Source organism: Hibiscus syriacus, unplaced genomic scaffold, assembly GCF_006381635.1.
Source record: "Hibiscus syriacus cultivar Baekdansim isolate YM2019G1 unplaced genomic scaffold, ASM638163v2 tig00110472_pilon, whole genome shotgun sequence".
Taxonomy (NCBI): Eukaryota; Viridiplantae; Streptophyta; class Magnoliopsida; order Malvales; family Malvaceae; genus Hibiscus; species Hibiscus syriacus.
In genome coordinates this window covers 2,052,298-2,124,386 of record NW_024062752.1, presented here as the reverse complement: position 1 = coordinate 2,124,386, position 72,089 = coordinate 2,052,298, and the positions used below count along the sequence as shown (strand labels likewise).

Genomic DNA, 72,089 nt, shown 5'->3' with positions numbered 1-72,089 from the left:
AAATCCTCTTCAAGCAATGGATCGTCTTCTTCTTCGTCCACATGTTTCCCAAGAAACTCAGATCTCATTCCGGCTCTTGCAAACTTCGGCTCCCCTTTTTCCGGCGTAGGAGGGTCTATCAACCTGGACTTTGTCTTTGTGGCTGCTAATAAGTTTGATTTCCTTTGAAAAGAACCACATTCTCTTCTTTCGATTGAAGAATTTGAACTGCACTTTACAACCTCATCATTCACTTCTTTCCCCATCGATGGTGACCCTTTACCTTGTCTTTTTCTTACAGGATTGCTTGGAATAGCAGCTGCTGAAGGCGAAGGTGATTCCGCAACCGTAGGCAATGAACCGCGATAATGACCATGTGGCTGTTGCTGAAGTTCATCCATGTCCAAATCTATATCCAAGGAAATCTCACCAGAAGCTTTTTGATTATGCAAAAACTGACCAATCAACTTCGATGGTGGATCTTCCATGGCACCTTGTTTGCTTTGCATGAAATCGAAACCTTCACTTTCTCTAGTACTATTACTACCACTGTTGCTACTACCACTGTTCATGTCCGCATCCTCTTTCTTCCAGTTGATGTCGATTTTCGCACCGTCTTTCAGAAAATCATAGCTTGATTCCCTCCTAATCTTACCTCCACAGGTAGCGGTGGCTAAAACAGGAATACTGCCGTTATTGCTATTGTCATCAATCTTCAAGATGGTTTCTTTCCGGTTATCAGCCGTGTCAACTGTCATGGCTTTTCTACTAACCTTATGCTAATAATATAGCCAGAGAAAAGGAATCATACAATAAAAGAAAATTGGGTTTGCAAGGATACTAGTGATGAATTATGGTGACAGCCTAAGCTAAAGAAAACGCAAACTTTTTTCTTAGGGTGGCGCAGGTGGTGTTTGGCTCGTGGGAAAGAGAATGCAAATGTAGCCTTTCCCTTTGTTTGCCTGTGAGAAAGTGGGAAAAGGCCAATGAATTTATTTAAGGATCTTTGATGAGAAAGAGTTATATGAAAGAAGAGGAAACAGAAATATAAAACTGAAGTTTTTAGTCTACTTCTTCACCTCTAAACTATAAATTCAATTAAATATTCAACTTATTAATAATATATAAAATTATACATTAATTTTTCGATTCGCTATGTGGAGATTGATTATTTATTACTGTATTTTAAAATTGTAATTAAAATTTCATAAAAGAAGTTTGAAAGTTACTAAGGTAGAACCATCTAAAGTTGGTAGGTGCTTAGTAATACTCATAATTCTTAACAACTTTTTTTTAATTATTTTTGGAAATTATGGATTCTTCCACCATTTTTTTGGTTAAATAATTATAATATCATATAACGTTACGAATTATTGAGTATAACATACTAAAATTATTATTTAACATACTATATATATATTAGCAATGATTTTTTTATAAAAAAAATTATAATTATATCAAATATTATTTATGTATATTTGAAATTTTAATAAAATAAATAAATTATCCAACCATACATGTAAAAGGAGAAAAGCATTGATAGTATAATAATATATATTTAATTTATTTACTTTTTAAATAATAAAATAATTATAATATAATATATATTTAATATTTTTCTTAATTATTTATAACATATAAACATTATATATATATATAAACTGTTTGATATCATGATTTTTTTTAAAAATAATATCTTATTTTATTATTACAATCACTCAATAAATTTAATTAATTAATCTATTTTATATACAAAACAAAATTAGAGGACATAACTTTCTACTTCGTTTTGTGGCGGGTTTTTTTAACTAACTTCCTCGTACGTGTTCTATATCAGAACTTATATCAGTATTCTGTATTCATAACGCAAAATGTCCATTAAAGGAATTTAAAAGTGAAACGACACAAAGTTACAGGAATCCGCGGGTGACGCAATTCAACTGCTTCACTCACAGCCAAAGTCACTCCTACTCCGCGCGTAAATTCAAAATATTACTATATCGTTATCAACAGTGATCACGGCACCAATAGGTGGACGAAAATAGCGGGCCCAACTATTTAACGTGGCGAAATGGCATTGGCCGTGATATTCCAAACCTGGTGCTGCGGGTCGGTAGAAAAGTGCAAAAATGAAACGATGGAAGAAGATGATGAAGACGAATGACACACAAAGAGTTATGGGTCGAGCGAATAAACTTCTCTTTCTTTCTTTTTTATGAAATAAATATTTGCTCGGAAAATTATACAACTTATTCCAATGACTTGTCCTCCTTGGAAACATTACATGATATTCCTCAGTTGAATTCTTAATCGCTATCGTTATCCGACATGTCCGTAGAAAATACAAAAGATTTGGGAGGTATTTCAAGGACTTCAACTTCACTTTCAAGCATCTTCAACACTCTACTCATCGAAGGACGATGTATTGGCCTTGTCTGAATACACCAAATGGCAACAATTATCATTTTCCTTGCAATTCTGTTTTCATTCTCCGTCATGTCTCCAAGCTCTATATTCTCCCCTAGATCAAGTCGATCATAAATCCACGACGGAAAATAAATTTGACTTCGATGGTCAGCATAAGCATTTAGATTTTTCCTTCTGCCCACAATTTCAATCAGCATCATCCCGAAGCTATAAACATCAGCTTTATAGGAAATCCCTCCAATACTTTTATAAAACAATTCAGGAGCCATATATCCTATTGTCCCTCGTGCTGCCGTGAGAGAGACAATACTATCATCGACTGAATACGATTTCGCGAGCCCGAAATCTGAAACTTTTGGAGTAAAGTTGTCGTCCAAAAGAATATTGTGCGGCTTGATGTCGAAGTGTAAAATCTGCATCTCGCAACCATTATGTAAATATTCGATACCTCGACCGATTCCGACCGCAACCTCGAACATCTTTTCCCAGCTTAAACTACTAGATTCGGTCGAAAATATAAGTTTGTCTAGAGATCCGTTCATCATGAAATCATAGACGAGAGCTTGTTTTTTACCTTCCACGCAAAAACCAATAAGTTGCACCACGTTCACATGATGAATCCTTCCGACAGTGGCAACTTCGTTTATAAAATCTTGGCCATTACCCTTGGATTCATTCAGCAATTTTATTGCGACAGGTTTACCACTTCGAAGTTTCCCTTTAAACAAAGTGCCGAAGCCTCCCTGGCCTAATTTATTCTTGAAACCTTGTGTTATTCTCTTTATTTCAGCATAAGAGTACCTTATCGGCATAAAGTTATTGTGACTTCGAAGAAAGTTCTCGATCCCCTCATCCATTGCCAAATGCCTTGCTTTTATTTTGCGAATAACAAGGGTAATTAAGCAGCATATCCCCAAACATGTCCTTATTAATATGATCCCTGTTTTTCCCAAGAAAAAGGAAATTACTCATTTACAACATAATTGTAAAATGTGTATTTGTGATTTATTAAGGTTTCATTTGATAAATATTTTTGCTTTTCAATTCTTTGCTATTTGTTCCATTATATATTTTGTTCACTTTCAAACTTTTACTACTTCCTATAAGAAAGAAACAAAAACTTCTATTTTGAGGAAGAAAACCTTTGATATTCCATAGATCATAAGGATTGAACTAATGCGTACCTGTTATTGCAACAAAAAAAGACTGTATTCCTGTTAAAAGACAGAAAAAAGAACCAAGTATTACTTGAATGCATGGCAGGAATATTATACGAATTATAAGATTACATAGAGAATATAAGACAACTTCAACAAAACAACTATTCTTGACATTAATATTAGCGAAATCTGTAAAACAATCCACACCTTTACTTGGTGGAGAACCTAAAACACTCTCCATGGAAGTGTCTTGGAGAATAAAGGCTGCGATACTTTGAATATATAACAGGAACACGCCCACTAACACCCACAACGACGATTTCAATCTGGAATATCAAACAAACAACATTATAAAATGATAAACTGGTCCTTAACAAAGAGAGTTTATAAGTTTATCAAAGTAAAATCCTTACCCGTTCAAAACTGAGTTCCAATACAGCCGGCCATCATTTAGAAAACCAGGGATCCATTTGAGTTGGACGCCCTTCATCAGCGTTTTGTAAATATCAAAACTGGAGAGGCCATTGATGGTACGAAGACTAATCGGAACCCGGGCTTCGACCGTGCAAGAGTGATGGAAACCAGAGGTTGTAGTTCTTCCATCCAGAAAGTAATAAAAGTAATCAGCTGCAGGTGGTGAGGAAGAGCAGCGAGAAGCATCGATGTAATTCACCCCAGACCAAGACTTGTTCATCCTCGTGCTGCACTTCACCACATAAATCTCTTGATAAATATGTGTGTCGAAAACAATCCCAGTACCAGAATATGTATAAGTATTAGAAGTTCCTGGTAATCGACTGAATTCCCCGCTCGAAGTGGTATTAAAAGGGAGGGAACCGAGAGGAAGTGAGCAGTTATCATTTTCCAGATTCAGATCTACGAGTTGAAAAGTTTGGTTAGCATAAGAGATGCGTTGCACATAGAAATTCCCGTGCTCCGCTGGGAAAATTGCGCGGTTATTCTCGCACACAAGCTCACAGCTCTTGACACCGCAGTTTTGAGGCTGGGTTTTTAACCGAAAAGGGTAACTGATGCTGAGGTTTCCACACAAAGTGGAGACGCAATGGTTGTCGGTGCCTCTAGCCATGGAAGCATGGGGGAAGAGAGATAAAGCAAGGGCTAGCAGGTGAAGGAGAAGCCAAACTAATGGCGGTTTTGGTGTTGTCATCCAAAAATTTCAGTGGGAGAGAGGAGGAGGTTGATTTGTGAATACAGGCTAAGCAAGTGAATTCTAGTTCTTCATCTAACAATTTTCTGCAATTTCACACTCTTTGAAACCAAAAGTCTTTATTTCTCATTACACAATTGGACAGTTCAACCCGTGGAATAAACGCAAAGGAAAATCTGTACCACCTATATTAGAACCTATATCTTACACAATGGATAAACTAAAGTGTTGGTCCTTTTTATTTTCAGTCTGTCTTATTTTAGTTACATGTTTCAAAACGTTATGTTCTGATCACTTTCATTTTAGATTTGTCATATTTTAATCACTGAATCGTTAACTAACATTGTGTGAGATGTAAATTTTATTGCAGAAAAAAGGGATAATCAAATATGGAAGGAAAGAAGATTGACTCGTAAAAATTAATTTTTTTCAATCACAAATTGTTAAGCTAGCAATACAAGATTAAAACAACTCAAAATCTAAACCAACGTCCCTAGCTCCATGGGAATTTGAAAGCAATGCATGGAGAATTTCGTTCCAAGTATCAGGGACTCCAGCAATACACCAATGGCTACAGTCGCTTCCTTGCTGTCCATAGTAAGCAGAAGGGTGACCATCTTTCCTCAACAGAGAAAGCATAGTTATATCAAGCAAAGTGACCGGCTTCGACATGCTTCGCAGAACATCCTTCACTATCGACAACCCCGGTGGCAGTGGTCCGGGATAGGTTGCTCCGGTTATTGGTGTTGTTTGTCCTTGGCAGGATTTTGAAACCAAACTGCCCCATTCCCTGCCACTGTCAAAATTCAAACTCTATGAATATGTTACATTAATAATGATCCTAATTAAAATTTAGAAACGAAAATCATAATTTGACATTACTCGTAATGAACAGGAGAGATGCCCTGAAAAAATACTTGAGTGATGCGAGGATCAACATTGGAATTAACCCATTTGGACCAAGTAGATAGTCCCTCTTTGAAGGCCATTAATCTATACATATCCTTGTATATCTTTCCTCTATATTCAATGAATTCCCATCTAATTCCCACATCAACGACAATATAAATCATTAAGATGTCAAAAAATATATAAAAATATCATTATAAATATAGTTAAACTAAAAAAAAGTAAAAAAACAATACTCACGGTTGATTTTTTCCTTTAATTGTATGAACCCACCAATGCCAAGAATTAAAGACAAGAACATCATATCCTTTCCACGAATAATCTCCATTTATAATTGAGTCAAGCTTTAAGACTACGCCTCTAGGTTCTTGTACAAGATCAACGAGATATACGTTATGAGAATACTCCAACGATATTTCAAACTCCTGCAATGAATATTCATTTTAATTTTAAATTAAAATTTGTTAAAATAATGTTTATATGTTATTTAATAATAATAATAATAAAACTCACCGGTAGAGAAAAGGTGGAGTGGTTGCCCGCACTGGTTAAACTGTATTTGGAGTGCGGCACTGCTGCATGAACCATGCATAATAATGACTCCCACATATTCAAGCTTATTGAATCCCCAATAAACAGTATTTTCTTCCCCTTCATCTCGTTCAAGAAATCCAAACCATTAAATCTTGGCAATGAACAAGCAGTAGGCTTCCATTTGTATTTGAGGTAGAGTTTATCAGGTCGTCCATTTCCTTGACAATCGAACCCTTTGCTTATAAACGGACAAGTCGCACTATTGTAAAGAGGCCAAGAGGGTATGTACTATCTGGTAGTCAACTCCCTTTGAAATAATCGCAGCCAGCTCTGAGTTCAGACGATTCGACTCGGTCCGGCCATGAAATCAGAAAAACAATGGAAAAGGCAATGCTGCAAAAGCTCATATGATAACCATGGCGATATCTCATTTTTTTTTTTATTTAGAGAGACAAAAGAAGGGTATAAAACAACTTGAAAGACAATGCTGTATTGGAAAGTGTTGTGAATTACAACAAGGAGTTGTGAGATATTTATACTCTCCTTTGGTGTTATCAAGTAAATTATATTTAATTTTTCTTGATTTATTTCCTTGTTGGATTTAATTTTATAGCTATTGTTTAGGCTGAATTAGTAATGGATAAGGATAGTTGATGCATGGCTGATTCTCAAATATGGAAAATTAATTCATATATAGAATATTCATATATAAACTTTTAATCGGATTCTCTTAATGGAAATATATTTACTCCATCCAATCTTTCGTGATTTTTTCTTAATACTATGAACTTTTGTATACATGATTAGATGCAGAGGTGTCAATTGATTGAGTTTAATATGTTCTATCAAATTATATTTAAATTTAATTATTTTAAATAATCCAAATCTACAAAGTAAAAAGTAGTAATTTTAATGATAATTACCAAGTTTGATTGAATTATATTCAAATCTAATTATTTTGAGCAATCTAAATGTTTTTTTAAAGATGTTACTTTTGTATTATTAATAATATCAAAGTACACCACCTCAAGATCCTCATTAAAAAACTTCTCAAACCCTAAATAGAAGAAAAAGAGTGTACCTTGAGGTGAAAATGATATTTTGACTGTTTGTATTTTGGTAAATTGTGTCCTTTTACGAAGTTGTTCATGTTTATGTGTTCTTGACTTTGGTAAATTGAATATAATAATTTCCTTATTAAAATTAAGTACAAAGTTGAATTTTGTTGGAATTCACAACTATTTTTGTTTGTCACATTAGTATATATGGTAAAGTATAGTAATGGTCACTGAACTTTTCTAAAGCTTTCATTTAGGTCCCCTAACTTTTAAACCTTAAAATATAACCCCCCCAACATTTAGTCCATTTTCAATATGGTCCCTCAACATTTAGTCCGTTTGCAATATGGTCTCTGACGTAACTGTTGGAGGACCATATTACAAACGGACTAAATATTGGGGACTGTATTAAAAGTTTTAAAAGTTGGAGGACCTAAATGAAAACTTTAGAAAAATTTAGTGACCGTTACTATACTTTACCCTTTTATTTTACACGTGTAAACAAAGAATAATTCACCCGATACTTATACATATATATAAAGGGTAAACTAAAACTAAGTTCACTTAATTCTGGATTTAGTAATAAACATGTTACTTTTCTTCTAAAAGTTATAAATAAATCATTTAATTAAAATATTATTACACGAAAATAGTGATGTGACCTTATATAATAACGATCTTATTCTTTAAAATTTATATAATTTATTAATTTTATCTTTTATTCGAAACAATTTAATAAATTTAATATTTAAAAATTTTAAAAGCTTATCATTTTATTCTTTATTCTTCTCCGATCAATGTTATATTATTTTTTATAGTTTTTAAAGTATGATAATAGTCTAATACTAATGTGGTGCTATTTTATGACACAATGTAATTATTCAACTATTAATTTAATTTGATGGAGTCGTTTGATTTGATAGTATCGTAAAAAAATTATATTAATATTTTTTTATTAATATAGGATGATTACCATTGGTATTAAAAAATATTAAATATAAATGATTAAATTTATTGAATTATTTTAAATAAGAACAAGTTTAATAAAATATATAAATTTAATGAATTAAAAATATTATTATATCATATTATATCAAACGTCCATTTCATTCTTAACGATAAGATGAAATGCTTGTAATATTAATGTAACTGAATGATATGTTTATAACTTTTAAAGCAAAAGTAATTTGTTTGTTGTTAAACCTATAATTAGGGATGTTAATAGGTTGGGTTTTTTGTCGATCCGATCTGAATTAAAAAATTTATATCTTACATCCGATTTGACTAGACCTAAAAAGCATATATCCTTCACCCGACTCTGACCCTACCCGTTTTTAGTGTATAAATTCAACCTGACCCGACCCGGTATAAATTAATGATTTAATTAAAAAATAATATTTTTTAAGGAAATTACATCATTATCCTCGGATTGGGTCGGATTGGAGTTTTTTCACCCTCCATCCGAATCCAATCTGACCCAACCTCGCCCTATAAAAAATCGATCTGACCCGGTTTGAACCCAACTTCTTTTATAAAAAAATCCGACCTAATCAGATTGAATCGAATTGAAACCTATCGAGTGAAAATGCCATCCCTACCTATAATTAAGTGAACCAAGAGAAGTATCTGTCCAAACTAGTTAATTCAACATTAAATTAGAAGAAAAAACAATCGTCTTTTTCTTTTAATTTAATATTCCACTGTCTCTACAAAAATACTACTATTACAACAGTTAATGCTCCGACAATACTGTTTAAATTCATTACATATTGCCATAAGTTATTAATTATTGTATTTAATGTTATGTATTGTTACTATATGAAAATCATTTTTTTAATAATATAATAAATAAATAAATAACAGTATATTTGAACCGGTGGCCGGCTGGACTTTGGAGTTTCTGTCTGGCGTAAACTTCGTCTGTTCCCTTTGGTCAATTCCCATTTTGAGTCCCCCATGATGCACTAAATTAAAATTATGTCCCTATATTTTAATTGGACAAAATTTGTCCCTAAACCCGGATCAAGTCGGATTATAAAGTCACATCACTATTTTCGTGTAATAATATTTTAATTAAATGATTTATTTATAACTTTTAGAAGAAAAGTAACATGTTTATTACTAAATCCAGAATTAAGTGACCTTAGTTATAGTTTACCCATTATATATATATATAAAAGTATCAGCTGCTTTATTCGTTTGTTTACACGTGTAAAATAAAAGGGTAAAGTATAGTAATGGTCACTGAATTTCTCTAAAGCTTTAATTTGTCCCCCAACTTTTAAAACTTGCAATATAGTCCCCCAACATTTAGTCCTTTTGTAATATAGTCCCCCAAAAGTTACATCAGGGACCATATTGTAAACAGACTAAATGTTGAGGGACCATATTGCAAATAGACTAAATGTTAGAGAACTATATTACAAGTTTTAAAAGTTGGGAGACCTAAATAAAAGCTTTAGAAAAGTTTAGTGACCATTACTATACTTTACCCTAGTATATATGACCACAACCATAATTTTAGAGGCATGTTAGTAGTTAGTGACGTCTAAAGGTATAGTACCAAATAATATGTGCTTACTAATAATATGAAAGAGAATATTCTGTTTCCATATAAAATAATTTATTTATGATAGAAATTAATAATTTTCAAAATTCATATATTTTTATAAGAAATTTTATATAAAAAATTAAAGATTACAAAAAAATATGTATTGGAGAAAATTTTATATTTTCATATTATGTTTAGTGTCTAAATTCATAAAATAATGCATAATTTATGATTAGGTTTTAATTTTAAAAAATTAATAAAAGAAGGATAAACCTCATAATTAATTGGTTAATTCTAATAAGATATATAAAGTATTAATGACATGAAAGGACTGGTTCATAAAAGTAGATGTTATAATTAATTGCTTCCCATATTATGTTCACATGAAATCTTAGACTTCAAATACTTCATACTGTCTATTAGTATCTGATTGGAGTTGACTTTATCTTTCGTTTTTATCGTCAATCCAATAAAAAATTGAACAAAACATGAAGGTGATAATTACATGAGAAGTCTTTAAACTATTACCCTTATTTAAAACTGATCCTTAAACTTTAAAATATTTTATATTAATATTTAAACTATTAGTATAGTTCTATTTAGACCATTTCGTTAATATATAGTTTTTTTTTGAAACATTCGTTAATATATAGTTAACTCTACTTGTTAGAAGAATTAATTTGTTTTTAAAGATCCTGAAAATGGAAAAAAAGAGAGAAGCAAATATAGAATGAAAGAAGAATTACTTAATTTATGAACACAATTTATGAAGCTAGCAATGCAAGATTAAAACAACTCAAAATCTAAAGCAATGTCCCTAGCTGCATGGGAATTTGAGAGCAATGCAGAGAGAATTTCGTTCCAAGAATCAGGGACTCCAGCGAGACACCAATGGCTACAATCTATCAATATCCTTGTATATCTTTCCTCTATGTTCAATGAATTGCCATCTAATTCCCATATCAACAATATAAATCATCAATATGTCAATATATATATATATATATATAAATATCATTATAAATTTAATTAAAGGTCAAAAAATACTCACGGTTGATTCTTTCCTTTAGTTGTATGAACCCACCAATGCCAGGAATTAAAGATGAGGACATCATATCCTTTCCACGAATAATCTCCATTTACGATTGAATCAAGTTTTAAGACTGTCTACACCTCTAGGTTCTTGCACAAGATCAACGAGATAGACGTTACGAGAATACTCCAATGATATTCCAAACTCCTGCAAATGAATATTCACTTTTTTAATCAATATTTGTTAAAATAATATTTATATGTTATTTAAAAAATAATAAAACTCACCGGTAGAGAAAAGGTAGAGTGGTTGCCTGCACTGTTTAATATTTATATGTTATTTAAAAAAATAATAAAACTCACCGGTAGAGAAAAGGTAGAGTGGTTGCCTGCACTGTTTAAACTGTATTTGGATCGCGGCACTGCTGCATGAACCATGCATAATAATGACTCCCACATATTCAAGCTTATTGAGTCCCCAATAAACAGTATTTTCTTCCCCTTCATCTCGTTCAAGAAATCCAAACCATTAAATCTCGGCAATGAGCAAGCAGTAGGGTTCCATTTGTATTTGAGGTAGAGTTGATCAGGTCGTCCATTCCTTTGACAATCGAACCCTTTGTATATAAACGGACAACTTGCACTGTTGTAGAGAGGGTACGTTTCATCTTTTATCCAACTCCCTTTGAAATAATCGCAGCCACCTCTGAGGTCAGACGACTCGACTCGGTCGAGCCATGGAATCAGAAAAATAACGGAAAAGGCAATGCTGCAAAAGCTCATGCGATATCCATGGCGGTATCCCATTTTTTATTTATAGAGATAAAAGAAGGGTATAAAACAACTTGAAAACTATGAAAGCAATGCTGTAGTGGAAAGTGTTATCAGATAAATTTATTTAATTTTTCTTGATTTATTTCCTTAGATGAATTTAATTTTTAGCTAATGTTTAGGTTGAATTAATAAGGGATAAGGATATCTGATGCATGGCTGATTCTCAGAGGTTGAATTTAATTTTTATACTCATCTTTCTTCCCATTAGACTGAATCTTCACAAAATCCACTCAAAATCATTGAAAATCCCATCTGAATGTTCCACGTGCTAATACTTTAACATCATATGACAATCCTTTGCTGTATGAACTTTTAATTGCAGTGTTAATGGAAATATATTTATTATAATCCTTCTTGATTTATTTATAATATATATAGAAGGTAATTAGATGCAGAGTTGTCGAATGAGTCGGTTTAGCATCAAGCTCGATCTAATTATATTTAAATCTAAGTATCTTAGACAATCTGAATCCACCGCATAAAAAATCCCCAAACTATATATTTTTCCTGAATTATTTTTTCACTTATTTAACGTAATAAACATAACCATTTTAAATGTATAGACTATAAGACTGTTAATTTTTTTTAACTAACATGTATCACATTTATATAATTTATAAAAAATTTATTTAAAATAAAAAACTTTAAATTATATATATTTAAAAAAAACCAAAAATTTCTTAAATCGTAAAAAAATCTAAAACTTTGGAAACTATAATTCTAATCTCTATGCCCACGTTAGCTGCCATCGTCGTCGTCCGTCAAACCTTCACATGACGACAAGTCAAACTCCACGACCCATGACCTAAAAATTTGATGTCCCAAATGGTAAACATGAACCCCAAACTTTGAAAATCTCGACATCCAAACAACTTGATGGTGCACACGACAACAAGGGTGACGACGATCGACAAGGGAGATGTCAAAGGTAGCGTAGGCGGCGACAACCGTGGCTGACAATGGAGATAGTAAGGATAGGATTATGAGTTCTAGGGTTAATTTTAGGGATTTGTATTTTTTCAAAAATATAATAATATTTTTAATTTTTTTTAAAAAACTGTTTTTTTAAATTACATGAGTTCGAAACGTGTCACTTAACGGACTTTTGTAACAATTATTATGACTGATGCACTTAAAATGATAACGTTTGTAACATTAGACACCTAGATTGACCGACAAAAATTTTAAGCATCTAAATGAGAAAAAAAATATAATTTAGATTTTTTTTGTATTAGTAAATTTTAAATATAAAAAAAATTGTTATAAAAAATTCAATACTTTTAATCAATCATTGTTGCAACTGTCTTTCGGTTGGGCCGGAAATTGGGCTTCGACTTGAATTAAACGATTTGGAGTCGCCACCGACCATTTTAAAACGAATTTAGGTGGGTCAGACACCATCTTACCTGATCTTCGTTTTACCAGAAACGTGTCGAGTTCGGAAGTCGGTTACAGTCAAGGAAGGATTAGCACCCTTGAACCGCTCTTTCGGTACCATTAATTTATCTGTTGTCTTTAATTGCGAAAATAAAAAAATTTAAATTTAAATTTAAAAACCGATTTAAATTAATTACCTTTGATCGATTAAAAATATCCCTAAAAAGTTAAACAATGTTAGATAGAAATAAATAAATAAATAAATAAATTAATATTAAATAAATGAAAGGAAAAAGAAAAAATAATAAGAAAAAAAAGAAAAAGAAAATAAAAAATTACAATAGTAAAGAAAATGAAAAGAAAACATATTGAAATCACAAGTAAATAAAAAATGTTAAAAGGATCGGATTGAAAAAATAAAAATTTATGAATCAAATGGATGCTAAAAAAACTGCAAAAACAAAAAATAAAAGGTTAGGGGAATAATTAAACCATATATAAAGAAATGACTAAGATAAAATATTTACAAATTTAGTAATAAAAATCAAATATTAATAATAATATATTATAAATGAAATCAGTGACTGGAATGAAAAAGAATAAAAATCGATGGCCGACTTCAAAATAAACAAAATAGCACGCATGGTGACCAAATTAAAACAAAATGAAACAGAATATCCATATCAGAATAGACAAAGAACATGAGCCCCTGGTGACTATAATGAACTGAAAATATATTAAGTAGTTTGAAATAAAAGGAATTAAATTTGCAAACATAGCTGGAATGTAAGGCTTATAAAGAAAGATGACTAAACACGCAATTGTCCCTAGCTGAAAAATCACATATTCCCTGTACATGCCACTTACATGAAATAGAGAGAGAGAGGGACACTCAATGCCAAACGGTTATGCTTTGGTGGCAAAAAAAAAACATTATTATGCTTTTTGAAAAAAAGAAATTAATAATTTTACATAACCCCTCCTTCTACAGCCACTCATCTCTAAGCTCCTCCCTCTCTTTTCTTTTCAATGGCAACTCTTTGTCTTCTCACTGCCGAGACTTGAACCGTCCAACGCCAAGACCCCATTTTCCCATAAATCGACGCTACTATAAACCCCGACAACCACCAACGGTGGTCGGTTGAACCTAGTCATAGACCAAAAAAAAGGCGTCTCATTTCATGTTCTAAACCCCCTAAAACTGAGACCAAAGCCTCTGTATTTCTCCCCGTATTTCTCAGTCGTGTGTGCTCCTTCTCCTCTTGTGATTTACATGCAACATTTATAGTGAAAAAACACTATTTTTAGTTTGGGTTTCTAGAGTCTCATGCGAACTGAAATTCTTATTTTGTGGTTGTTGGTGAGTGTTCTCCTTGCACCGGACGTTTCGGGACTAGATGTTGTTGACCGGTTCAGGTCCTGGAATCTGCAAAATAAAGAAAAAAAATATATATATATATATATATATATAATATTATATATGGACGAAAATTGGTGTCCACAACTGCCCCTCTTTGTCTTTTTTTGTGGAACAAAAATAGGGCAAAAATAAAATGACACAAATTTTCGTTAGGTGGAGTTGAAAATTGACTCTGATATTTCAATCAAGAATAACTCCTGTTAAATTGAGTCGCAGATGACTCATCCGTCGTGAAGTCGAGTCCATCTTGAAATGATATTGAAGCCGAGGTTCAGAATTTGAATTGTAATGTGGCTTCTCGTTGCCAAATTGTAGTCAACTTCAGTCTTCTTCTCGATTTAAAGACCTTGGTTAAAAATTCGACTGGAAAGTAGTTCATTGACTCCACCATGTGGTTGATAGGCCTTCGAGCTGAATGAAATCGAACTCAAAAGGTCTTCATCGACAGATAGCTTTTCTCGACTTAAGTTATGCTGCCGGAAAATGGTTTTTTGTCACTAAGGCACGGTTAACCCAGGTCTTCTTCTCAACTTGAAAACCTCGATTGCAACCGGACAATAATATGATTGATGTGTCATCGAGCTGAATGAAATCAAACTTGACAATTTTATTGGCAGATAGCCCTTCTTGCCTTGAGCTATGTTGTAAATTTGATTTGCCTCTGAGCTGAGTGTAATCGAACTCGAAGCTCTTTGATGACAGATGTCCCTTCTCGACTTAAGCTATGCTGTAATTTGATATGCCTTTGAGCTGAATGTAATCGAACTCGAAGGTCTTTGTTGACAGATAACCCTTCTAGCCTTAAGTTATGTTGTAAATGATATGCCTTGGAGCTGAGCGTAGTCGAACTCGAAGGTCTTTTGGTAGTAGATAGCCCTTCTAGCCTTGAGCTATGTTGTAAATGATGTGTCTTGGAGCTGAGCGAAGTCGAACTCAAAGGTCTTTTGTTTGGCAGATATCCCTTATCGACTTAAGCTATGCTGCAAATGATGTGTCTTTAAGCTGAGTGTAATCGAACTCGAAGGTCTTTGATTGGCATATAACCCTTCTAGCCTTGAGTTATGTTGCAAATGATATGCCTTGGGGCAGAGCGTAGTCAAACTCGAAGGTCTTTTGTTGGCAGATAGCCCTTCTCGCCTTGAGCTATACTGCAAATGTTGTGCCTTTGAGCTGAATGTAATCAAACTCGAAGGTCTTTTGTTGGTAGATAACCCTTCTAGCCTTGAGTTATGCTGCAAATGATATGCCTTGGAGCTGAGCGTAGTCGAACTCGAATGTCTTTTAGTGGCAGATAACCCTTCTAGCCTTGAGCTATGCTGCAAATGATGTGCCTTAAAGTTTAGCGAACTCGAACTCGAAGGTCTTTTGTTTGGCAGATAACCCTTCTCGACATAAGCTATGTTGCAAATGATATGGCTTCGAGCTGAGTGTAATCGAACCCGAAGGTCTTTGATTGGCAGATAACCTTTCTAGCCTTGAGTTATGCTGCAAATGATATATGTTGGGGCAGAGCGTAGTCAAACTCGAAGGTCTTTTGTTGGCAGATAACCCTTCTCGCCTTGAGCTATGCTGCAAATGTTATGCCTTTGAGCTGAATGTAATCAAACTCGAAGGTCTTTTGTTGGTAGATAACCCTTCTAGCCTTGAGTTATGCTGCAAATGATATGCCTTGGAGATGGGCGTAGTCAAACTCAAAGGTCTTTTGGTGGCATATAGCCTTTCTAGCCTTGAGCTATGCTGCAAATGTTGTGCCTTTGAGCTGAATGTAATAGAACTTGAAGGTCTTTTGTTGGCAGATAACCCTTCTATCCTTGAGTTATGCTGCAAACGATATGCCTTGGACGGAGTCTCATGCTTTGTCTGCCGATCTTGACCCTTGGAATTGATCATGTCTCATTTTTTTCTCGGGTTGCAGCCTTTCACATTTGAGACTGTCCTGTTTGAAAATGTTTTTTTCCTTTCTCTTATTTAGGAGGGAAAAAAGAATATGAAAATAGAAGGTTTTGTAAAACATTGCCCTTAATTCAGGCTCACAATCAAATCAAATTATAAACATGAGTTCAAATAATATCAAAGGAATCAATAGCTCTTTTAATGCTTTCAGAGTTATAACTCTTTGACAAATATTCAAGTGGATGAGTTGGCTTTAGGTTGACCTAAGATTTCAACCATAAAAAATGTCATTCTTCGGTCATTGCAACATGCTTTTTCTTTGGCTTGGCATTTTAATTGGATGCAGACAAAATGACACAACTAGTATTATCAATTGCTAGCTTTCTATTTCGGTTCTCTGAAATATTCCATTTGTTCAAGCTTCGTAGGCTCCTCTAACAAAGGCAGTGCATAAATATCGGTCTAAAAATGAAATTCTTGAGTGCTCGTGTGAAATTGACTATAACATGTGTTCCTTAACTCCCTTAGCCCATTTTTACCGAACCTCCTCATTTAAATTTATCATTGTCTGGCTAGTTGAATCCATAAGTCGGGGCGTTTAACCAATTGCTCTAGAGGGACAACTTAATATCATTGTATAGATATTATAATTACCTTTATCAGGCTAGCTGAATATTATCCATAAAGCCGGGGCATTTAACCAATTGCTCTAGAGGGATAACTCAAGCTTTATTGTATATTATAATCGCCTTTATCAGGCTAGTTGAATCTTATCCATAAAGTCAGGGCGTTTAACCAATTGATCTAGAGGGTCAGCTCAAGCTTTATTATATATATATATAATTATAATTTGGGTATACAGATTCAAATTATTAAGTTTGTCAAGAAGAACCTGTTATAGTCTAGGTGTTGGTGAAAGTCAATGAATCTCATCTTTAAAGTTCAATTTCCAAGCAATTGTCCTAAACTAGATTCACCTACTCGACTATTCCATATGTTAAGATCATTATCATTACTGGACGTCCTCAATGAAAGTACAATAATGACATACACAAGAGATGCGCCATATTGTCCGCTCTTATGTATACCTAATACCAAGCCTTTTGTTCATTCCCTTATGAGATGAGAAGACTGTATCGATTCTTTGCAAGAAAAGGGTAAGGTGTTTGAGTGTATATTTCTGAAGTAAGGTCAAAAGTCCTTGTTTTATCCATTTTTGATCGTGTTACTTTGTCAAAGATCTGTAGCTCTGAATCATTTAAAAAGTTTCTCGATTCAGTTAATATTCAAAGAATTTTAAGTTGTAGATTTGATGCAATGCTCAACATAAATTCATTGAAATATCCTTAAAAAAATGAAATATGAGAAAGTTCAAAAGACAAGTTCAAATAGGATGCTGCACAATGGAATAAATCCTCATTAGGATGCCCCATTATTTCTAGAATGTTAAGAGTCCTTGTTGGATTGGGGCCTTCATTTGCTTCTCATTTCTCGATCATTTCACTTGCCATGGCTCCTTTTGATGTACCCTCAGACACATAAATTTCTACTTCGGGTGTGTCCTTACTTTCATCCTTCTTTATAAGACATCTCTTGTTAGTTAATGCGAATGCAAAGAGATGAAAAATAATAAAATGCAAAATATGTCCAAATGCATAATGCATGAAATGTTCAAGGCATTGATCAAAAAAAATATGTCTGTTATTATAAATAATCCTTATTGGGGACAAAAATGATGTCTTAAGAGACAAAAAAACATTTTAAAGGTATAGACCCCGAACAACTTCTAACAAGTTGGGTTGAATACCCTGTCGAACCGCTTCGGCTTCTCTGGCTAAACCGTGCAGGTGACGAGCTGCTTTTTGTACTTGTCCCAAGAAGTCTCGAATGACTGCATCTCCGGTTTTTACTCTCTGTTGAGTCTGTTCCCTAACGGAAGCGCCATTGAAGCCCTATGAATTTCACTTGTTTCTTGAATTCGTCAGTAATGGCATCCAACTCAGCTAGGGTTTTGCCATCTTGTTCTCGTAGTCTTCGAAAAGACTCTCCGGGTCAGTAACCCTTTTTCTTATCTTGCCCCTGCAACTTTTGCCATCCCTTTTTGGAAAAGTTAATTTTTAACGTGCTTGGTGTAAACCCAGTCCATTCCGAGTCTTTTATGACCATAGATGGACTTCTGGGTTTTTCATCTCTTGTATTATAACCCTTTTGTCCATTAATGCAAATTATTTACGTTTAACAAACACGTTTTTTGTGGATCAACACCTCTTTTGAATGATACAAATGATGACAATAAAAAAGTAAAAAAAAAATAGAATAAGACAAAATGAAAGGAAAAAAGTTAGTGAGATAAATATGATAATCAAAATGATAATAAAAGTCCTACCCCACGTGATATCTACCCCCCACATGCTTATTATTCCTACCCGGACATGATTTTTATTCCGTAAGTTGATTTCGAACAAGTTCTAACCGCATAAATTTCTAGTTCACATGCTTTGAACTGAAAATAAAGCAGGAAATAAAAATAGCCTAAGGTTTGAAATGAGGCTTTGGGGTGGGCTTTAATTCTCTATAGTCTCCCAGTTTATATTCTAAAAAGAGGTACCCGAGTTCTCCTTGCTGGTGCCCCATTGGGCTTGCCAGACCCTTAGTCCTAAGTCCATTACAAGCTCATGTGGGCTAAGTTAAACTCGAGATGATACATTCTCTTATGCCTATTCGGTGAATAAATTCACACGAAGACATAAGGTATATGAATCCCGAAGGTTACTTGCTAGGCATGTGCGGAGAATAAATTCTCACGAAGGCGTCGCTTTTACCCCCACTTAAAAAGGGTTCGGAGCTCGGGTATAGATCTAGAGATAGAAACTTTTCAAAAATCTGAAATCATTGGAAAAAAATGTCAGTACAACTATTTATTTGAAAAAATAATCAAAGATAAATAATTTGAATCGAATAAATAAATTAAAATTAAAATTTACTATTTTCGCATAAAAAAACAACCGATAATTAATTCTGGCATGACTCACTTATCTGTCCCCAGCAGAACGGCCAAGCTGGCGTGGCCGTCTTTCGGTTGGACCCGGAATTGGGCTTCGACTTGAATTAAACGATTTAGAGTCGCCACCGACCATTTTAAAACGAATTTAGGTGGGTCGGGCACCATCTTACCTGATCTGCGTTTTACCAGAAACGTTTCAGGTTCGGGAGTCGGTTACGATCAATGAATGATTAGCACCCTTAAACCGCCCTTTTGGTACCAATTAATTTGTCGGTTGTCTTTAATTGCGAAAATAAAAAAAATGTAAATTTAAAAACCCGATTCAAATTAATTACCTTTGATCGATTGAAAATATCCCTAAAAAGTTAAACAATGTTAGATAGAAATAAATTAATAAATTAATATTAAATAAATGAAAGGAAAAAGAAAAAATAATAAGAAAAATAAAGAAAAAGAAAATAAAAAATACAATAGTAAAGAAAATGAAAAGAAAACATATTGAAATTACAAGTAAATAAAAAATGTTTAAAGGATCATATTGAAAAAATAAAAATTTATGAATCAAATGGATGCTAAAAAAATTGCAAAAACAAAAAATAAAAGGTTAGGGGGAATAATTAAACCATATATAAAGAAATGATTAAGATAAAATATTTACAAATTTAGTAATAAAAATCAAATATTAGTAATAATATATTATATATGAAATCAGTGACTGGAATGAAAAGGAATAAAAATCAGTGGCCGACTTCAAAATAAACAAAACAAAACTCATGGTGACCAAATTAAAACAAAATGAAACAGAATATCCTTATCGGAATAGACAAAGAACATGAGCCCCTGGTGACTATAATGAACTGAAAATATATTAAATAGTTTGAAATAAAAGGAATTAAATTTGCAAACACAACTGGAATGTAAGGCTTTCAGAAAGAGGACTAAACACGGAATTGTCCCTAGCTGAAAAATCACATATTCCCTGTACATGCCACTTACATGAAATAGAGAGAGAGGGGGACACTAAATGTCAAACGATGATGCTTTGGTGGCAAAAAAAAAAAAGCATTATTATGCTTTTGAAAAAAAGAAATTAATAATTTTACATAACCTCTCCTTCTACAGCCACTCATCTCTAAGCTCCTCCCTCTCTTTTCTTTTCAATGGAAACTCTTTATCTTCTCACTGTCGAGACTCCAACCGTCCAACGCCAAGCCCCCTTTTCCCATAAATCAACACTACTACAAACCCCGACCACCACCAACGGTGGTCGGTTGAACCTAGTCATAGACCTAAAAAAGGCCTCTCCTTTCCTGTTTTGAACCCCCTAAAACCGAGACCAAAGCCTCTGTATTTCTTCCGTATTTTTCAGTCGTCTGTGCTCCTTCTCCTCTTGTGATTTACATGCAACATTTATAGTGAAAAAAAAATTATTTTTAGTTTGGGTTTCTAGAGTCCCATTCGAACTGAAATTTCTGTTTTTGTGGTTGTTGGTGAGTGTTCTCCTTGCGCCGTACGTTTTGGGACTGGAGGTTGTTGACCGGTTCAGGTCCTGGAATCTGCAAAATAAAGAAAAAATATATTATTTAAGTAATATATATATGTGATATATATATAATATTAATATATGGACGAAAATTGGTGGCATAATTTAATTTTATCATTATACCTTTTAAATTTTCTTTCAATATACCATTGAATTTAAAAACATGTTATCATTATTTATGTTTTTCATTTAAAAAGCAAAAAGAGAGTTTTTTTTAATACAAAGTAATCATTTTCATTAGGTAAATGTTTAATTTAATCATAATTAAAAATTAAATAAAAAGTTTAGAGAGTAAAAGAACTGCTAAATTTAAATGTTAATTTAACAAAAAATAGCAAATATAGTGATCTTTTATTTATATTTTTTATATACCCCATTAGATTGATTTAAATTTTACCTATCAACAAAGTGATTTGAATTTATTTTTATAATATTTGCTCAAAACATGCAAACCAAGGTTATCACTCTGAAAAATATACAACATTTTGTGGGTACAAAAAATGAAAAATACAATTGCATAAAACCAGTTTACTATATCTAATAATTAATATTTTGCTTGTTAATTTGTTGAGTCTCTGTTATGCCAATACTCAGAAGTTACAGTGATCGGATAAAGATCAGCAGCTGATGAAGAAGAAGTCCATGGCCCAACTGTTGACATGCTGTGTGTCTGGCTTTCAGGGACACTGTTTTCTTCAAGCTGCTGGTAAAGCTTCTTCATCATTGCCTTCGAGTTCGATTTGTCCACGAAACGGCTTGAATCCGGCTCAAATTCCTCAACCGTAGCCTTTCCATCAAGCATGCTGACTACAGAGGACATTGCAGGCCTGGCCGCCGCGTTAGCATCGGTGCATAGAAGAGCAACATTGATCATTGTCATTACTTCCTCTTTTTTGTAATTAGATCTAATTCTTGGATCAACCAAGTCCAATAAGTTCCCTTCCTCCTTCAAAACATGAACCTGTAAAAACAGTAAGAATAAATTTTGATTGAGACAAACAAATGTTGAAGATTAGTCTTGGAATGAGCATCAAGTGACCTGAAATATCCTAAAATTACCCAATCAAGAAGATAAAAACATTCTTCCTTCGAACGATAACTCGTGTTGCTCTTTCCACTAACGATTTCCAGTATCACTATCCCGAAACTATAAACATCGGCTTTGTCGGTTAAATAACCCCGCATTGCATATTCAGGAGCCATGTAGCCACTGCAAAGTTTAAAACTTTACTTAAGTACATGCAATTTCATGCTTTGCATTGAAAACATTACATCAACTGAGTGATGCTTACTAAGTTCCTGCGATTCGTGTGCTGATGTGGGTGTTATCTTCTCCATCAAGCTTGGCTAATCCAAAGTCTGATATTTTAGGGTTTAAATTCTTGTCAAGCAGCACATTTGTGGCCTTGATGTCTCTATGCACAATCTTCAACCTTGATTCTTCATGGAGATATGCCAAACCTCTAGCTATTCCAACGCAGATTTTTCGTCTCGTTGGCCAGTCGAGTTTCAGTTGGCTTTCTTGTGGACCTTTTAGTAAATAAATAAAGAATACTTCAGACATGTTTTGTTCATATACGCATGATAAAAATGCATGAGTAGATTCAAAACTAGGCAATCAAGTAAATCGTGTGGCTAAAACCTACCAAACAATGCTCGAGCAAATTATCTATAAAAAAAAAACAATGCTCGAGCAAGGCTGTTGTTTTCCATATACTCATAGATCAGTAACAGTGGATTTCCTTCTATACAACAGCCAAATAGTTTTACAAGATGAGGGTGTTGCAGAGCAGAAATCATTCGATTTCATTGACGAATTCTCGATTTCCTTGCTTCGATTTAGCAGATAGCTGCTTGACCGCTATGACTGTGCCATCTGACAGAATGCCCTGCATGTCATAGATTTTTACCAGCAACTTAGCTTTATTATTGGAGGAAGAGCTACAACATGAGCATTCAGATTGAAGGGAAAAACAAGAAAGCGTTTATGGCGATCGGTGAATGATACTTTGTAAACAGGGCCAAAGCCTCCTTCTCCAATTTTATTAGCAACATCAAAGTTATTTGTGGCAGACTTGATTTGCTTCAAGATAAAGGAACCAGTCTGCAATTCTAGACCTTGTAAGTCTGGAAAAACAAAGCAAATCAACATTAGGACCTTTTATATGGCAGCTACTAAAGCCTGTTATTTTACTACAAATACCTTTTTCCAATTGGCTTTTTTGTCTGAAACAGCCTTTCCACCAAAGTAATACCCCAATTAGAAAGATGGCAAACACAGATCCAGCTATAACTCCAGCCACTGCGCCGACTGATATACCACCGCTACTACCCGTATGTTCTGCTGGAGGTATAAAATCTGCTTGAACAGAATCATGCAAGAGTTACAAAGATGGGATGATCGATGCCATGTTCTCCTGACTGGAAACTATGAAGAATATATAGTTGAGAAGAATGTTAAAACATTCTACAACGTACCCGGATTTACGGATATAGCTGATATAAGAGGACCATAAACTCCTCTAACAGGAATACCAGTAGTCCCTTTTCCAGCCCAGTGAAGGCGAATCTCCAAGGTACTATTAATCACCGGCGCATGAAATTCTTTTATGACTGCCTTCCCAACTCCACCGGCTTTGTCCTCAATGTAAAAATCCTACTAACTTGCCCTGCAAATAGCTAAGTTCAGTTAACTGAAATTTTCACTCAAAACCTAAAGCTCTCTCTAACAACAGAGATTTGTAGAAAAAAAAATATAATGAATAACTACCTGAATATAAATGTCAAATATGCGCCTTCCTAAGCTGCTATATGTATTGTCATTGGTGAACATTATCTCTGCGAAATGGAGGTTGACTGTGTAGTTCCCATTGCCCATACAAAATCCATAGTAAGTCAAAGAAAGGGGAGAAAGGCGTGCGTTCATGCACAGTCTGGGATCATTCATGGACAGTCTTGACGAATTAGTCCAAATATAAGTGTCCGACGGACGGTCATCATCCAAGAAGTGACCGGTGCTGCTGAACGCCCAATTAGTTCTGCTTTCGTAAAATCTTGAAGGCCCGGCTCCATCTGCATCATCTTCATATGTGGCATTTCCTCCAATAACTACTTCTCTCCCACCACAATTTATATGGAGAGAGTACAAGGCTGATACATGAGAAACAACAGATGAAAAACTGCTGGAGAATTCATACTCCTCCCAAACAAAAAGAATTTAACATTGTTAAGATCTATAAAACTTTTTACTTACATTTTGAGCAAGCAAAGCTTCTCATGCAAGAAACAGTTCCCCAGTTTGAACAATAGAAAGTCCATAGAAATGTCATCATCTTGACATCAACATATCGTTCTTTTCTGAGAAAAACAAAACTTTCAGACTACCCCTAAGAAAGAAGAGAAATCAAATAAGTCATCACTTACGAGGTATCGCTATGTGAAGTGCTTGCAAACAAATTCCTGCAGGAAAAGTCACAGTTGCAAAGTTATGGCTAATAAATAAAGCATCCACAAACACTAAAAAAAAAAAGAAAAAGAAAATGAGATTCTTACACACTCCGCTGTTGACAAGATGTCCCTTGGCTCACAGCAAAGTTGTTATATGAAAGATCACTGCACCAATATTAGGCTTTTGGATGTTATCATTTTATAAACAATCTACTAAGCTCATAAAAAATAAATTTAGAAGAGAATCTAATAGTTTCCCATTGCATGAACCAAGAAGATAATCTTACACATTGTCTCCTTTTTCCAGTATCCAACTAGGTACTGAACCAGTAAGTAAGTTTCTTGTTAAATACCTGCTCAAGATAATAACTTAATGAAATCAAATACTCTGTGCTATATATTGATATCGAATGATTAGCCATTTGTAGCTCCTAATAAGTAACTACATTCATAGTATCAGCACGAACATTTTGATATTATAGGAACTGAGAGGAAAACCAACAATCAGATCAATCACTTACAAGTAATCCACATCCATAAGGCCCGCAAAACTGCTTGGAATTTCTCCGCTGAGTTTGTTAAAGCTGAGATCTCTGCAAAAAAGAAAATAAATTTTGAGAATATCAAAGTAGGACACATTATCTAACACAAACAATGTGCAAACTACGATTACAGAAAAGAAAGAAATTAGTTTTATGGCTCACCAGGTCTTCAACTTTTTCATATCCCCAAGATAATCAGGTAGCTTTCCGATGAGATTGCAAATCCTCAATATCCTGGAATCCAACCACAAGTATCTTTTATTTGATTTATTGATATATTTGTTTAATGGAATCTTCTTCATTTTGGAGTTTTACTTACAGAATCTTCATATTCTTCATGCTACTAAGTGGTGGAAAAGTTGCATCAGCTCCATTCAAGCCACTGATTCTCCTGTATATCAACAATTTTCATATGTATATAAATCATAATACAATTGCAATGTTCCAATTTCTAGGTTTGAAGAATAGTAAAATTAATATCCAACTTACAGGTCAGTTAACTTTTCCAGATCACCAATGCCTGATGGAATTGGTCCCATCAGACCACTTCCCTGTATTACTCTGTCATTACAAACATTCCATGAAGGTAAGTAAATCATAAAGAAAAATCCTAATGAATGAACTGCTGTTGTTCTAAAGGGTTCAGCTTACAATTTTTCAAGTTTGGTCCAATTCTTGATGAAGCTAGGAATCTTTCCAGTGAAGTTGTTATCACTAATCCGACTGTCAAGAAACCCGAAATGATCGAAACTTGAATTACAATATAGAACTAAAAGTAAAGCCTGATAAACAAATAATTAAAAAAAATATCTTACAAGTCTTTCAATGTGGTCAGCTTGGCAAATGTTTCAGGTACTTCTCCAGTAAAATTGTTAGAGCTGAGAAGCCTAGACACCAATAACAACAATGAATTATGAAGAAACAGATAAACTAGCACATGGAGAAGATTCAGACATTTAATCAAACATTGTGAATGCAGCAACAAATCAAATTATTATGAACATTTAAAGATTAAGAGTCGTACAATCTTTCGATGGCCGGTAGATTCCCGAGCTCTAGAGGCAAAGGTCCTGAAAGCTGATTGAACTCAGTTGTTCTACATGATATTTTTTTTCACAATTAATATAAAGATTCCTCTAAATTGCAATATTAAAACAAGAACTACGAGGAACTGGATATCAGAAACTCACAAGCTGCTAAGAGTACTTATATTTCCTAGTTCTTTTGGGATTGAACCTGTTAAGCGATTTCCAAGAAGAGAACTGCAATAATCTTGATGTTAATTTCAGATGTTGTAAAATCATTTAGCAACATGGGATATTATTATAGAACGTACATGTTGACAAGTTGCATGGAACCCCACTCTCGGGGTATTGTGCCATTAAGGAAGTTGCGGCTGAGGTCGCTGCAACAACATTAACAGTTTAAGTTAATTTAAATTCTGTAAGAATGAATTTCCATGGTGTTGACAAGAGTTTGAACTTACATTTGTTGGAGGAAAGGGAACTTGGCCAAATCTTTTGGGAGACTGCCTTGGAGATTCTGTGCCTTAAGCATTCTGTTTCAAATAGAAAATTGCATTGAGACTAACTGCCATTAAAATAAGTTTATTAATAAAAAGTAAAAAAAAACATTACTAAAATAAATAAAAAATTAAGCTTTAAATTTATATTATAATTAAACCATGTCAATCTTTTAATAATTATGATTTCAACATGTGGGATGATTACATGATGCCTGATTCATGTTAGATTACACCGTCATGCAGAGTAACATGCAGCTTTTGATTCCATGTCTTTTGTCTATTCTATTTGTCCCATTACTTGATAGATTAAAGTTTGAAGTTAACTACATTTTCTTTTTATAATTATAATATTTTAATTCAAACAAATATTTAAAGACAAATCATGCCACGTGTTGAAATCGTGATTACTTAATGAAAAATCAACTATTATATAATTTGTATTCAGTCACTCATTAATTCTCCCTTGTTAAAGAATTTATCTCAGCGTATTCATTTAATATTTTTATATAATTAAAATTTTATGAACTTATATAAATTTTAATATATATATATATATATATATACACACACCCTAATAAAGTATATTAGAATTCATTAGGGTGTCTGAGCACGATTCAAATTACTTTGATGATTAAAGGGATAATAATTATCTCTAGAGGTTATAGGTTCGAGCACGATCATAGTAGGAGTGTTTGAGCACTTATTGTCAAATGATTTAGAATTTAACAAATAAATACTACCTTATATCACCCTAGACTAATAGAAAAAAGATAATTTTAATCCTTAAATCTTCAAAAGTTCAAAAAAATTGTTAAATTTATTAAAATTTTACATTTATCATAATATTATAATGATTTTTTTGGAACATATAATGATTATTTTATAGTAATTTGATAAAAAAATTAAAATTTAAAATTTAAAAATTAAAACAATTATTTAAATATAATTTTATGATTTTTAATATACTTTATTATATATTTATTAGTGTCTTTTTTTTAAATTTTTATTATCTTTATCCATTTTTCCATGTAAAAGAATATATTATCATGTTTGATAGGGACTAAACTATGAGTGAGACAGCCTTAGGTATAATTAAGATGGGAGAATGGGTCAAAGTCAACACTTGTGAGCTTTTAATATTGTTTCTCATTTGAAGAGGCAGACAAGACAACGGGCGTTTTTCCGAAATATCACTTATATTCTATATTATTTTCTATCAGGTACACTTCAGATTTTTTTTTATATAACCTCTTTGCAGTAAGGCGTGCTCCTGTAGCGTTTTTTACGTTGATATGACATCACGTGGGGTAAGGCGTGTGCCCCCTACAGCACGATTTACGTTGATCTGACGTCACGTGGGATATATTGCAGGGCAGGGGCCGCGCTTTACCTTTAATGCTAACACGCGTCAGAAAGGCGCGCCCTCTGCGACGCGCCTTAGGTTTAATTACCCACCTACCCCGGCCATTCATACTCCACCCCCTCCCTATAAATACTCTCATTCTCAATCACTTTCATCACACCAAATCCTCTCAACTTCTCTCAAATACTCTTATATTCTATTTTAATTGTTTAAGGTATATTTTATTATATTTAATATTTTATTTTTAATTTATTATATTTAATTTTTTTAATATTTTATTTATTTAATTTTTTTTGCAGATATAAAATGGAATGAGGTCCATTTCGCTTGGATGAAAATCATATATCGCGACATTTTGCTAATACGGTAACATTTTAACGTTTTAATATAATTTAAATTATTAGTAATAATTTATTTATTTATTTAATGCATGATTATTAGTTTAAAAATTAATTTTTGTAATTATTTAATTTTAGGAGATGGACCGTGCATTAGATCATTTTATTAGGAACCTTAAGTTAGTGATACCTAGCCGTGTCTTGCCGTATTTAGTAGAGGCTGGATTCGGTCACATAGGTAGATATGAGGGTCACTGTAAGATAGAACCAGACCTTATTTCTACCTTAGTGCAGCGGTGGAGGCCGGAGACCCACACATTCCATCTTCCATGTGGAGAGTGCACGATTACACTTGAGGATGTTTCTATGCACCTGGGGCTTTCGGTGGATGGAGATGTGATATCGGGGATGATGCACGGTTCATAGACTGCTTTATGTCGGGACTATCTAGGACGTCCCGAAAAGTTTTAACGGTGGTTGGATACCATTAAATTGGTTAGATGCCAATTTTCGGGAGTTGAGCGAGGACGCCTCTGATGATGAAGTTAAAATGTATGCACATGCATGCATATTACAGCTGATAGGAGGGTTGTTGATGCCGGACAAATCGCGCAACCAAGTTCACTGTATGTGGTTGTGACATCTTGGCGACTTTCGTCTAGCCGGATCACTCAGTTAGGGCTCGGCAGTTTTGGCTTTCCTGTACAGGGAGATGTGTCGAGCCACTGACTACAAAGAAAAATGCTATCGGCGGATGTCTCCTGTTGCTGCAGTCTTGGGCATGGTATTGATTGCCCTTTTTATGTCCCGTTGTCAAGAACTCATTCGTATTTCCGCTACTATTGAGGTAATTATAAAACTGATTTTGTATATTAATCATTTTATACAATGTATAATAAATTTTATTTTCCTTTAATAGGTGGTCTACTGATAGGAAAAATCATCAGGAGCTACCTGATGATTTAGAAAAAAATTAGGGTGCTAATCGATTAGAAGGCTGGCACACAGGTATGCATTTTAATGTTTAAAAATCGATTTTAGATTATAGTTGTATAATTATATTATTATTTTGATAAAAATATATATATATATTTGTTTTAGTTTGAATGAGTGTCATATTATAATGATGATGTGAGGATGGAGATCCCACCTGAGTTGAGGGGCCCATTAAATGTTTGGATGGCGATGAACCCTTTGACTTGTTATGCGATCGTCAAGTGGCACTCCACTGATCGCGCGCTTCGGCAATTTGGTTGTTTTTAACCAATTCCGGAAGCACCTCACAATATTGACGAGTTGCATAGCACAGATAGACGCGGCAAGACCGATACAGATTTGATGGTGAGACATCATGAGTGGGTCGTGCTGTGGGAGGATCGACATCGGCATCTTTCCCGTAGAGAGCCCATTTTTACTGACGTCTTGATGGTTGCTGAGGGTTATTATGAGTGGTTCAACAGTAACGGGTCTGCTTTTCGAGGATGCACGAGGGCATACCTTTCAGTAACGTCGACAGAGACATTCACCGAAACAGCACCATCGTCCCCTGACTCGTGGACGGAGAACAGGTGCTTCCGGTTCATCCTCAGCTACACCAGCAGGACCTTCACAACAGCCACCGTCTACAGTGACTTACATACCGCATCCATATGTGATGTCGCCACCACCGTTCCCTTACCTGATGTCGTCGCCACCACCGTCACAGAGTTTTATGACCCCTCATGGAGGATATTATGGGTCTATATTTACAGATTTGACTTGGGGTTCATATGCCCACATTTTTGGCGGGTTCAGTCTTATCACCCATGGCCGCAGCACAGACACCTCCTGTACAGTTTTCACACTCAGCGATGTTTAGAGGTGGGTATAAGGCACGCGGGCTACCCGTTTAACCCGCGTCTCATGCGGGTTTTGGACATCAAAAACTAAAGCTCGTTTAAATTGCGGGCTTTTTAGCCCGGACTGTTAAACCCGCGGGTAGCCCGCGAAGCCCGCAATAGCCCGCTTAATTTAAAATTTATAAAATTTTAGAGAAAATAAACTTAAAGAATTTTATAGAAAAAGAAAATAAATTACATATAAATATGATGTTACTTACAACCATTGTAGTTCTTAAATTTATTAGTGTGTTTGTTAAAATTCTACTGTTGCTTGATTTTTTTTTTATTTAAATATACATTATTAATGTATCAAATTATTCTTCATTTTAAAAAATAAAAATTAAAAGATTTATATAGTATTTTAGTTTTATAAAATTTACATCATTATCACTTTGGTGTTTAAAGATTTTTTTTATTTAATTTTGACCTTTATTTTTTTCATGAAGTATGTTATCTATTTCGTTCTTTAATTATAAAAAGTCACGTGATATTCTAATAATATATCACATGACACGTAATATTTGGATTAAAAATAAGAAAGAAAAGTAAAAGAAAAAATTAAAAACATATTTTTCAACTTTTAAAGACTTTTAAAGGTTTTTACAAAAATAAATATATTTTAATAAATTAATGACTTATATTTTATCAATTTTAATATAATCGTATCTTTCAAATTTACTCTTATACTGTAAGTATTTTATTTTATATTTTCATATTATGTTTTAGTCTTTCTCTAATGTATCCATAAAATACAATTATTAGGATCACTTGACAACTTTCTTGTTAGATTTGTATAATGTTTGATTTTGTTGAATTTTTATGTTTGAATTTCTGCTTGCACTTTTGTGTCTTCATATTGTAGCCTTGAATAATCGTGTTTTATAAAAGTATAATGTGGTTATTGTTTTATTTGTTTTTCAATTTGGTGATATAAGTGAATATTGTTTTTTTAATTTGAGTTTAAGTAATTATATCATTATATATATATATATATATTAATGATTAAAAAATTAAAAAATATATATTATTTTATAATCATTTCCGGCTATTTAAAATAAAATTTAAATATTATTTATTATTTTGACGGTGTTACATTCCTTTTCAAGTTGTTGGATCATTTTTAAAGGTATAGCAAGTTAGAACATTATTTTTTATTGCATTTAAAGCATTTAAAATTGTTGTTATTTAACGGTTCGCGGGTAAAGCCGTTTAGCCCGTGGGTTAAATGGATGAGCCACGGGCCTTAAAATTCAAAACCGTTTATGAATGCGGGCTTTTTAAACCGCTCCGTTTAAGCCCTCACCATCAAAATCCGTGCGCTAAACGGGCGGGTAGCTCGTATACCCACCTCTAGCGATGTCTGAGTTTTATAAGTTTTTCCAGTTTTCGCAGGCCGGTGAGATAATCAGTTATACACCTCCAGGGTCCTTATTTTATGGAGGTACTTCATCGTCATCAGTTCCTCATCAACCTAATGTAGCTGCTCAGGACGACGACGACGATGACGACGACGATGATGGTGATGACAACGAGGAGTCACAACCACTGATACGAAGAAATCCTCCTCGAGACCGACAACCACCGCTCTGTGGAACACATTCGCGTCGCATGCATCGATAGATTTTTTTATTATATTTGTATTTAGTTGTTTATTGGAATTTTTTTATTGTAATATTTTTTATTTATCATTTAATACTTACTTTATTTCATTAATTTTGTTGGATTTATTTTAATTTATTTTGTTAAATTTGTTGGACTTTTTGTTAATAGATTTTGGTTAATTTTGTTTATTACCATTTAATATCAGTTATTCTAATTTGTTTATCATTTACCATTTAATACTTATTGTAAGTTTGTTGTATTTAAAATTATATTCAAATACCAAATTGTTATTGTTTTGATAAAATTTAATAATTGTGTTTGATAACTTTCGTCAGTTTGTCACTTATTGTAAGATCGAATGACATTAACTTGAAGTAAATGCAAATTAAAGTACATGAATTCTTATTTGATAAACAACTACATCAGTTCCTCATCAATTGTTACTTGATGACAGCAGAAGTGGACATGTTTTCTAGTGTGTCATGGGTTTCTACAATGCCCACATCTTCTGTCTTGTCTAGATCTTTCTCGAATATCCATATCACAATGAATTCGATTGGATTTTGGATGACCACGCTCCCTCAATAAAGTTGGATTTGATACAATCGGAAGCCAATCCTGAACCTCATCAGGGTCTTTGTCATTACCTATAGGGGGAACTCAAATTCGTATACCTTAAAAACTTCAGATAGTAGGTATACGAGGTCCACAAAATAGTTATAGTATTGACGTGTATGCGAGCAAGCTGTTATTGTAACAACCACAATACCGGGTTAGTGACTAAATTATAAAACTTCAGAATATGGTGATTAAAATAGAATGATTGAATAGTGTTGAAATTTGGTATAGGGTTAAATTACAAGGAAAATGAAATTTGAAGGATAGAATGGTCATTTATAAGGGAAAATAATTAAGATTTCTTATATTTAGTTTAGTTACACGTGGAAGAATGAAGAAAAAAATCATAAGCTTCCAGAGTTCTATTACTTTCTCTTCTTGTTCTTCACGTGTGAAGCTAAGCAAAGGTGATATTTCTTTTAAGCTGATTATGTGCTGAAATTTAAGTTGGGTTTTGACTATTAGGTGATAAGTAAGATTAAGGAAAGCTTAATTTGCTTCAAAACAACAAAATAAAGAGTGTAGGAGGATTTAAAGATTTGGAGTTTGTGAATGAAGTTTCGAAATAGAGTTCATAATTGGAATAAGAAGTTGAATTTGACTTGTCATCTATCTAATTAAAGGATATGAAGTGTTGAAATTAGATTTTAAACATGTTGGAATTGAGGTGAAATTCTTGAATTCTATGTGGAAGTTTGGATTTTAAGTTTAAAGAAGTGATTATTTAGTAGTAATGAGTGTAAGTATATGTATGCAAGTTAGAAACATTAAAGGAAGTGAAATAAGAAGAATTGGGGAGAAAAAGGGATGAATTTCGTGATTAAAATAACAATTCTGGGCTATGTGCATCGATGCACATTCAATTGCATCGATGCACTCTGATAAAATAAAAACATTGAATGCCATTAGTGCATCAATGCATAAGGAGTGCATCGATGCACCCCATTGAATAAAAAACATCGAATGTGATTCGTGCACCGATGCATAAGTTATCCTCATTAAGGAATACATTGATACACTGTAGAGTGCATCGATGTATACCCTCATTAAAGATAAAGTTATCCTTTCTTTTAGACTAAGAAGTGATAGTTTAGCATATATTAATTAGTATACTGATATGTATTAATGTATTACTATGTAGATATAGAACGTAAGTCTGTTCCGGAACAATCAAAGGATTAATATCGAGTCAAAACGAGCAAGGCTAAGGTGAGTGCATCTTATGGTTTAAGTGTATGGAGATAAGACTTGTGATAAGTCTATCTTTGATAGTTGAATTCATAATTTCATATTCATGTATATGCATACATGCATTATTGTTATAGTGATTTTGTGCACAATTTATTATGCTTTAATATGATATTATGTGAACAAATGCCATTGCAAGAGTAATATGATATAGGTATGTGAATATTGAAAAGAATCATGTGTATATGAAATAAATTATGTGCTATATGAGAAGTGATAGCAGTGATATGATAATGAGAATTTTAATTAAGCCCATGTCCTTTAATATGAGAAATGTGGATATAATTGACATGCCAAGAGTTGAGAGATATACAGTGGTCCTTCGGGACATAGTGGTTCTTCGGAACATAGTGGTTCTTCGGAACAATCAGTGGTCCTTCGGAACATAGTGGTTCTTCGAAACAATCAGTGGTCCTTCGGGACATAGTGGTCCTTCGGGACAAATACTGAACGAATTTTCGGTGCCCCATGAGGGAATTTATTGAGCTGTGGTGACAGCATTAGTGCACAACCTCAATTTACTCAAGTACATCTGTTCTCAATAATGTACATGGGCAATTTAAAGATAAATGGAATGGAAAAGTGTATAAGAAGTAAAGTTCATATGTGCATATCATGTTTACATATGTTATCATATAATATACATGTACATTGAAATATCATGATAAAAATGTAAGGGTGCATATTCATGAATTTATTGTTACATGTTCATTTATTGTCTCACTAAGTCTGTGACTTAGCGTGTAAGTGATTTACACGTAGGTGCCAAGAAGCAAGAAAATCAGAATTAAGAGCTTAGTGGACAGTATACTTTACAGGAAGGATCAGATCAATAGTAACTTGCAATGTAGGTATTTTGTTGTAATTAGTGTGTTGGCATGTAAACAATTTGTGAGTTATAAATGCTCTGATCGATTTTGTGTAGTATGGTCAATTTTTGTAAATTAACAGTTTTTATTTTGAATGAAAGTTTTTAAATTTCCTTGTTTTTCAATAAGTGTCAAAGTTTGAAAAGTCAATGTGACTCCTCAGACTCGTATTCGGGTCAGATACGGGTTGGGGGTGTTACAGTTATCACATGAGAGCATGGATACTTCAAAGCTTGAAAAACTCCGCAGTCGCACGTTCTGTCCCATAGATTTACTCTTAACGACACAACTTCAATCCCTTGAAGAGGTCGAGGCAACTCTGTGACACGAAACATTTCATGTCTTCTAGAGAAGCTTGTTACAGACATTCCATTTGATGCAACAATTTTTTTTTTGTAGATCTGCAACTAATCTAGGGTGATAGACATGACGGCCTTGCATCCAAGTTTGAGCTTGTCCCCCGAGCTTCACAAAACACATCCCCAAACAAAAATACATAGTTTGTATCCCCCTAGACCCGGCCTATGCGTTTCGACTAAGTCTAGTGGATCACATACATGATTCTTAAAGACATTTTCTGAAACCGTTATTCAATCATTGTAAAATCACATTATAAATGACATGATATTATACTATCAAAACCCAACTTGTAAATATAATACCAATAAGTAATAAATTAATTTAAAACATGTCTTCAAAATCAAAATCACAATAAACCGAACAATAATAGTAAAAGTGTCATCATCCTAAAATACGATACTTTAAAATAAGGTCCATGTCACCAAAATAAAGTCAACTAGCAAGATAAAACATTTCAATCAGATATACTTCAAGAGATATGTTGATCCTCCAAGTGCTCGAACCGAGATATCTAACCAACAGTATCTGAAAGGGGAAAAACATTTTCAAAAGGTGAGCTAGGCTCAGTATGTCCCAATATTACCTTAAAATCACAATAGGTACATTAAACAAATCATAGTCCAGTAAATCTCATAAATTCATAAAAGAGTTTAACTTTTGAAAATCATAGTTTAAACCCTTTTCTTGTACACCATCAGTAGTTCCCAAAACTATTTTCCGTATAGCTTACTTTAAGCACACAGCAAAAAGAAAGCCAACCTAAGGATAAGCTTTAGAGCTTGTATCCTTAGGCCCGTAAGTCCAAGTCCATATAACTTACCCTAAGCACACAACAAGGGAAGCCAACCTAATGTATCTTGGGGCCCCAAGAGTCACATTAGGCCCATTCTGTTTATCAGCTTGATCAGAGCTATACTATTGTAATTCAATCCAAAAGTTCAATTGCACCGTGTCACAAATTCCATAAATCATCACATTAAATTGGTGCATCAATAAAACAGTAACCAAAGAACTCAATGTACCTCATATTAAAACCAATAAAATAGTTCAGTAATAATTAGGGAACACACCTCGATAATAGGTTCAAATAGTAGATATACTGATTGCTGGTTTCACCACGCTCTGCTACAATTTTCGAACCTATTTTTATAATAACCCTATATTACTTATGGGTAACATAAATAAATCTCTAAAATCATAAAATTTACGGGTCTTACGGGTGAATGCTGGCACACGTAGTTTAACTGATCTAGAAGAGCTGGGTCGAGCTGTCGAACGATCCGAAGAATCTCTTGTATCTTCAAACAATAATAATTTATCAGACCCAAATCTTACTTAATTGTTCAAAGCTAAAATTCTTAAGTATATAAGTATTTTTAGGGTTTGACTATCAATTTGGAGGATTTCGAGTCTGAATTTGGTCAAACGGATTGCGGAATCAGAATCAGGACGTCAAAAAACATAAAGTATGACTTTTCAAAAATTTAAATTCATGGTCAAAGTCAAATTCAACCACTTTGACCGTCAATTTGGAGGCCTTTGGGTTCGAATTTGACGAAACCGACTTTGAAAACAGATTCGGGACGTCGAAAACTATCAGAATAGGTATACTCGGAAAAGATTAACGGTCGTTTAATGGTCGGTCAAAGCCATTTTAAGTTTTGGTCAAAGGAAGTCAACGGTCAATGGTCAATGGTCGGGGTCAACAGTCGGGTCGGGTCAGACCGGTTCGAACCGGTCAAAACCGGTTAAACCGGTTTTCAGCCACTCACTCTCCCTGCGGCGGCGCGTGAGGCCTCCTCCGGGGGGTCTAAAAATTACGGAAAAATTTCTAAAAATTATTTTGAGCGATTTCGAGATACTTACAAAGATCGGTTCAAATTTTTGAACGGCGGAGAGCTCGATTTCAACTCGGCCGAATCTTTGACTGCTCCACCTCCTCACGCGCCGCCGTCGACGGCGAACAAGGTTGACACCGGCGGACTTGCAACGACACAAGGAACACGATGGTGCAGGAGGTGTCGTAAACAGAGCAACGATCGGCGGTGAATTTAAGATTTTCCCGGCGATAGAGCTAACAAAAACGTCGAGACTTTGACTGTAAATTCCCAACGTTTGGCAGCGTTTCGCTTTAATTAAATTGAAGGATTTGTTCCTGACTCGATAACAAACACGATGGTGATTTTAAAATGACGATTGGAATTCGGACGGCGTCGGGATCTAAGTCGAAAACCGGCGTAGGGGGAAGAGAATTTGGGAGTGTGGTTTTCTGTTTTTGAAACAGAAACCACACGTATATAACATATAACCCCAAAGTTACCTAACTTTTTTGGGTAAATTCAGGGCTTAGTCCATGGATTTTTTTAACTCTAAAACAAGCTCCAAGTTTTAAAATCTTTCAATTTAGTCCCCAAATTTTCGCCAATTTTCACAATTAACCTCCAATTTCAATTAAATACTATTTTGTAAATATTCGGGTTGTTACAATTCTCCCCCTCTACAAGAAATTTCGTCCTCGAAATTTACCTTAAAAGAATAGTTGAGGAAACTAAGCCTCCATTGACTCCAATGTCTTCCAAGTAGTTTCTGAGGGGCCTCGGTTACTCCATTGAACTTTGACCATTGGAATACGCCTATTCCGAAGAACTCACTCATCTCTTTCTAAGATCTGAATGGGCTCCTCCTTATATGACAAATTAGGTCTCAGCTCTACCTCATCAACTTGAATGATGTGATCTGGATCTGGACGGTATCACCTTAACATAGACACATGAAAAACATCATGAATACGACTAAGATGGGAAGCCAACTCAAGCTGATAAGCAACAGGTCAAACTTTCTTCAGAATACGATACGGCCCAATAAATCGCGGACTCTGTTTACCCTTACGTCCAAATCTCAATACTTTCTTCCATGGAGATACCTTGAGAAAAACCTGATCTTTAACGTCAAACTGTATATCCTTCCTCCTTTGATCTGCATACGATTTCTGCCTATCAAATGCCTCTTTCAAACGGTCACGGATCAATCTGACTGTGTCTTCCGTCTCCCGTACTAACTCAGGTCCCAAAGTCTTCCTATCACGTAACTCAGTCCAACAAATCGGGGTGCGACACCTACGCCCATAGAGTGCTTCATAGGGTGCCATACGAATACTGGTCTGGTAACTGTTATTATAAGCAAATTCAACCAAAGGCAAAAATTTCTCCCAGCTACCATGAAAATCAATTACACAACCCCGTAACATATCCTCCAGAATCTGAATTACTCTCTCAGATTGACCATCAGTTTGTGGGTGGAAAGAGGTACTATAATCCAATCTCGTACCCAAAGCCGTATGAAGCGTCTTCCAAAATCTCGAAGTAAATCTCGGATCTCGATCTGAAATGATAGATAACGGAACACCATGCAATCTAACAATCTTTGAAATATACAACCTCGCCAACTTGTCCAACGTATAATTTACCCGTACAAGAATGAAGTGAGCTGACTTTGTAAGTCTGTCAACAATCACCCAAATTGAGTCCCTTTTCGAAGGAGTCATAGGTAAACCAGTAACAAAATCCATAGTAATACGCTCCCATTTCCATTCAGGAATCTTGATAGGTTGTAACAAACCTGATGGATGTTGATGTTCTGCCTTAACTTGCTGACAAGTCAAACACCTCGCCACAAAATTTGAGATGTCCTTCTTCATGCCGACCCAATGATACCTCTCTCTCAAATTCCGATACAACTTATCTCTACCGGGGTGCATAGCATATGGACTACTATGAGCCTCCGTAAGGATAGTCTGCCTCAACTCAGCATCATCAGACACATAATACCGACCTTTGAAGCATAAAACTTCATCCTGATCAAGGGCGTAATCTGAGCTTGTCCCTTGCTCTACTTGCTCAAAGATGGAAAGCAAGGAGCTATCAAGGGGCTGCTTAGCTTTGATCTTATCAACCAAGGTCGGCTTAACTTGTAATTCTGCTAACAGAGTGCCATCGTCATATAAATTCATCCTAGCCATTAAAGATCTCAACTCTGTTACCGCCTTTCAACTCAAAGCATCTGCTACAATATTAGCTTTACCAGGGTGATAATCAATCACGCAATCATAATCCTTTAGAAGCTCTAGCCAGCGTCGTTGTCTCAAATTAAGCTCCTTCTGGGTTAGAAGATACTTTAAACTTGTAACATCCTCAATACTGGGTTAGTGACTAAATCGCAAGGTTTCAAAATTTGGTAATTTAAATTAAAATAATTGAGTGGTTTAAGACTTATATGAGAAATTAGGTGTAAGATCAAATTGAAAAGAATGAGGAATGAAAGGATAATATGGTCATTTACAAGGAAAAGAAAAATATAATAATAATATATGGTATATATAGATACACATGGAAGGAAGGAAATGAAAGTTTAGAGGTTTCCAGAGTTCTCTTATTTCTTTTTTCTTCTTCTTCACGTGTGAAGCCAAGCAAAGGTGGGTTTTCTTGTGATCAAATTCTTGATGAATTTAAGGTTTCTTATTGATCTTTAGTTGATAACTAAGCTTAAGGAAATCCTAGATTATCTTAAAACCATAAGATGAGGAGTGTATGAAGAATTAAATAAAGGAAGTAGAAAAGTGAAATTTTGGAATAGGGTTCTTAATAAGAATTAGAAGTGAAATTTGACTTGTCATTAAGCTAACTAAGAAGTATGAGGTGTTAGAATTCAAATTAGAACATGTTGGAATTTGGGTTAGATTCTTAAATTCTACATAGAGAATTAGATTTATAAGTTTTAGAAGTATTTATTGGATAATAATTAGTTTAAGTAAGAGTATGCAAGTTAGGGATATTAAAAGAGGGGAAATATAAAGTGTCAAGTAGAGTTAGAAGAGATTTTCGTGCTTAAATGACATTTCTGGGCAATGTGCATCGATGCACATTCATTATGCACCGATGCATCAATGATAAATCCCAGAAATTTGTTGAAGGTGCATCGATGCATATGAAGTGCATCGATGCATTAATTTAAATACAAACATCGAATGTCGTCAATGCATCGATGCATAGGGAGTGCATCGATGCATTTCTAATAAAATGAACATCAAATGCCCTCAGTGCATCGATGTATCAGAAGTACATCGATGCATGCCTCCATTAAAAGATGAAAATGGCTTTTCTTTTAGCCTAAGAAATGATAGTTTAGAATATACTAATTAGTATACTGATAAGTATCAATGAATTACTATGTAGATATCGAGCCTAAACGAGTTCTGGAACAATCGACAAGTAGGATCGATCGAGGAAAAAGCAAGGAAATATAGGTGAGTGCATATGCATAGCATGGATATAGTTATAATCAGTTCTAGACTTATGATAAGTCTAGATTCAATATTTAATAGATGATTACATTCCATATTATGAAACATGATATAAGTTTATACCATATGCATTACATGACATGAATATGCGGGAAATGATATGCCTATGTGATAAAGGTATGAAAATACTATGTCTACATGATACAAATTATGTGAAGTGTGAAAGCCCATGTTATGTAGATGAGAACTATATAGTTGACATGCCAAGGGTAGAGGGTCTACGCGATCCTTCGGGATATATATATATTCTGTGGAACATGTGTGAAGTCTTGTAAGACACATACTTGATCCCTAGTATATGTATATGATTCTTAAGGAATAATATGTGGTCCTTATGGACATTATTATATGGCACTACGGTGCAATTCTACGCGGTCCTTCGGGATATATATATATTCTGTGGAACATGTGTGAAGTCTTGTAAGACACATACTTGATCCTTAGTATATGTATATGATTCTTAAGGAATAATATGTGGTCATTATGGACATTATTATATGGCACTACGGTGCAATTCTACGTGGCACTTCGGTGCAATTATACGAGCTGTGGTGACAGCATAGTGCACAACCTCACAATACTCACATACCTTAGGTTCTCAATATGGTATCATGGGCCAATGAACTTATTAATACGAGTTGTAATATGCTTACAGGTATGGATATTGGTGATGTAAACTACATTGATTAAGTACATGCTTTCATCTCATTCCATATCATTATGACATTTTTATTACATTTCCTTGTTATTATTATATTATTGCCTCACTAAGTCGATGACTTAGCGTGTGAGTGTTTCACACGTAGGATCCAAGAAAGTAGACGGGACACGTTAAATAGCTAGACAACATTACTCCTACAACCACCAGATCAAAAGTAACTTAATCAGTAGGTCATTTTGTTATGTAAATGGCAGTTGGCATGTAATTAAAGGGTTAAGTTGTGTATGCTCTGAATATTTTGGTAAACTTATATTACAATATGTATATTATCGTATTTTCTTAATATAAGTTCAAATATTTTGCTATTATTTGTTAAGGGTTGTGTTTTAAAAGTCAATGTAGTATCTCTGACTCATATCCGGGTCGGGTACGGGTTGGGGGTGTTACATTTAATGGTATCAGAGCTATGGTTTAGTCGATTCTAGGCATGAACCAGAGTCTATAGAGTCTTTAAATGGAATACATGCCAACAAATAGTGAGAACTTCTGATCTGGTATAGTATAAGTATGTTGTTTTGCTAATAGAACAATGTGTTTATTCTTATTAGATGTCCGGACATAATAGCTCCCGAAGTGAAGCGGGAGAAGATAGGCCTGCTGAAAGCAGTAATTCACCTGCCCTGGCCAGGCAAGGTGAAGAACATGCATCTCAAGGAGTGCCTGTGCAAGATCAAGATACATTCTTCAGAACGTTAGACGCTATTCTAACGCGTCTTCAACCTCCTGCTCCACCAACTCAAAGAATGAATGTAGGAAAAGAGTTGAGAGGTTTAGGAGCTCCCGAATTTAAGGGAGAAGCTGAGGAAGGTCCAGTGTCAGCGGATCTTTGGTTGAATGATTTGAAAATCATGTTAGATGGTCTCCACTGTTCCGAAGTGGAGAAATTAGATGGAGCTGTATCTTTATTGAGGGGCAGGCGATGATATGGTGGACGAACGTCACCATGAGGATGTCAACCGACCAGTTGACTTGGTCTTTGTTTTTAGAAGAATTTAAAAACAAGTATATTGGAGATCAGTTTATCCGACAAATGAAGCAGGAGTTTATGAATTTGAAGCAGATGAGCCGCTCTGTATATGAGTACGAATGTGAGTTTAATAAGCTGAGCAGGTTTGCAGCTGAGCTTGTGCCTACTGAAAAAGATGCTTGCGAATGGTTCGAGGAGGGCTTGCGCCCTAGACTTAAAGAAATGTTGATAGTATTAAACTTGTCCTCGTTCCAATAGGTGATCAATCGTGCAAAAGCTCTTGAAAAGGCTCAGAATGAAAGATTTGGGGACTCAAGAGTTCAGACATCAAAGAGGACGACTACTTCTTCTAGTTCAGCACCATCAAAAAGAGGAAGAGACTCAGGATTTTGATCGCAAACTAGATCCGAATCAGTTGCATCCTCAGTAAGATGAGCAAGTCAGGTGAGACCTAGACAGACACAATCAGTGGGATCGGGTGCTGGGAGATTCACTCAGAGTCAAGGGAGACAGTGTCAGCATTGTGGGAAGAATCATTCTGGGTTATGTCGGATGGTTTATGGAGCTTGTTTTCGTTGTGGAGATGCTGGACATTTTATCCGGGATTGTCCATTGATTGTTGGTGAGCCTGCACCATCTGAGAGAGTTAGTTCTACCTCACAGAGAGGATGAGGAAAAGGTAGAGGAAGGAACCAGTCTGAATCCTCTATGCAACCGGAAGTTCGATCCACTGCTCGGGTATACAATTTAAAGACAAGTGATGACCGTGATGATCCTGATATCATTGCAGGTACTTTTCAACTGTATGATAAATTAGTATTGGTGCTGATTGATTCAGGTTCTAACTATTCTTATATTACCAGTAAATTAGTAAAAGAATTGAGAATTCCTATAGAAGCTACGAGTAATGTGATGATAGTAACTAATCCGTTAGGGCATAGTACTCGGGTGGACAAGGTTTGTAAGGGGTGTCCCATAAAGATTCAGGGAATTGAATTCTCTGCTAATCTGATGGAATTACCCTTTGACGAGTTTGAAGTGATTCTGGGAATGGATTGGTTGTTTCATTATTATGGGAATGTCGACTGTAGATTGAAAAAGGTAACCCTGAAGAGTTCAGAAGGAATAGAAGTTAATATGATCAGTGAAATGTGTAATCCTTTAGCAAATGTAATATCAGTGATGTCTGCCAAGAAATTACTGCTACAAGGATGTCAGGGTTTTCTTGCAAATGTGATAGATTCAAGAGCTCAAGAGAAAAGGTTAGAGGAGATTCCAATAGTACGAGAGTTCCCTGATGTTTTTCCTGCTGAATTGTCAGGATTACCTCCAGGTAGAGATGTAGAGTTCTAAATTGAAATAATGCCGGGAACAGCTCCGATTGCAATGGTACCTTATCAAATGGCTCCAAAAGAACTGCAAGAGTTAAAGAATCAATTACAAGAGTTGCTAGAGAAGGGATTTATCCGACCAAGTGTATCGCCTTGGGGAGCTCCGGTGTTATTTGTTAAAAAGAATGATGGATCAATGCGTCTTTGCATTGATTATCGACAGCTCAATAAGGTGACAATCAAGAATAAGTATCCCCTTCCACGTATTGACGATTTATTTGATCAGTTAAAAGGATCTTCGGTATTCTCGAAGATTGACTTACGTTCCGGTTATCACCAATTGAAGATTCAGGAGAAAGCCATTCCGAAGACAGCTTTCAGAACGAGATATGGTCACTATGAATTCATTGTAATGCCATTTGGAGTAACGAATGCACCTGCTTCTTTCATGGATCTTATGAATAGGATTTTTCAGCCCTACTTGGACCAGTTTGTTGTTGTCTTTATTGATGACATACTGGTGTACTCGAAATCCCATTAAGAGCATAGCACACATCTGAGGATCGTCTTGCAAATTTTAAGAGATAAAAAGTTATATGCCAAATTGTCCAAATGTGAGTTCTGGTTAAAGGAAGTAATTTTCTTGGGGCATGTTATCTCCACATATGGGATTAGGGTTGACCCTCAAAAGATTAAAGCTATAATGGATTGAGAAGTTCCTAAGAATGTGTCTGAAGTTCGGAGTTTCCTTGGACTTGCCGATTATTATCGAAGATTCGTTAAGAATTTTTCGATGATTGTGCTACCTTTAACAAAGCTGATGAGAAAGAACATACCGTTTGTTTGGACTCCTGAATGTCAAGAAAGTTTTGAAGTTTTAAAGGAAATTTTGACAGAAGCTCCTGTATTAGTTCAACCTGAAACTGGCAAGAATTTCGTAGTGTTTAGTGTCGCGTCCTATAATGGGTTAGGGTGTGTGTTAATGCAAGAAGGGAAAGTGGTAGCGTATGCATCAAGACAGTTGAAACCACATGAAAAGAATTACCCCACCCATGATTTAGAAATGGCTGCTGTAGTGTTTGCTCTCAAGATTTGGCGTCATTATCTTTATGGAGAGCGTTGTTACTTATATACGGATCATAAGAGCCTGAAGTATCTGATGACTCAAAAAGAGCTAAATTTGAGGCAACGTAGATGGGTAGAGTTCTTGAAAGATTATGATGTGATAATTGACTATCATCCCGGAAAAGCTAACGTAGTAGCCGATGCCTTAAGCAGGAAAACGTTTGCAGCCTTACGAGCTATGGATGCAAGATTATCTGTAACTGGAGACGGTGGTCTATGTGCAGAGTTAAAACTTAAAATAGCATGGTTGGATCGAATTAGAGAATTGCAAAGTAAAGATGAAATGTGTTTGAAAAGAATAGAGCAAATAAAGAATGAAGAAATTAAAGACTTTGAGGTTAAGTCAGATGGAAATTTGTATTACAAAGGAAGAATTGTGATACCCGACAATGAAGATTTGAAGAAAGAAATATTGACAGAGGCTCATTGTAGTCCATTGACGATGCACCCGGGTGGAACCAAGATGTATATGGATATTAAGGATCGATTTTGGTGGTCAGGGATGAAAAGAAGCATCACTGAATTTGTGTCTAAGTGCTTAGTATGTCAACAAGTTAAAGCGGAGCACCAAGTTCCATCTGGATTATTACAACCCCTTTCCATTCCTCAATGGAAGTAGGATAATGTGACGATGGATTTTGTTTCGGGGTTACCCTTGACTCCGAACAAAAGAGATTCAATTTGGGTCATCGTTGATCGTTTGACCAAATCAGCTCATTTCATTCCCGTCAGAACTAATTTCTCTATGGAAAAATATGCGGAATTGTACATTAGAGAAATTATTAGATTGCATGGAGTGCCTGTTTCTATAGTTTCTGACCGAGACCCTCGATTCACTTTGAGATTCTGGAAATCTTTGCAGGGAGCATTGGGAACTCGCATTAACTTTAGTACGGCCTTTCACCCTCAGACGGATGGGCAATCAGAAAGAACTATTCAAATATTGGAAGATATGTTGCGAGCATGTGTTATTGAGTTTAAAGGGTCGTGGGAGAAATATTTACCACTGGCAGAGTTCGCTTACAACAATAGTTATCAATCCAGTATTAAAATGGCACCCTATAAGGCGTTATATGGGAGGAAATGTCGTACTCCATTAAACTGGTACGAGCTCAAAGATCGAAGTGTAATTGGTCCAGATTTGATTCAAGATGTGGAAGAGAAAGTGCGGGAAATTCAACATAACCTCATAGTGGCATCTGATCGGCAAAAGTCCTATTCTGATCTTAAAAGAAAAGGGATTGAGTTCGAAGTTGGAGATAAAGTTTTTCTTAAAGTATATCCCTGGAAGAAAGTATTACGGTTTGGTCGGAAAGGAAAGTTAAGTCCTAGATTCATTGGGCCATATGAAGTTGTTAAAAGAATAGGACCCGTGGCATATCAGTTATCCTTGCCACCGGAAATGGAGAAGATTCATAGCGTCTTCCATGTGTCCATGTTACGAAGATATAGGTCCGATCCCTCTCACATCGTTGTACCAGAACAAGTAGAAGTCCAATCGGATCTGACATATGAAGAAGAACCAGTGAGAATATTGGCTTATGAAGTTAAACAGTTGAGGAATAAATCAGTTCCGTTGGTCAAAGTTCACTGGAGGAATCACAAAGTAGAGGAAGCAACGTGGGAGCGTGAAGAAGATATGCGTTATCAATACCCCTATCTGTTCGTGCAATGAAAATTCGAGGACGATTTTTCTTAAGGGGGGAGATTTGTAACATCCTCAATACCGGGTTAGTGACTAAATCGTAAGGTTTCAAAATTTGGTAATTTAAATTAAAATAATTGTGTGGTTTAAGACTTATATGAGAAATGAGGTGTAAGATCAAATTGAAAAGAATGAGGAATGAAAGGATAATATGGTCATTTGTAAGGAAAAGAAAAATATAATAATAATATATGGTATATATAGATACACGTGGAAGGAAGGAAATGAGAGTTTAGAGGTTTCCAGAGTTCTCTTATTTCTTTCTTCTTCTTCTTCACGTGTGAAGCCAAGCAAAGGTGAGTTTTATTGTGATCAAATTCTTGATGAATTTAAGGTTTCTTATTGATCTTTAGTTGATAACTAAGCTTAAGGAAAGCTTAGATTATCTTAAAACCATAAGATGGGGAGTGTATGAAGAATTAAATAAAGGAAGTAGAAAAGTGAAATTTTGGAATAGGGTTCTTAATAAGAATTAGAAGTGAAATTTGACTTGTCATTAAGCTAACTAAGAAGTATGAGGTGTTAGAATTCAAATTAGAACATGTTGGAATTTGGGTTAGATTCTTAAATTCTACATAGAGAATTAGATTTATAAGTTTTAGAAGTATTTATTGGATAATAATTAGTTTAAGTAAGAGTATGCAAGTTATGGATATTAAAAGAGGGGAAATATAAAGTGTCAAGTAGAGTTAGAAGAGATTTTCGTGCTTAAATGACATTTCTGTGCAATGTGCATCGATGCACATTCATTATGCACCGATGCATCAATGATAAATCCCAGAAATTTGTTGAAGGTGCATCGATGCATATGAAGTGCATCGATGCATTAATTTAAATACAAACATCGAATGTCGTCAGTGCATCGATGCATAGGGAGTGCATCGATGCATTTCTAATAAAATGAACATCGAATGCCCTCAGTGCATCGATGCATCAGAAGTGCATCGATGCATCAGAAGTGCATCGATGCATGCCTCCATTAAAAGATAAAAATGGCTTTTCTTTTAGCCTAAGAAATGATAGTTTAGAATATACTAATTAGTATACTGATAAGTATCAATGAATTACTATGTAGATATCGAGCCTAAACGAGTTCTGGAACAATCGACAAGTAGGATCGATCGAGGAAAAAGCAAGGAAATATAGGTGAGTGCATATGCATAGCATGGATATAGTATTATAATCAGTTCTAGACTTATGATAAGTCTAGATTCAATATTTTAATAGATGATTACATTCCATATTATGAAACATGATATAAGTTTATACCATATGCATTACATGACATGAATATGCGGGAAATGATATGCCTATGTGATAAAGGTATGAAAATACTATGTCTACGTGATACAAATTATGTGAAGTGTGAAAGCCCATGTTATGTAGATGAGAACTATAGGTATAGTTGGCATGCCAATGGTAGAGGGTCTACGCGGTCCTTCGGATATATATATTCTGTGGAACATGTGTGAAGTCTTGTAAGACACATACTTGATCCCTAGTATATGTATATGATTCTTAAGGAATAATATTGGTCCTTATGGACATTATTATATGGCACTACAGTGCAATTCTACGCGGTCCTTCGGGATATATATATTCTGTGGAACATGTGTGAAGTCTTGTAAGACACATACTTGATCCCTAGTATATGTATATGATTCTTAAGGAATAATATGTGGTCCTTATGGACATTATTATATGGCACTATGGTGCAATTCTACGTGGCACTTCGGTGCAATTATACGAGCTGTGGTGACAGCATAGTGCACAACCTCACAATACTCACATACCTTAGGTTCTCAATATGGTATCATGGGCCAATGAACTTATTAATACGAGCTGTAATATGCTTACATGTATGGATATTGGTGATGTAAACTACATTGATTAAGTACATGCTTTCATCTCATTCCATATCATTATGACATTTTTATTACATTTCCTTGTTATTATTATATTATTGCCTCACTAAGTCGATGACTTAGCGTGTGAGTGTTTCACACGTAGGATCCAAGAAAGTAGACGGGACACGTTAAATAACTGGACAACATTACTCCTGCAACCACCAGATCAGAAGCAACTTAATCAGTAGGTCATTTTGTTATGTAAATGGCAGTTGGCATGTAATTAAAGGGTTAAGTTGTGTATGCTCTGAATATTTTGGTAAACTTATATTACAATATGTATATTATCTTATTTTCTTAATATAAGTTCAAATATTTTGCTATTATTTGTTAAGAGTGTTGTTTTAAAAGTCAATGTAGTATCTCTGACTCATATCCGGGTCGGGTACGGGTTGGGGGTGTTACAAAACTCTTATGATCCGTGAAAATGTAACACTTCTCTCCATAAAGATAGTGTCTCCAAATCTTCAAGGAAAAAATCACTGCTGCTAACTCCAAATCATGAGTAGGATAATTACACTCATGCGGTCGCAGCTGACAGGATGCATAAGCCACTACCTTACCTTCCTACATTAGAACACAGTCGAGTCCTGAGTCCGAGTCAAACCGGTTTTCAGCCACTCACTCTCCTTGCGGCGGTGCGTGTGGCGCGTGAGGCCTCCTCCGGGGGTCTAAAAATTACGGAAAAATTTCTAAAAATTATTTTGAGCGATTTCGAGATACTTACAAAGATCGGTTCAAATTATTAAATGGCGTAGAGCTCAATTTCAACTCGGTCGAATCTTTCACTGCTCCACCTCCTCATGCGCCGCCGTCGACAGCGAACAAGGTTGACACCGGCGGACTTGCAACGACACAAGGAACACGATGGTGCAGGAGGTGTCGTAAACGGAGCAACGATCGACGGTGAATTTAAGATTTTCCCGGCGATAGAGCTAACAAAAACGTCGAGACTTTGACTGTAAATTCCCGACGTTTGGCAGCGTTTCGCTTCAATTAAATTGAAGGATTTGTTCCTGACTCGATAACGAACACGATGGTGATTTTAAAACGACGATCAGAATTCGGACGGCGTCGGGATCTAAGTCGGAAACCGGCGTAGGGGGAAGAGAATTTGGGAGTGTGGTTTTCTGTTTTTGAAACAGAAACCACACGTATATAACATATAACCCCAAACTTACCTAACTTTTTTGGGTAAATTCAGGGCTTAGTCCCTGAATTTTCTTTAACTCTAAAACAAGCTCCAAGTTTTAAAATCTTTTAATTTAGTCTCTAAATTTTTGCCAATTTTCACAATTAAGCTCCAATTTCAATTAATTACTATTTTGTAAATATTCGGGTTGTTACATAGTTTTTACCAAAGACGCTATAGGTAAGTTACGTGCACCCTTTAAGGTTGAATTGATTGCCTCAGCCAAGTTGGTCCTCATGTGCCCATATTGATATCCACCATCATATGCGTTCGTCCACATTTCTTTATCGATGAGGCTGATGTAATCGTATCCTTCCTCGTTTTTCGCCCGCAAATCTTAAAGCATTGATTCAAACGTTTGAGGAAGTAGTTCGTAACCTGATAAAAAAATGTATAACTTACTAACTTTCTTTGCAAAATTAAAATGATCGAAATAAAACAAACTACATCAGTTTCACTTACTCATGCGCACAATTAATTGACGCTCATCATTCTTCTTGTACCTTCTATGATAGTTCGCAACAATGTGTCGGAAACAATACTTATGTTGGACAAAGGGTGGTTGCCACATTGGACCCAAAGACTCCATTGTTACTTTGATCCCAGCTCCGCGATCTGAAATAATCCCCTTGAACTAGAAGGCATATCGACATTGAGATCGAAAAAGCTCACAGTGGAATGCCTCCCCCTGGAGCTTGAAGCTATCGTGTCAAATGAAAACTGCACAGATTGTTGCGTCGATGGCATCTCCATATTAAGGTCAAAGAAATTTGCAGATTAATGACTTCCCCTTGAACTGGACGTGATGTTACCATACGGATTGTTCGTGGACCCACCTCGGTACATATCGTAAGGAATTGCGAATGAATGTCTCCCCATTAAAGTTGATGTGACGGTACCATGATGCGGATTTCCCATTATGGCGTTAAAATCATTACACATTACTGTAGTCGGGCTGTCAACTTGATCAACTTGTTCAGCCAGCCCATAGTGAGAGTTTAATGACTGACCCCGAACAGTACGCACTTGAACAAACTTTGCATACTTCTCAATATCGCCGTCTGAATAATTACTTTGAGAATCAACCATCATTTCAACATCATCATTGTTCGATAGTTCGAATGTTGTATAAGTTAATGGCAACAATGATGTTGGAAATCTGTACTGCAACGACGACATTCTTCTACTACTTCCAACATGAACCTTCCTCGAAATCTTCGTTATCAGCTCCTCAAGAGTTATGTTTCTCTTGAATGATATTTTAACACGCTCATTTGATACGAAAATAACGCCGGTTTCATCTTCTCGAATTTCACCATCATAATAAACAATAGCTGAAAGTTGCGCTATTCTTGGAGTTTAAAAGTTCGACAATATTATATATGTAAAAAACAACTGAAACAAACCTGATTAAATAAATAATATATTAACGAAAATATAACACAATAAAATTTTACATATAAACGTAAATAATTTACATAATATAATTTTATATTATTACCTGCACCGCAAAAATATTTCGACGTATGCTCCCGCTTTCCCCTTGAACTGGCACAGAAATTAATTGAAAACAATTACTATAATATTTTTTCAAATAATCATAATAAACAATAAGTATAATAAAAAAATATTATAATAAAATTACCTTATAACGAAAGATCGAACGAACTTCTGAATCAAATATAAAAGGATTGTCGGGTGTTAATTAATGGTTGAAAGGATTGTTTTATTAATTTCTCGATTGAGAAGGAATTGTGAGAGAATTTACGGAGAGAGGGCTATTTATAGCTGAGGGAGAATGCTTTAAAGCCGAGAAGTCCGGATAAATTATGCAATACGCGGTCCTTGCACCGCGCCTTGCATTATGCATGTATGATAACTGAGCATGTGATAATTGAAAAGTGCGGCCCCTGCCCTGCGCTATAGCCCTACGTGGCGTAAGGCGCGCCCCAGGGGCCGCGCTTTAGAAACTTGTGTCTATGTCATCATAAGGCGCGCTACAGGGGGCGCGCCTTACCCCACATGGCACCAGATCAGCGTAAAGCGCGCTATAGGGGCGTGTCTTACTGCAAAGGGTGTTAGATCGGGAAAAATAGTCTGAACGGTGCATAACAAGAAAAAATAAAACCAATGGATGATATATCGGGAAAAACGCCAAGGCAACGACTTGCCCTCTTCTTTTAAATTAAATTTAATTAATGCATCAATCGAGAAACTATTGTAATTTTATTTTAAAAAATAAATTTGTTTTTTTAATATTTCCTTAATCATAAGCTTTTCTGGTAATTGATTATTATATAGTTAAATAACAATGGTAAAATTATAATTTTGGTCCATCTACTCCACTTAATTATAGATTTAATCCTTATATTTTTAACATGATTTTTCTATATTCGAAGGGATGTTTTTAAGAAGAAGAAAAAATCAAATACTAATGTAGAGGACACGAATTAAATGACCTCGATGATTAAGAGATTTGTTGTTATCTTTTGAGGTCCCTAGTTCGAGCACCATGTATGGTAGGGATATAAGTATTCATTGTCTAAGAGTTAAAAGTTTTTGAATATATATTATCTTGTATCACCCTATATTTGAAAAAAAAAATACTAACTATTAAGAAATGATAATAGGATGGTGAAATTCAAAATAAAAGGACCAAAACCAGTATTTGACAAAAAAGTAGAGATATCTAAAAGAAGAGGTGAACAATGAGGGAGATTTACATACAAGCTAACGACATGGCAGACTGTATCATTGCCATTGGGAAAGGAGCAATTACAGGTGACTGCATTTTCAAACGCCTTCAACGCATTGGGCGTAGCCCACCCTTCTTCTCCACTGCATGGATCTACGCTGAAGTTCCAGTCTTTCTTCCCCAGTGTCTTTCCTATGTCCTTCAAATATTGCACTGAAACCAAAACAAAAAACCAAACCCTAAACCTTACAGATATTACATCAGACTATTAAAAACAACCCAACAACACTGTACCTTCATTGTCCGGAAGTTTTGCTCCAAATACAGCACTCGAAAGGCAACACGCAAAAAAGATTGAAGCTAGAACAAGTCGAAAAGCTAACATTTTGTTTGTTCTTCTGGGGAAATTGAATGAATCACATTTAAATGCAAAACATGACTTTAAATTGCATGAAAAAGGGAGTAAAGATGGGGAGACTTTTGGGGTTTACTGTATACTTGAAGATAAAGAAAGAAGAGCTTGAACATGACTCATAAATTGCGATCGACGAAGTCAACCTTTGTTGTGTATACTTGTAGGACTAGGAACAACAATCTATGTAGTCCCATCACGTGAATGATATTAATTATAATAATAGAAGAAGGATCAAGTTGCAAAGAAAATAAATGTAAATATTGGTATAATTTAAGGGAAATAATCACCAACTGATAAGAATGTGCACTGAAGCCCATGTGCCGGCATGCTTTTGTGTATAATATTTGTATGGCTGTTGTTATATTTTTTTAGGATAAATTACACCATTCATCACTAAAATTTACTCTCTTTCCTATTTTTCTCATGATACTTTCAATGTTTACAATTTACTCACTGAACTTTATACATTAAATTTTTTTTTATCAGTCAACCGTTTTATCTCTAACCCCGTGATGACATGATATTTTTTATTAATTTTTAACAAATTAATATTTTATTAATATTAATATTTTATTTTTTCATTCAAGCACCTTTTTTCTTTTTTCTGCAACTCCTATCATTTTCACTACAAATCTCAAACTAAATCCAATAGGAAGAGGGGAGATTTCAGAGTTCACTGCAGTGTGACGGCAGGATCTTTGGTACCGGCAGCCATGCAAGCTCTGTTCACACGCTGAAAGAGAGGAAGTAGGACACGTTTGTGATCGGTGGGGGACATAAAGGTTTGACAGCGGTGGCTTACTTAACTCGCGATGATCTCTTTATTGTCGTGCTCGAACGACGATGACTGAAGAATTGATCGATTATCCAAACATTGCCATGCCATGAACGAGTCAGGAGGAAAACGACTATCGATTGGAGTCGTCAAGCCTAACGTGCAACTCAACAAGATCAGCTTCTGGAAATGCTAAACACTCACTAAATTTTCCTCGTCAATTTCAGACTAAATAGCCTAAAATGTAATAATATTGTTGTTCTTTTGTAATGAGAGTTAAAATGCTTATCATCTCTACATTTTCCAAACAAAAACCATAAATCGTGAGACCTATCTCTTTGGGGTGATTGGTGTGAAAATCAGGAATCGAAGATGATTTGCATTTTATCCAGAAGAAATCAAGTGCAAGAAACAAATATGAAAAATGCAAGGTCCATGCATTGGTGCTTAAGACATTTTTTTTCTACCAACAGAAACAAAATGTTATTTTCAAATGAAAATTAGCAAACAAGATAATGGGAACCCAACTTTTATTCTTGGATGATAAATCTAGTCAAAACATCTAAACGAAGGCAAGAGAAGGAAACCCACTTTTTACTTAACAAGCTTCCCCCTGATACAATAATGTTCTACCCAACCAAGGCCGGTACTGTTAGAGCGCCACAAAAGAAAGAGAAGCCAACGAAGAAGGAGATAGAAGATGAAATGGAAACTGCCATTGAAAATTTGAAATTGCGAAGGATACCTAGTTTAAAAAAGGAACAAGCCAAGTAAGAGAGCAAAAAAGCGAAATAGGGATGATCGATAGAGCCAAGAGGTCGTTTTTGGAGCGTCAAACGCAAGAACACGAAACGTCCAAAATCGATCTAATTTCTTTGGTTTTTTTTTCTTCTGTAAAAGAAAAAAACAAGAATCCACCAATACAGTGGCACCGTTGCCTTCTCCTCCCTCATCCCCTTTCTTTTCTATCACCGTCATATCTGAAGTAAAATATCGTCGTTTCCTTCTACCGCTGCAATATAACAAAGGGAAGATTTCATTTTTTGCTATTGTATAAGCTTCACTTTTGCTTGCTTAGCCGCTTGCATGGTAGCCAAAAGGCAAAACTCACCACATAATGCATTCAAAAAAAATATTTTACGAGATGATGCACTGGCCAGATTAATTGCTCGAATGGAGTAAATTCTACAGTGACAGCATAGGTCGCCATGCACGCCCGAAGAAACAAGCTACAAAGTTGTGCCACATTATTAAACTCATGTGACATTACCACTGTCATCCCATTTGTTTGGACCCCGAGTTGCAATGCCACATCCTCCAGAGTTATCGTACATTCGTCACACGGCAAATGAAACGTGTGCGTTTCTGGTCTCCAACGCTCAATCAAGGCACTGATCAAACCTGGGACCAACTTGTAATCTCGCACAAATGTTACATACCAAAATCCAGCCTCCTGCAAGTTTTCTTCTATCAATCTGTGTGGCTTGGGCACTTTATGTAGCCGAAGACGAAGGACTCGCTGCTCGTCCTCCTACAATTAAATAATGCAAAACATTTATCACAATCACCATAAAATAATATTCAAATATTTATTAATTATAATTCATTAAACAAATATTTTTTTTCACCATTATTCTCAAATGACTTGAAATATGTTCATTGTCAAGTCTCAGCAGTGGAATTTGGTCAGCCATTGGAATGAATCTGTAAAAAAAATTAAACAACAGCATTTAAAAAATCATTTAATATAATCTAGTGTTAAGTAACTAACTAACTAACTAATTTACAACCCAACAAAAAAATTTAATATAATAACTTATAATATAATAAACTTATAAAGTCACAAACTAAACTTTTTAAAATATAACTTAAATGTGAATTTTCTTTAAACAGCTAATAAACTATTCTTTAATATAACTTCAACTAATAAACTATTCTTTAATATAACTTAAACTAATAAAATATTTTTTAATTATAATTCACTACTAAAAAACTAATTAACTAAATTTTTTATATAAAATAAATTCAACAAATCATATGGCAACTTAACTATTTAACTAACACAAACTAATTACATATTTTTATATATAACTAACTACTAACTAACAAACTAACTAATTAAGTAAATTTTTTACCCTAACCCTAAAATAACCCTAACCCTAAACTAACAAACTAATAATTTAAAATAATAAACTAATTTAAATAAAATGAAATGAAAATTTACCTCGATGTTTGCTTGTCGGACTCCCTTTCTTCTTCTTCCTTTCCTTTCTCTCGACACTCTTATCCCTTTCTTTCTTATGCTTCCTTAACCCCATATCATACCCCCTATATATTAAAGGGTCGGCTGTCATGCACCAATAATTGAAGAATCACGCCATGCACCAATAATTGAAGAATCACGAGCCGTTGATTCTCGTGATTCTTCAATTATTGCTGCATGAAGCAGCGAAAATTATGCTGCAATAATGCAGCGGGAGCAGGCGAGCAATAATGCAACGAGCAGGTGACCATGCAGCGTGGAGTAGGGGCCAAAGACAAGGTCGCGAGCAGGTGAGCATGCAGCAGGGGATGTCGCCGGGCGTGCATGGCGACCTAGGAGCTGGGAGTGCATGGCGACCTATGGTTGGGTTGTGCATGTCCCATGCACACGATCATTCCCATGCACATGACCCTCGTCGGAAGCCACGTCGGAATCCACGTCGTAGGTCGCTCGGAAGGCATGGCGACCTACGGCCACACTGTTGATTTCGCCCTATTTCAGCAAATAATCTTGCGAGAATGTTATTTCGTGAATTATTTATTTTTCGTGCATTATATCATGAGTTTAGCCTAGCCAAAACATAGATTTGTTCAGTTAGGGGAGGAAAAGAGAAAAACTGGGGAGGAAGAAAACAAAGGAGAAAAAAAGGGGAAAATATGTTTACGAGTTAATTTGTGTGCTCAAAGGTCAAAGGATAGATTAGTGTGGGTTTTTTAGTGATAAATATTTTATCAGTTCGACACATCATAATCCGTTAAAATGTTAATCATAGAATGATTAACAAAAATCAATTTATAAATTTAAATGAAAAAATTAAAAAAAAAATGTATAGTGAGTAATATAAGAAAAAAATTCAATGATGAAAAAAGTAGATTATCTTTATTTAATTACTTTATAAAGGGTCCCTCGAGTTCAAGATTGGTAAATGTTAATATGAGGTAAATAAAGAGAGAAAGGGACTACATTTTCCATTTCTATTTGTTTGAGAATTTAAAATATTAATATTATTGTAGACACACTCTTTTTTATAAACATATATTTATATATATATATATATATATATATATATATATATATATATATGTTACATATATATTACATGTATATATATATATATAAATTATTTTCGTTTGTTTTCATGTCAGACCCAAATTACAAGTGGCCCAACAATGGCCCAGCAGGCGAGCCCGTCCAAACTAGTTAGGGTTTTCATAACCCTAAATCTCTGCTGCCCAGCCGTCAGGAGCCTCGACCTTTGGATCCGGATATGATCCAACGGTCAATAATATGAGCCAGATAGGGTTTCGTTTTCCCCCCTGGAGCGCCGCATACCCTTGACAAGTCAGAACCTCACACGGCTCTCGGAGAATCCTCGTCCCGGTGGCAACATGCTCCGGGTTTCTCGGCGGGTGGATTTCATGGAGATAACAAACCACCAAATAACAAGTCAGAATCGTGGAGCATCAAACAACCGAGTTTTACTCGGAATCAAACTCTAGGAATAGGGTTTTTAGCACTTATAAATACCCATGTAATTAGAGCTTTTGAGGGTACACAGACGATTCATATAAGAAATACCAGAAATTATCACACAATTACACACGAAATATTACGAGAGAGAGGTCACGAAAACACCACAGAAAACCGAAGCAAACTCAAAGCATTTGTAAACGATTCGCATAGAAATAAAAAGGTAGCATTTATTTTTACCTTTGTTCGTTCATCTCTTCATTTGCATGTCGTTTTGTGCTTGTGGTTTGGCTTGAAAACGACCAAAAAACATACGACCGATGGCTTTGGGGTAAAGTTTTTCAAAACTTTATTTCTAGATCTACTCCCCGAGGCCGATTTTTTGAAAGATTTATGGTGATTTTTGAAAAAAATGATGAAAATGCTTTCGTATTTAGAAAAAAACAAAAAAAATAAACTTTTCGCCGCCGATGACGGCGGTCGGCGCCGGTCAACGGCGGCCGACGAGGCGGCGGGTGGTGGCCGTTTTCTGGGTTCTTGATGAACCCAGGTCGTGTTCTTCACATTTGAAGAACACATGAAGAGCATACAGAGAGTTTTGAAAGTTTGTTTGGATCCATGTGGGATCAAATGAGAAAATAAGGAAATGTTTTTAGAAAATTGGCCTCTATACGGCCCGTTAACCCGACCCAAATACATGCCAGACCCGCGTGTTTTGCTTCACGATAGGGTAAATCACCATTTCAGTCCCTCTTTTTCCAATCGTGTGTTATCATAATCCCAAAATCCGATTTCTTATCCAATTTTGTTTCGAATTCGACCTTCAATCATGGTTTTCTTCCAATTTAGTCCTGTTACTTTGCTTTTTATTTATTTACTATAATCGTTATTATTTTTAATATTATTACTTTATATACATACGTATCTCATATTTTACTTTTATATTATTACGTTTTGTTATATATGTATATTTGTTTTGTAAATATAACTATTACTATTATTATTATCTTCTTTTTACTCATTTATACATATATTTATATATATTTTACATTTATTTTATTATATACATATATTATTTTTTTTCCTTTATTTGATTATTTTTGCCTAATGTTATATGTATATATATGTATATATGTATATTTTTTAATAGTTTATTTATATGTCTATTGTTATTATCATGTGTACATTTCAATCATCTTTTGATTACCTTCTTTTTACTTTGTTTTACTTCTTTGATCATTTTTTTATTCATTGTATTTATTCATTCTTTGATTGTGTATAGATTATTAATATTTCATTTATTTATTTATCTTACTTTGCTTATTAACCTTTTTTTCTATTTTTATCTTCAATCTTGTTTCCTTTATTTTTTTTATTTTTTTTCTCGTTCTTTAACGTCTTTATTTTTAAGGGAACTTCAATCAATCAGTGGTAAGCAATTTGGATCGATATTTTACCTTTTAATTTAACTTTCAATTTTTTAATTAAAGACAACTGGAAATTACACAGTACCGAAAGGGCAGTTCAAGGGTGCTAGCCCTTCCTTGACTGTAACCGACTCCCGAATCCGACACATCTTTGGTAAGACGCAGATCAGGTAAGAAATAAGGTATCCGATCAACCTATTTTGTTTAAAATAAACGATCGGTGGCGACTCCAATCCATTTACCTAAGTCGAAGCCCAATTTCGGGGCCCAACCGAAAGACGATTGCGATAATTTGGCGACTCCGTTGGGGACACAGGTAAGTGAGTCAGGCTAAGGTAATTTCCAGTTGTCTTTTTAATGAAAAGGGTAAGTTTGAACTTTAAGGTAACATTTCGATCCTTATTACTTACTTTTGGTTATATTTAGTTGGACTGACCGTTTTCTAATGATTTCAGCTTTCCAAACTTTTTCATCCAAAGGCTCTATACCCGAGCTCCGAACCCTTTAAGTGGGGGTGAAAGCGACGCATTCGTGTGAATTTATTCACCGCATATGCCTAGCAAGTAGCCTTCGGGATTCATATACCTTATGTCTTCGTGTGAATTTATTCTCTGCATAGACATAAGGGAATGTGTCCCCTCGAGTTTAACTTAGTCCACACAAGCCTATGATGGGTTTAGGACTAAGGGTCTGGTAAGCCCAAGGGGGAACCGGCAAGGAGGACTCGAGTACCGTTTTTAGAACCTAAACCGGGAGACTTTTGAAGAAATAGAGCCTACCCCAAAACCACATTCCAAAACCTAGGACATTGTTTACCTAACCATATTTTTGTCCCTATGTTTTTCCCTTGCCATTTTTTTTTTCTTTTTTCATTTATTTATTTACTTCTACTTTTACTAACTTTTTGCCTTTGTGTTTGTTCTTTAGCATTTGCATCATAACAAGAGGCCATTGATCCCTAAAAAGACGTTCATTACGCACAAAATAATCTGAATTAATGGATAAAGGTATTGTAATACAAGAGATTAAAAACCCCGAGATACGACTATGGTCCGAGAAGACTCAGAAGGAAAAGGGAGACAGTCTTCAAGGCAGCTATGTGTCAGAGCTGGTTAGCTACGCCTCGATCAGCCTAAAGCAGAATGACGTGCAAGAGCTTCGGGACATCTGGGACAGTTGGAAGAATGAGGTGAAACAGAAGTTCAGCCAACGGTACAGTGATGTTGCACTTTTGCTTCATGTTAAGACTGATGAGCCCCTAATCAGAGCCTTGGTTCAATTCTGGAACCCAGGATACAGTTGCTTCACCTTTAACCGAGAAGACATGGTGCCCACCATAGAAGAGTACACTACACTGCTGCATTGTGAAAACATCAAACTCGAGCGGGCCTACCTTAAGCACATTAAAAGTCAACCTTTCAAAAATGCACTAGCTAAGGTTGCCGGAGTTAATGAAAAATGGGTAACTGACCGAGCTTGATGTAAGGGTAGTGGAGAAGGAATCGCTTGGCTTCATATCAAGCAACTAATGAAGCACCATCCCGATGAGTGGAAGACAATAGACCTGTTTGCATTAGGTCTGTATGGTCTAATTATATTCCCAAAGACCTTGGGATACATCGATGCCACCGTAGTGGAGCTATTCGAACAACTCTCGAGAAGAGTCAATCCAGCACCGACCATCTTAGCCGAGACCTTCCGATCTCTCAATCATTGTAGAAGAACTGGCGGAGGAAGGTTCACTGGGTGTGTTCAGCTCCTTCAAGTCTGGATTCACAGCCACTTCTGGAAGACTAACGGGGTTACCTACCGCCGTTTCAGCACCACATATTCACCTCTAGGTGAATTCATCACCAGAAAATGGCATGAAGGCGCCTCAAAGGAAAAATGGATGAAGGTTTTTACGTATCTTCAGGACCGGTATATTGTCTGGAGAGCCCCCTGGTTATTCCTCAGTGACGTTCTTTTCCGATGTGGGGACTCCGACACTATGACCTTACTTGGACTTTGGGGTGCAATTGGGTATGCTCCATTGTTAGCACTTAGACAGTATGGGGCACGTCAGTTTGTCCCAGTAACATACGGACTAGCTAGGTTAGAGTTTGAGTATCACGGTGATAGCTATAAGAAGATGATCAAAGAAGTAGTTGATTCATGGAGGAAAATATTCCGGATGGATGTTGTAGCTGCCAGAAGCATGCTTACTCCTGATTATGTGGAGTGGTGAAGGTTAAGGAAAAATGACAATATTTCGGTGCCAGACTATGAAGACACCCGTACCATGGAGGAACATCTCAGGCATGTCCCTTCTGAACTCGAGATAGCCAAGACCGAGTTTGAAGCTGTGAATAATGAGCTAAAGCAGAGGATAAGGGAACTTGAAGTTGAACGTTATCAGTGAAAGCTTGATGCTGACTCTCAGAAAGATCAGGCAGATAAACTGGAAAGAGAGCAAAAAAGAGTCCGTTTTGAGCTCGAAGACTTGAGAAAGGGGTATCAAGATAAGGTCAAGGATAACTCCAAGTTGAAGGTAACCTCTGAATATTGGAAAGACAAAGCTCATAGCCTGAAAAGGAAGTTCGAGGGGCCTGATGAGAGAGCTTGGAAAGAACAAATGAAGACTGCCCAAAGACACTTGGCAGATAGTCAATATCAGAACCAGCGCTTGAGAGTTCGGGTAGCTGACTTAGAGAAATAATATGAGAAAAGATGGCAAGACGATAGCTAAGTTAGAAGCTATTGTAGATGGGTTCAAGAGGCAAGCAAACGAGCTTCAGATGGTGCCCTTCAACGGAGGATTACAATGGCGTTTCCATTGGGAACAAGCACAGCGAAGGGTGAGGGCCCGAGATGCAACCATCCGAGATTTCCTGGATCAAGTGCAAAAAGCAGCCCGTCATCTTCACGGCCTAGCAAGGGAAGCTGGAGTGGTTCGACAAGGCATTCAACCAGTGACAAATGAAGGCAGAATACTTGTCAACCTACTGGAAGCTGTTCGAGGTCTAGAGGATTTAGTTCGAATGTACCTTTAATTTGTTTTTATGTCTCTTAAAATATAAAACATTTTTGTCTGAATAAGGATTATTTATAATAATGGACACTTTTCTGGATCAATGCCTCTAAATTACATACATCATGCATTGCATTTCTTGCATTTTATATTTCATGTTTGTTTATTTTATATTTTTCATGTTTTTACATTCGTATTAACTAACAGAACATGTCTCAGACACCAAGCTTACCACCGCAAACTTTAGATACGCATCACCCTCACAACACTCGTGCAAAAAAGAAACAAATGGATGTCAGAATGGAAAAACTCGAGGAGAACATGGCAAGACTTCAAAAGGAATTGGAGGACAAGATGGCTCAGAACAGTCAACGTACCGTGGAGTCCATAAAGAAAAGCACGGAGTCCCTAGTCGACCAGATCGTGGCTAAGTTATATGGTTTACAACAACAGACAAGTGCATCCGAAGAAGGTGCATCTGAGGGGGATAACCATACCACCGATCCCACAAGTGGTTGCCTCATCCGGGACCTTACCCGGACTGCAAGGTGACTCATCTGCCGCTAGAGGGAAAGCTGTATCAGCGGCAAATTTACAGACTTCTGCGGCAAAGCCTGACAGTCATCTGGACGACTGCCCTATCCCGGATTTTGACAAGGATGATAAGGCGAAGAAGATGGAAGAAAAGATCAGGATGTTAGAAGACCAAATGAAAATGGTCCAGGGAGACCATGATTATTATGGTGTTGATGCAATGGAACTAAGCTTGGTTCCCGATTTGGTGCTTCCACCAAAATTTAAGGTTCTTAGTTTGAGAAGTTCGACGGGAACAACTGCCCTTCGGCCCATATCACTATGTTCTGTCGGAAGATGACAGGGTACGGGGGAAATGACCAACTCCTGATCCATTGCTTTCAGGAGAGCCTGTCCTGTTCAGCTATTCGGTGGTACAACCAGCTTAGCCGAACTCATATCAAGACGTGGAAAGACTTAGCCAAGTATTTCTTGGAGCAGTATAAGCATATCAACGATATGAGACAAGACCGGGTCATGTTACAAAGCCTAGAGAAGAAACACAATGAGAGTTTCCGAAAGTACGCACAGAGATGGAGGGATTTATCTGTGCAAGTTCATCCACCCTTGGATGAAAAGGAAACAAGAAAGTTGTTTGTACAGACCTTGAAGGCACCTTACTTCGGGCACTTGGTAGCAATCACGTCGGGAAGTTTCTCAGATTTAGTCATGGCCGGTGAAATGATCGAGTTGGCCATTAAATAAGGAAAGATTGAGGGAGGAGACTCCAGTAAAAAACCTCCCATGAAAAACAAAGAGCGAGAGATCAACAATGTAAACACCTACAACGTCAGCAAGGGGGTTACGATCTCAAGCTCAAATTCCACAGCAGTTATACCATCCGGTACTTCTAGACAGAACCAGAGAGAACCAAGAAGGGAAAGGGAAAGGGAGCAGTTCGAACCCATTCCCATGACATATAAAGAAATATACCAACAGCTCTTCGACACTCATGCAGTGTCGCCTTATCCTATGAATCCAATAAATCCCCCTTACCCGAAATGGTATGACGAGAGCGCTCATTGCGAATACCATGGCGGTGTGCAGGGGCATTCGATTAAAAGTTGTCTCGCATTCAAGAGACTTGTGTAACGAATGCGGAACAAGAATTGGATCACTTTCAACTCCGGAGCACCAAACGTCGCCCAGAATCCCTTGCCAAATCATCAGGAGACAGGAATCAATGTCATTACTACTGAAGGGGGCAGGAGAATTAAATCGAGTGTTTCGGAAATTAAATCTCCTTTGGCTTGGGTATGGAACCAAATGGTAAAGGCAGGATTTCTTGAGCCATATCCAGATACGACAGAAAATGAAGATGGTAACCATTGTTGTTACCACAACAAAGAAGGGCATAAATTGCAAGATTGCCCAGAGTTCAGATTGTTAGTCCAGCTCATGATGGACCAGAAAGAGCTGGAGTTTTACGAAGAAATTCAAGATTCTTTGGAAGCAGATGTTTGTTCCACTGGAGAATCATCAGACAGAAGATTTGGTAGGGGTAGTCCTTTGATAATTACCCCTAAGGCAGGTATAACAGTAACAACACCAGCCAAGGTGGTAATCACAGCACCTCGGCCTTTTCAATACAAGGACAATTGGCAAGTGCCATGGAAGTACGAATGCCAGGTGAGTACTTCCAAAGGATGCGATAGCAAAGTGGGGCAAGACCACTTGAGTCATTCAAAGAAGATGTGCTAGTTGTCAATGAACCTATAAAGGAGGAAGAAGCTAAAGAGTTCCTCAAGATCTTGAAGCACAGTGAGTACGACATTGTAGAGTAGCTCCACAACTTACCTACACGTACTTCAATGCTAGCACTATTTTTAAACTCGGAAGCACACCGAGAAGCGCTGTTGAATGTCCTTAATCAAATGTTCGTGCCGCAAGACATATCAGTCTGCAAGATGGATCGACTGGTGAACAATATTCAAGCTAATAATCTCATCTCGTTTTCATATGATGAGATTCCATCCGGATGAAGAGGCCGAACAAAGGCGTTACACATTACTACCTACTGTAAGGGACACGCTTTACCAAGCGTCTTAATCGATAATGGTTCAGCCCTGAACATGATGCCTTTGGTTACATTGAAGAGGCTACCAATAGATACCTCTCATATGAGAGCTTGTCAGAATGTGGTCCGAGCATTTGATGGGACCAAAAGAGAGGTAATCAGAAAGATCGAGGTATCATTGACCATCGGACCAGCCACCTATGATGTTGAGTTCCTTGTGATGGATATCATACCGTCCTATAGCTGTCTTTTGGGAAGGCCATGGATTCACCAAGCCGGTGCAGTACCCTCCACGTTGCACCAAAAAGTTAAATTTGTTATTGACTGGGCCTTAGTAATTATCAACGCTGAGGAAGATATCGTGGCAAGCGTGACCACGGAGGCTCCATACGTCGAAGTAGACGAGAAAGCGGTAGAATGTTTGTTCTGCTCCTTGGAGTTTGTGAATGCCACATTCGTGGCGGAAGGAAAGAAGATTCTAAGACCCCGACTCTCCAAATGCACAAAGATGGAGATCAAGCAAACCTTGGGTCGAGGCGCCAGGACTGGAAGAGGTTTTGGGAAATATTTGCAAGGAATGATTAATCATGTCCTTCCGATTTCAAAATTAGACCAGTTTGGGCTCGGGTTCCAGCCCAGTTATCATGAAAAGAGAAAGGAGATCCAAAAGAACCGAGAGATAAGATTAGCCAGATTGACTGGAAACGGACTCCAATGGAAGCCTATGACATTCCCGCCTCTTTTCAGAACATTCAAGTCAGGTGGTTATGTGTTTGAGACCACCATATCCAAGTTAGAAGCGACTATGGAAGATCTGAACATCAATGCCGTGACCACAGAAGATGTTGACAACGGAGATAGATCCAGAATATGCCCTCTGCCACCTGGTTTCGTGCCTAGCAGTTGGTCGGTGGAAGAACTACATGTGGTTTACAAGAGTCTTTCAGAGTAATATTCGAACAATCCCTATTTGCCTATACCCGGGGCAATAGGTGATCTTTTGTACGGGTGAATAAATATTTTGTTTAAGTTTAATAAAAGATGCATTTTTCTTTTTCCATGACAAACAAACTTTTATTTTATTTTTGAATTCGTTATCTATCTCCTTCGTTCCAGTACTTCATTTTCAGTTACTCTCGAAGTTAATTCTTGACTGTTCCGTGTGGGATATTATCCTCTCACGCATGCACATTTTTCCCCCTTTCAGGTCCTCAGATAACGATAATGTAGGCACTGATGACCCTGATCCGGAGATGGATCTTGAATCAACCATTTGTCTCAGGGAATTTGATGAATGCGATAATAAAGAGGAGTGCAACTTGCCTACTGAATTGTTGAGAATGATAGAAAGAGAAGAGAAGCAAATATTGCCACATGAGGAGGCGATCCAAATCCTAAATTTGGGCACTGAGGAAGATCGAAAGGAGGTTAAAATCGGCACAACTCTTTCGACTGAAGCAAGACAAAACCTGATAGTCTTACTTCAGGAATACAAAGATGTGTTCGCTTGGTCGTATCAAGACATGCCGGGACTAGACACAGATATGGTAGTTCACAAACTGCCAATCAAACCAGAATTCAAACCTGTGCAGCAAAAACTGAGAAGAATGCAACCAGAAATGCTCCTTAAGATCAAGGAATAAGTCAAAAAGCAGTTTGATGCCGGTTTTCTTCAAGTGGCCAAATATCCGGAGTGGGTGGCCAACATAGTGCATGTGCCGAAGAAGGACGGGAAATTACGCATGTGTGTTGATTACCGAGACCTTAACAAGGCAAGTCCCAAGGACAACTTTCCTCTGCCACACATAGATACTCTGGTAGACAACACAGCCGGGAACGCCTACTTTTCATTCATGGATGGATTTTCGGGGTACAATCAGATCAAGATGCATCCTGAAGACATGGAGAATACCACTTTCGTCACGATGTGGGGAACTTTCTTTTACAAAGTGATGCCTTTCGGATTAAAGAATGCTGGGGTAATATATCAGAGAGCTATGGTGACCCTGTTCCATAATATGATGCACAAAAAGATCGAGGTTTATGTCGACGACATGATTATCAAGGCACAAACCGAGAATGAACATGTCGAGAATCTGAGAAAGCTCTTCCAGAGATTGAGGAAATTCCAGTTACGACTGAACCCTAGCAAGTGTACCTTCGGGGTGACATCCGGGAAACTATTAGGCTTTGTAGTCAGCAGAAAAGGCATGGAGGTTGATCCTGATAAGGTTAAGGCTATCCAGAGTCTACCTCCTCCACGAACACAAAAGGAGGTCCGAGGTTTCTTAGGAAGATTGAATTACATAGCTCGGTTTATATCTCAGTTAACTGATAAGTGTGATCCAATCTTTCGCCTTCTCTGAAAAAACAGCCCTGGAGCATGGGATGAAAACTGTCAGATTGCATTTGAGAAGGTAAAAGAGTACCTATCCCACACTCCTATCCTGATGTCCCCTATCCCAGGAAAACCTCTGTTCTTGTATCTCTCCATATTCGAGAGCTCCATAGGGTGTGTCCTGGGCCAACATGACGAGTCCGGGAAGAAGGAAAGAGCCATCTACTACTTAAGCAAGAAGTTCACCGATTGCGAGGTTCGATATCCTCCTATTGAGAAGGTTTGTTGTGCTCTGGTCTGGGCTACAAAAAGACTCCGACAATACATGTTGTATCACACCACTTGGTTGATTTCCAAGTTAAACCCATTAAAATACATGATGGGTGTACCTGCTCTATCCGGAAGGTTAGCCCGATGGCAGATGTTTTTGTCTGAATTCGACATCGAATATGTGAGCCAAAAAACGGTAAAAGGCAGTGTCATATCCGATTTTTTGGCAAGCAGAACTGATAAGAGCTATGAGCCGCTGGACTTTGATTTCCCAGATGAAGACTTGATGGCCATATCTTTAGAAGAAGCAGAGACTACAACAGACAGCTCCTGGAGAATGCATTTCGATGGAGCATCAAATGCATTAGGACATGGCATCGGGGTAATCCTGATCTCTCCGGAAGGGAGTCATTACCCATTTACCAGCAGACTAAACTTTGATTGCACCAATAACATGGCAGAATATGAAGCATGTGTCTTCGGAATTCGGGCTGCATTGGGGCAAAATATAAAGACTTTGCGGGTGTATGGTGACTCAGCCTTAGTAATCTATCAGCTCTGAGGAGAATGGGAAACTAAGGATATAAAACTGTTAGAATACCGGAGACTAGTGCTAGATCTACTCGAAGAGTTCGACGAAGTCACCTTCCACTACGTGCCTAGAGAAGAAAATCAGATGGCTGACGCTTTAGCTACATTGGCAGCCGCATTCAAGGTTGGTGGGGAGTCTGAAATGATGCCAATTAACATGCAATCGTATGAGTACCCAGCTCATTGTTACCAAATTGAAGAGGTGAAAGACACTAAGCCTTGGTACTACGACATTCTGCAGTATCTCAAGCATCGGAGTTATCCAGAAAAAAGCCACCGAAACCGATAAGAGAACCCTTAGAAGGCTGGCAGCTGGATACGTCCTTGACGGAGAGATTTTATACAAGAAAAACCGTAATCAAGTCCTGTTAAGGTGCGTCGATGCTGAAGAGGCAAAAATGATAGTGGAAGAAGTACACGATGGAGTTTGTGGAGCACATGCAAACGGACATATGATGTCAAGACAAATAATGAGATGCGGATATTTTTGGTCCACACTAGAAAGCGATTGCATCAACTATGCTAGAAGTGTCATAAATGTCAGATTTACAGAGACAAGATAAATGTTCCACCCCATCCTCTTCATGTAATGACGTCATCATGGCCTTTCTCTGTGTGGGGCATGGACGTTATCTGGCAAATCCATCCGAAGGCTTCGAATGGTCACCGTTTCATTCTCGTAGCGATTGACTATTTCACGAAGTGGGTAGAGGATGCGTCGTATGCCAATGTTACTCAATCCACTATTTGTAAGTTTCTGAAGAAAGAAATTATATGTCGGTATGGTCTACCTGAAAGGATTATCACTGATAACGCAACAAACTTGAACAACAAGATGATGAGTGCTGCTTGCGAACAGTTCAACATAAAACATCACAATTCCACTGCTTACAGACCAAAGATAAACGGAGCAGTAGAAGCAGTAAACAAAAACATTAAGAAGATAGTGGAGAAAACGACTGAAACTTACAAAGACTGGCATGAGAAGTTGCCTTTTGCTTTGTTCGCTTATCGAACCTCAGTACGAACTTCGACTGGGGCAACTCCATTTTCACTAGCCTATGGAATTGAAGCAGTGCTACCCATTGAAGTCGAGATTCCGTCTCTCCGGGTCTTGACAGAAGTCAAACTGGATGATGCAGAGTGTGCACAATCCAGATATGATCAGTTGAATCTGATAGATGAAAAAAGACTGAAAGCCATTCATCATGGTCAAATCTATCAGAAACGAATGATCCGAGCACATGACAAAAAGGTGCGCCCAAGAATATTCCGCAAGGGAGATCTGGTGCTAAAAAGAATTTGGCCAGTCCAGAAAGATTTTCGAGGAAAATAGACGCCAAATTGGGAAGGACCTTATGTCGTGAAAAAGGCTTTCTCCGGAGGAGCCCTCATCCTGGCTGAAATGGACGGACCTGAATTGCCACATCCCATCAACTTGGACGCAGTCAAGAAATACTTCGCTTAGGATGAAAACCCGAGAGGGCGTCCTAAGTTGAAAAAAAAAACAAACAAACAAACAAACAAAAAACAAAAAGAGAAGAACGTTTAGGGTGAAAACTCGAAAGGGCGCCCTAAATTGAAAAAAGAAAAAGAGGAAAAAAGAGAACAAAAGAAGAGAAAATAAGGTGGGTTCAAGATGAAAACCCGCAAAGGGCGTCTTGCAACAAAGGATGATTCCAAGTTGAAAACCCGGAAAGGGCGATTTGGATATTAACAGTGGAAACATCCCGGCACATGAATCTTCTACGAACTCAACAAATCGGAGAAATGTCGCACTCTCCCAAACGTTGTCGCATTTTCAAAAATCCTTTGGCAAAGGTTGCATTCAAGGTCACCAAATGACTTTTCAGCTCAGAAGTGCCCACATTATCGAGATCTAAGACATTCATTTACACATCATCGTGTATTCATTTTCGAGAATGTTTGCCATGTATTATTGGTTTTTCTCCTCCCTTATGAATAAAGACAATCTTTCCTCTAATTCCTTTTGAGCATCTTGAATTAGATTTAAACCTAATGATTTATTTATTTTTGTGAAAAGATAATCGCATATTACTGTACAAGGATTCATGGAAAAGTACAGGTACCCAAAAGCCGATCAAGGCTCATGCACATACTTGAGATGGTTGAGGAGCATCTCCCAAATCAAGAAAAAAAACAGAATGTGCACATCAGATTTAAACATTTGAAGAATTCAAGATCAGAGATCGGAACTTCAAGCCTTCAAAATCAAGAGTCAACAACGACAGGCCACGCGAGATCGAGATTTCTCTCCAGAGCCCAGAATAACATATGTTGCATATGCATTTTAGGCATACCTAAGAGCATGACATCTATAACATCGAATATATGCATATCTTTGCAGGTTTTACCCAGAGCCAATTTCAACTTCACAACGAAGGATATTGGACTCCAGACAACGTAAGTTCAACTTCACGACGAAGGGACCGCTGGTTGTCAACAACCATTTCTCAATTTCAGAGCCAATTTCAACTTCACAACGAAGGATATTGGACTCCAGACAGCGCAAGTTCAACTTCACGACGAAGGGACCGCTGGTTGTCAACAACCATTTCTCAATTCCAGAGCCAATTTCAACTTCACAACGAAGGATATTGGACTCCAGACAATGCAAGTTCAACTTCACGACGAAGGGACCGCTGGTTGTCAACAAACATTTCTCAATTTCAGAGCCAGTTTTGTAACCCCCTAGACCCGGCCTATACGTTAGACCCAAATCTAAGTGAGGCACATGTCCCATTCAGAGATTCCTTTATATTTAAAACAACTTATAAAACGTTATATCAATAATATGATATATCCAAAACAATAATAAAATACATGTCACCAAACACTACTGAAAAACAAAACATATAGAGATATATGTTCATACAAAATAAAGTAGTTGATTCTCCCTGATGCCAAATCTGCTAGCTTACGGTCTGCTGTTATCTGAAAAAAAATTAAAATTTACAAAATGAGCTAAAAAGCCCAGTGTGCTTCCAACAATATATAAACACATGCTAATAAAATATTCCAGTATAATCAGTTTATTAGCAAGTTTGTTTTATTTAAAAATATGAACATTATTTCCATCCACTCACTTTGATTTCTGTCTTTTGTATATTTTCCAGAACCATACACCTACCAGCACACCAGTAAGGACTTACCCTGAGCACAAAGCTGAGGAGCCTGTGGTAATAACTTTTCCATCCAATCACACCAATCACCCAAAATGTGTAGGTTCCCCAGAACCGTACACCCACATGCACACCAGTAAGGACTTACCCTGAGCACAAAGCTAAGGAGCATGCGGTAATAACTTTCCCATCCAATCACACCAATCACCCAGTAACAGTAATGAACATGTATATATTCAGGTGAAAATAAATGTCAATCTATTAAATCATGAAAATGATTCATGCTTAAAAATCATATGATATTTAAATCAGTAAGATAACACCGTTAGGAAACACACCTGTAACAGTCTGAGAAATCAGATAAGGAAGACTACTATTGGGTCTGTCGATCACGCTCTGCTGCAGCACTAGATCCTACGAATCGGAAAAATCCATATTGGAATCCTAATATAAATAATCTTAAATCTTTATTTAAATAATATACGGAAACCTACGGGTAATTCTCGTATTACGTGGTTCGATCTGATCTAACGAACGAACACCGGACCTAACTGATCCTTGCTCATATGAAACACGAGTACCTTCATAAAATATTTTATTGAATCAATTCCTTAACCAAAACTCTTAAAAATAATCAAAATATTAAGATACTAAGCCTTTTTGGGTTCACATGCTCGATTTCGGAATTTTGGGTCAGAATTTGGCAAAACGGACCTCGGAATCAGATTCAGGACGTCGAAAAACATAAAGTATGACCTTCCGAAATTTCGAATTCTTGGTTAAAATTAAAGTCAATGGGTTTGACTGACGATTTGAAGACTTTCGGGTTTGAATTTAGCAAAACAGACCCCAAAAACGAATTCGGGACGTCGAAAACTATCAGTATAGGTATTCTCGGTCGAAAACAAAGGTCGTTTAATAGCCGGTCAAAGTTCTGGTCAACGGAGGTCAACAAACTGTCAAACATTTTACACAAATAGCACCCTTTTTAAAATAATTACCAAAATAGCACCTTTTCAAATTAATTCCCAAAATAGCACCAATTTCAAATTAATTCCCATAATATCACTTCTTTTCGAAAATTACCAAAATAGCACCTATTTTGAATTAATTCACAGAATAGCACCAAAATCGAATTAATTCCTTGAATAGCATTGGTCAACGGTCAACGGGTCAGGTCGGGTCAACGGGTCGGGTCGGGTCATGACCGGTCAAACCGGTTCAAAACCGGTTTCCAGCGTTCACTCGCCTGCGGCGGCGCGTGTGGCGCGTGCGACGTCCTCCGGGGCTCTAAAAATCACGGAAAATTTTCTAAAAATTATTTTGAGCGATTTCGAGATACTTACAAAGATCGGTTCAAATTTTTGAACGGAGGAGAGCTCGATTTCGACTCGGCCGAATCTTTGATTGATCTACCTCCCCACGCGCCGCCGTCAACAGAGATCGAGGATGACACCGGCGGACTCGGAACGACACAAGGAACACGATGGTGCGGGAGGTGTCGTAAACGGAGTAGCGATCGATGATGAATTTAGGATTTTCTAGGCGATTGAGCTAAAAAAAACGTCGATGCTTTGACTTGAAATTCACGGTGTTTGGCAGCGTTTCGCTTCAATTAAATTGAGGGAATTGTTCCTGACTCGATAACGAACACGATGGTACTTTCAAAACGACGATCGAAATTCGAACGACGTCGGAATCGGGGTTTGAAGTTGGGCGTTCGGGAGGAAATTTGGGCGTGGCATATATAATCAAAACCTTACCTAACAATTTAGGGTAAATTCAAGGGTTGGTCCCTGAATTTCCTTTAACTCTAAAACAAGCTTCAAATTTTAAAATCTTTCAATTTAGTCCCCAAATTTTCACCACTTACACAATTAAATCTTCAAATTCCAATTAAATATAATTTTGATATTTTTGGGTTGTTACAATTCTCCCCCTCTACAAGAAATTTCGTCCTCGAAATTTATCTTATGAAAACAGATGAGGAAATTGAATCTTCATGGACTCCAATGTCTCCCAAATAGCTTCTGAGGGGCTACGGTTACTCCACTGAACTTTGACCATTGGAATACGCCTATTCCAAAGAACTCGCTCATCCCTATCTAAAATCT

The 72,089-nt window shown here is 36.2% G+C and overlaps 1 protein-coding gene and 3 pseudogenes across 1 annotated transcript; all 4 read right to left on the bottom strand.

Moving 5' to 3' along the window:
- The window catches only part of LOC120127765, a 2,371-nt pseudogene extending 1,634 nt beyond the window's left edge, over positions 1 to 737 (bottom strand).
- A 1,470-nt stretch (positions 738 to 2,207) lies between these two features.
- Positions 2,208 to 4,885, bottom strand: LOC120127649 (rust resistance kinase Lr10-like). Its single transcript, XM_039145510.1, has 5 exons — positions 4,802 to 4,885; positions 3,980 to 4,734; positions 3,774 to 3,892; positions 3,591 to 3,620; positions 2,208 to 3,346 (listed from the first exon to the last, which is right to left on the bottom strand). Exons 2-5 carry the CDS (start codon positions 4,732 to 4,734, stop codon positions 2,286 to 2,288), a joined length of 1,965 nt encoding a protein of 654 aa, XP_039001441.1. The 5' UTR covers positions 4,802 to 4,885; the 3' UTR covers positions 2,208 to 2,285.
- A 311-nt stretch (positions 4,886 to 5,196) lies between these two features.
- Positions 5,197 to 6,584, bottom strand: LOC120127764 (annotated as a pseudogene).
- A 14,864-nt stretch (positions 6,585 to 21,448) lies between these two features.
- On the bottom strand, positions 21,449 to 52,079 carry LOC120127943 (annotated as a pseudogene).
- Between the last annotated feature and the right edge of the window lie 20,010 nt (positions 52,080 to 72,089).

Bases quoted from the DNA above. Each gene is read 5' to 3' on its own strand.
- LOC120127649 (XM_039145510.1), bottom strand. From the start codon at position 4,734: ATGACAACACCAAAACCGCCATTAGTTTGGCTTCTCCTTCACCTGCTA. The intron at 3,893-3,979 runs GTAAGGATTTTA...TTGATATTCCAG, and splicing joins TGGAACTCAGTTTTGAACGG to ATTGAAATCGTCGTTGTGGG. The intron at 3,347-3,590 runs GTACGCATTAGT...TGGGAAAAACAG, and splicing joins TTTTTTTGTTGCAATAACAG to GGATCATATTAATAAGGACA.